Genomic DNA, 71,442 nt, shown 5'->3' with positions numbered 1-71,442 from the left:
ACTGCCCATTGCTTTACATACTCTGCATGATTGATACAGTTGTACTTTGGGCCTTGCCTACTCCCTAATCCGAAGCATTCAGTGCATTTTTAATGTATTTTCCAGTCTCTGAGGGCTGTGGGGACACACTTGGGGAATCGTCTTTTCTCCCCCATGCTGCAGGCAGCCCTGGGTGGATGGACAGAGGTACCAGAGGGATGGGGTCTGTGCACCACCAGCACACGAGACATACGCACAGCAATGCACGTGTGTGTGGGCACTACACCCACGGTCACACACTGGGCAGTACAGGTAGGGTTAGGACGTGTACGGGTGTGTACATCTGACAACACGCAGCCTTTACGTGCTTTACACGCGTGGGGGTGAGCAACGCGCCCGCACAACAACCAGCGGGTGCGCGGGGACACGCGTGGGCGCACTCACGCAGCCCTTGCACACCCACGCTGGCCGTGCACCGGGCACACACGCAGCCACCGCGGCAGCACCACGCGTGGACCGGGGGCTGCGGCACCGCCAAGCGGGGGGTGCCCGGAGTGGGGGGGGGGGGACACGGAACAAAGGGGCGGGGGGCGCGGAGCCCCCGCCCTCCCCGGCCCGGGGGGAGGCGCCGGGAGGGGGCGCGGCGGGGACCGGCCCCCGGGAGGGGGAAAGGGGGGAGCCGGGGGTGGGGGCGAGCCGGGAGGTGCCGGGGGAGCCATCTGCGGCAGCGGGAGAGCCCGCCCTGCGCCGGCGGGCTGTGCGTGGCGCTTCTCTGCTTCATACATCTCTGTATTTATTTAATCTTTTTTTTTTTAATTATTTTTTTCCGCCCGTTTTGCCGTGGTGATGCCCCCGGCGTAGCGAGGGGAGGGCGGCGTTGGAGCGGCGGCCGCACGCCCCCCCCCCCCCCCCCCCCCCCGCCCCGAAGCGGCAGCGCCGGCGCCTCGCTGCCCGCCGCCCCTGCAGCACCGGGGGCTCGCCGTGCTCCCCCCCTTTCCCTCCTCCTCCTCTTCTTCATCTTCCTCCTCCTCCCCGCGGCCACCGGCAGCCCGGCGGGGGCTCCTCGAGGATAAAGAGCCTCCTCCCTCGGCGAAGGGGGGAAAAAAAAAAAAAAAAAAAAAAAGAGAGAGAGAAAAATTAAAATATTAAGAGGGAGGAGGGAGAAGGGAGCCGCGCACAACATGGCCACTCTGCTGCGGAAAATCGGTCTGATTCGGCTGCACAGCCGCGACACGGAGGACCCCAAGCACCACCACCACCACCACCACCGCGGCAGCAGCGGGCAGCAGGGCTCCTCGCTGCGGGGCCGGGGCGGCCAGAAGAACAGCAGCAACAAGCCGCAGCCGCAGGGCCCCCCCCCCGCCGGCGGCAGCAGCAGCAGCAGCAGCGAGAGCAGCCCCGGGGGCCGCAAGGACAAGAAGGCGGGCGGCAGGGAGAAGCCCCGCGAGGCGGCCAAGGAGCCCCCGGCCGGCAAGGAGGCAGCCCAGCAGCAGCAGCAGCAGCAGCATGGGGGCGGCCGGCACGGCTCCGGCTCCGGCTCCGGCTCGGGCTCCGGCTCCTCCGGCTCCGGGGCCGGCTCCGGGCCGGTGGCGCCGCCGTCGGTGCCCGGCCCTTTGGCACCCGCGGGCCGGCAGCAGCACTGCACGCAGGTGCGGAGCCGGCGGCTGATGAAGGAGCTGCAGGACATCGCCCGGCTGAGCGACCGCTTCATCTCGGTGGAGCTGGTGGACGAGAGCCTCTTCGACTGGAACGTGAAGCTGCACCAGGTGGACAAGGACTCGGTGCTGTGGCAGGACATGAAGGAGACCAACACGGAGTACATCCTGCTCAACCTCACCTTCCCCGACAACTTCCCCTTCTCGCCGCCCTTCATGAGGGTGCTGAGCCCGCGCCTGGAGAACGGCTACGTCCTCGACGGCGGAGCCATCTGCATGGAGCTGCTCACCCCCCGCGGCTGGTCCAGCGCCTACACGGTGGAGGCCGTCATGAGGCAGTTCGCGGCCAGCCTGGTCAAGGGGCAGGTAGGGGGGACGTGGGTCCCACTGCACGTGTGGGGCGCGGGCGTCTGCACAACCCTAAGGGTGGCGACCCCAAAGGGTGGCGGGACCAACCTTGTCTGGGACCAGGCGAGAGGTTCCCCTCGAGGCACTGGTGTTGCTGGTGGGCAGGAAGGGGAGCATCTTTCGCTCCCGGGGCCCTTCTCAGCATAGCAGAGGTGCGGGGCAGCACGGAGGGGCGAGGAGCAGAGGCAGGCATCATGCCCTCCTGTGTGTCTCCTGCCCCTCTGCTTGGCCCGCTGGCATGTGGCACCGAGACAAGGCACGGGGTCCCAAAGCAATAGGGGCTCAGGACTGGAGTCCTCCACCTCCTGCCCTTCTCCGGCTGGTTGGCCATGCTTGCTGGCCTCCATACTTGCTGGCCTTCATGCTTCATGGCCTCCACGCTTGCTGGCCTCCTCGGTGAAGTCCGGCCGCTGGTGCAGGGCGTGATGCCAGAGCTGCTGCCCCCAGCTCTTTGTCCACTGCTGTCCTCTGCAGTGGCCCCGGAGGTCACACCTGGTGCTGCTGTGGTGGAGTTGTGCCAGCCTAAAATGCCCCTGCCCAGAAGGACCACCTAGTTCGGGGTGTCTCTGCAGCGACAGCAGCTGGACAGATCTGGCCAGCTCTCCTCTCCCCTCTGGAGGAGGTTCCTGGTTCCCCCAGCAGAGGATCTCGCCTCCTTCCCAGCTGAATCAACATGTTTTATTTGTATTTTCTTTCTCTCCTGCAGAATATCCTTAGAAGTATTTCATAAAGACATTTTTAATAAGTAGGTAAATATTACTGGTGAAACTCATAACCCGTCCTTCTTCGTGGTCATTGTAGTGGGCAGTGTACACATGGCTGTGGCGGGGTGGGTTTTTTGCTGCTCACTTCATGAATGCCCTTGAGCCCAGTGGGCATGCACAGCTCCTCGTCTGTCACTGACTGATGCTGAGTAACTTCTTAAATTCCTATCTCGGCGAGGATGGGGGAAAGGAGTAAATAATAACATGTTATTCATTTGTTTGAAAAGGTTACTCCTGTTTGCTTCTGTGGAACTGCTTGCGTGAGCAGGAGTAAAGACTCAGTTTACCTTAACACAGAAAATTTGGTTATGTAATGGACTCATTTGTAAGTGTGTTTTCCTTCTCCCTTGTTTCATTCGGGCCTACCACTTTTTTTTGTTTTGTTTTGTTTTGTTTTTATCAGGAAGTATTTTTCTCTGCGTTTCATTTGAAGAGGAATAGGTCAAGTTCCCTAGGTCACCTTGGGATATAAAAATCACCTACCAAAAAAAAAATATATCTTAATTTACATTAAGGCAGAGGTATACTGAAGTTCTGTAGCTACTCTTAACACGTCATGCAATGTGGTAACCCATCTTATTATAGTGATTATATTTGTCATTATTTTAAACAAGGATTTAGAAGGACAATACTAAATTCTGTCTGTTTCTTTTAACAGTTCAGCACATTTCTGCAGTATTCAGCGTTGAAGGCTTAGGTTAAGGTTTACTGAGATCATAAAATGACTCAGTAAAGAAAACCACTAAATTATTAGATAAGTAACTAATATTTAGCTTTTTAACCTGTATTTTTTGCCTAATCCCCTTAAGAGTTTTTCCACAAAGTAATAGTAGTTTCTGATAACACAGGATGTTTATGGGTGCACCATTAGTAGGCACACGTAATATACAAGAGTTTCAATAACATTCTTCCTGAAGTTTAAGATGTTAATTATAAAAAAAGAGAATGCTTGTGGGATAAAATAAAAGTCTAAAACAAATTGCTGCTAGTAACTTAGTAGCTAAGTAGCTATAATGTGCGCTTCAAAGCCTGCGTGCTTGCATTCTAAACTGAAACGTTAATAGGTAATATTAACAATAAATTTAATTTCTCGTTACAGATGTGTAATCTGTAATGGGCTGCCACTCTGTAATCGTAGCCAGGCTCTGTGTAATGGGAGCCACATTTCTGTAATCACACTCTGGTTATGTAATCTTGATTCAATTGCATAATATGGCTCAAAATACAGCAGGCACTCCCGGATCCCCATTTCATTTTGTGTTTTAAAGGTGATATGCTTTGGACTGTAATATTTTTTTAAAATGAAAATACAGCTGCAAAAATGTCAGAAGTAGGGGTACTGCATTTCCCTTGAGCTGCAGAGCTGGTTTTGGCTAACTTCTGTCATGCTGTGGGTAGCCTCGCTGGCTGCAGTGACTTTTCCTGAACAAATGGCAGTGGCTTAAATCAGGGTTATTGTTTAATTTCTGAATTAAAATTAATGGTAACTGATGGAGGGTGCAGCCCAGCTCACGCTGCAGTCCAGGGGAACTGTCCTCAGAGGCGGCTCTGCAGCGTGGGTCCCACCAGGAGCATGGAGGAATGGGGACCTTCAAGAGAAATGTCACCCAGTCATAGGGCGGTGATTTAGCATGAAATCATCGTAAATACTTGAGCCTGTGACACATCCAAGAGTGCGTGTCTGTAATACAAACGCAGATGTGAGTAGGCAGGACTGAACTTTCCAGCAGCTTACATTTATCCTTCTGACAGTTTGAATGATAAAACTAAGGTGGTTGATTTCATTCACTGTTTCTTATCAGTGCTGTTTTCCATTGCTAACTACTGAGTTGCTGATCTGTGCTGGGTTTTAGTTCCTTGGAGGAAACTGCAGCACTTCTTGGGATATTATTTTGTTGACCTGTGAATATATATAGCCTTTTTTCTATTTTTTTGACAAAGTGATCAAAAAGCTAATGAGGCTAACACTGAAAGTACACTTTGGGGCAATCAAGACTTGGCAAATTCACGTTTTTCAATGGCTTTCATGGACCTTTTAGCAGAGCGACAGAAAAATGGAGATAATTCATTTCGATACTTCTCAAGTGAAACATCTGATTCAGGATTGTAGGAAGACTTAAGTGCGCAACAAAGAAGTTAATAGGTGGCACTTCCCCGCTGCTTTGCAGCATTTTACTTGAAGCATTAGGTCCCAATTCCTAGACCCGGGCAGGAATTTTGACTCTGGCATGTCTCCCAGGATTTTAAAGTAGGATAGGTGTTTCTCCAAATTCCCCAAGCAGGAACCAATACACCTCAGGTGGCCTTGGTTGAGAATTGTCTTACATCATGGGATACAGAGGTACTCCCATTGGCTCAGTAAATATTCTGTGTTTCTATCCATGCCCTTATTTCCTATCAGAAACTTTGTATTGCATTTTTAGATGGCTTTTGTCTGGAAAAAAAATAGTTTAGATGAAAGAGAGACAATTTCTGTTTGAATGAAACAATTCAGCAACCCCAAACTATGCTTTTCCTTCTTTTTTTTTTTTTTTTCAGTTTTCAAGGGAGAAAAAAATGTTAATTAACAAACAAGTTGGGGTTTGTTTGGTTGGTTGCTTCAGCTATTCAGCTGAAAAAGTCAATTATTCACACAGCCCTAGTCAGTATCTTGAGGGGAATTCTCAGTACATCAAAGGCCTAAGACTCTTTATCTGTCTGGAATCCAGAATCATATTTTACAAACTCGGTGTTGCCCTTATCTCAACTTCAGCCTTGGTTTCGAGGGGGTGACGTGCTGCTCACTGGTTTCCACCATCATGGCCAGAAACTCGGCCCATTTCCACCCGTGGCGAGGTGGCCATCGGCCACTGCTGAGCTGGGATTTCACCCGAGGAAATGCTCACCTGGGGCGATGCTGAGGAAATAATTTGAATGTCAGCTGCTTGTTGTTCTGGAGGCAGCTGTTCAGCACCACCGTGTCTACCTGCTCACATGGGCTACGGGATCTGCCTGCTCTGCGCAATGCCCCCGCAGCAGCGTGCTTTAAAGCTGCGTATTACCAGTTTGGTATTTAAGAGGGGGGCTTAAAAAAGCATCGGTTTCCTGATAACAATACCATTGCCATGATCACACTGACTACATCAGTGGCTGGGTGAAGGCAGTGGGAGCAGCGCCCGTCATATGAGAGTGGTGAAGAAGTGGGAGGTTGGTTGTGATGCATGTGGCTGAGGCCCGCATCAGGCTCTGAGGGAACAGCCCCACATTCGGAGACACGGCAGATGATATGGTCCCAAATGAAAAACAGACTTTGCTCTGAAGTGGAAGAGGATTTTCAGTCCCATAATACACTAAACCAAACACTCGCACTTTATATTTGGAAGAAAAAGATACCGCAGCATGGGTGGTGTTAGCAGGCAGTTGGAAAAACAAGATAAGTCCATGTTGCTTCTCTCTAGAGAGGGACTATTGGACATTGGCTTAGTAGAAGCTTAAAAGAGCATACATCTAAGTGTGCTGTTGAAATAGTATATCATGAATTGCTCACTTTTTTTTGAGAACAACTAACACAGATATATATGATGCCTTGAGGACTTTGGGCCTAGGCTAGCAACTGATCAGTAGCTGCCTTGTCCTCCTTTTTATGAGTTCCTCATTCTCTCAGTGGAGGCTGAGAACAGGACTACCAGCCAGCGGTAGCTGTCAGGTGACTGACGACTCTGCGGATTATCTTATGGAAAAAGTTCTTTGTGTTGAGGAAAATATGCCCTCATCCTTCCTGTGAATAGAAAAAACATACATGTATTTGTCAGGAAGTACTAAAGTAGGAATGGGGAACCCCTAGTCATGAGTACCCTCGCTGGTGTGGGATTCTATATATATTATGATTTAAATCAAAGTCAAAACATATTTTGTGATTCAGATTTAATGCCTATAGCAAAATTTCGTGAAATCAAATAAATGGTTTTTATTTGTGCATAGTGCTTTTGTCACTTGCATTGTAACGTTGGAAATACCTCAGTGTAAGCCTCTGTTTGCTTCAAGAGAGATGTGCTTTGTACAAACACTAGGCTGATCTGCATTTCCATTTTAAAAATACTAGTATCACATCTGGCTTCTAGCAGATTGAAACAGGAGAAATGGGCTTATTTTATGAAAAAGAAATACAGATCATAGCTTTTAAGCATAGACTAAATTAGTCCCTCTTCATCCTTTCAAACAAAAGTACGAGTGAGGAGATAGCAGATGGGACCTTGCATGGTGTCCCGGAGGTCAGCAGGCTGCAGGTCTTTCATTTATATATAGCAGAAATTAACTGCAAATCCATGAGCTTTCCTACTCCAGATACTCAGTTTGAGGACTGTAGCCAGGAATAAATCAGCTAATCTCAAATGCTGCAGAAAGGTATAGAGAACTCAATGGCCTCTAAATTGTTTAGGTCCATAAGGCCCCCATGTTAGGGCCTTAAAAAATAAATCTGGCTTGCTTTTAGCTTTCGATTTATGGCCTGAGCAAACGATGCCAGTTATTATCAGGGGAAGAAATGTTGCTTTAGGTCCATGACTAAAAACACATTGACTCATGTACAAAGATTACAGAGGAGACAAAGAAGGTTTTGTGGGGCTTGTTCCCCATGAAAAGGTATAAATGTTGGGCTTAAGAGTAACAAAGAATATTGTTTAGTACAGAGAAAAATCAGATATATTGGCCTTCTAAGATTTCTCTTTAATTGCAATTGAGAAATCTAGATCTTCAAGCTGAAGTCTAAGCGGGAACATACATATTTGCCATGTTGAGGTGCTGGGAATGATGAATGGGCTGGAAAAAACATTGTTCATGTGTTCTCTGATATATTGCAGTTCTGACTATAGACTCTATTATTATGCAAATATATTCTACTGAGAGGAATGAAGACACAGGGATTCCGACTCGTTGAAGTAGGAGGTTGCTTTAATTCTTTTAAAAAGCAGAAGGAACATAATCTCCGTTTTACCCCTTGAAAGCGTAGAAAGGAAAAATTTTAGAGCTTTTAAAATACATGCAGCTATCATCCTTAATGTTAACATAGTCAACAAATAAGTAAAACTGCTGAATTGAAACAAACTACTTATCTTAAAATGTGCTTTTATGGCAAGTGGGACTAATTCTTCCTTGCAATACTTGGCTGATCTCCTAAATCAGAACTTAAAAGAATTGCCTCTTTGGATCATAACAAAATTGAATTTGCTCAAAAGAGTAAAATTCTTCCTTGAGCTGTAGAAGGCCTCATTTTCTTCAGTGAAAGTGTTCAAATAGAGTGAACTGTAACATTTGTGCATTTTGTCAAATCTTTGTGTAAGAATCATGTTTTTTCAAATGCAGAAAGCCTAGTCCCCGAGGGGTGACATGGTGTTCTCATAGAGGATTAACCAAAGCAACCTACTTTCTGTTGTGAGGAAGATTTACTCTTCATTATACAGGCTAGGCTTGAAAATACGCAGATTTCCCAGCATCTACAGAGTGCCCAGCGATTTCCATGCATGACCGGAGACTTCCAGATCAAAGATCTGTAACTCCACAACAGTTCTGGTCCTCATACAGTGGGAGTCTTATTGTCAGGCGAGATCCAAGGCATGTCCCCTGGGTGGGCATCTGTTGCCACAAAGTGGGACGTTGGTTAAATGACTTAATAGTAGCAGCATTTCTTTTTTCCTGTCTCAGCTGCTTTGGGCTGATGAGAGACTGAATATCTCTTTCCTTGACATATTCAGTCCTTCACATTCAGTTTCCAGTTTACAAATTATCTTCTGCAATTGTCAAGAAAGGTAACGCTGACATTAGGCACCGGGGGGGATGTGAGGATGGAAGGATTGCCAGGTGCAATTACTCCGCAGTTAAACAGGGAGAACTTCAGAGGCTGTAGTGATTATGCTGTCTGAATGGCTCAAAATACATGTTAAATTTAACGCGTGCGGGCTCCAGTCGTCTGACTTGTAAATTGAATGCCAGGTTTCTGTTGAGTACCGTCGTACTATTGAGAAGTGTGAGGCTCAGGGCTACCCTGACACCTGGTTCAGCCATATGCTGCAGACTTGTTTCTAGAGGGTGCTGAATGCTCCTCATGGCAGTCTTTAACTCTGGCTGAAAATGGTGGTAATTGAATAGGTTTGGGGAGTTACAGGACAAGCTGCATGGGACAGTGCATAAAAGCGTAAGTTAGGGAGAAAGGTGCATGTTCTGATGAACATAAATTTGTGTTGTTTATTGGTGTGCACAAAGCAGGTAAGCAGGCACCATACTTAAGATACCCCAGTGGTTCCTGTCCTGAAATAGGATCAAGGTGCCAGTCTAGTTTGCCCCATTCCAGTTCAAAACCAAGCTGAGGAGCGGTGCATCAGGCATGCTTGTATTCAGCTGTGTCTGATGGATGCGTGCCACATGCCTTCCTCCTGCACATGCAGAGTCAGCCCTTGGAAAATGCTTTTTTTATCTACTATATGATTTTGCGAGTGTTGTTAAAATTGAGGATCCTCGTTGATTTCACTCTCTTCTGCACGGGCTCTTCAGAAGCCTCAGGGCTTCTGCAGTGACTCCTTGGTAGAGTTACAAATCAGTAACAATCCCAAATCTGTATGCAAAGACAAGTGAAAATAAACGTGAGGAAGGAAGAGTAAGCCTGCATTGTGAAATAGCCTGGAGCTCAGATGTTTCTCATAGTTAGGTTTTATGAGCTGTAGAACGACTAGATGTTTCTCCTGTTTCTAGGTTTGTGTTATAAATGGTAACAAGATGACAGTTGCAGTAAGAAATTTAGAGCTTATTTCTTGAATGTGTGCCCATAAAAAAAAAAAAAGCATCACAAAGAAGAGGAAATTGATGTTAATTAATTTTGTCAAATTTTCTATACATTTCTATAAATGTCAAAGTTTCTATTATTTTGACAAAATTAAGTATTTCTATAAAACATACTCAGGATTGAAGTGTTTTATAGTTATGTGGGGAAAAAAAAAAAAGCTAGTAATTTCAATTCCTAATTATAGCACTTAAGCGGAGGAGTGGTGATCCAAACCTAGCATCCAGGGTTTGCTGCTGACTTTGGGTGCAGCCATGGGCAAGTCATATATCTTCTCTGTAGTCTTCTTTTCCACTTGTGAAGTACAGATAATCTTTTTTTTTTTCAAAGGTGATATGAGGATACATGCTTAAAGCAAGTGCTTTAAGAAAGGGAGCTCTATGACTAAGATGTCCATGTGCATCAGTATGAAACATATCACAGTCAAGAGATGGACACGTTTGCATAAATAGCAGAAGAAAAAGCACACCAGCTTGTGGCACTGAGCCTGCCGAACTTTGTCTTATATCAGTTAAATTTTCCCACGGGTAGCCAGATTTTTACTTTTTAAATTTTAAATTTATTTTAATTTTATTTTAATTTTATTTTTTGGTGTGGTGAAACTTTGGGAAATGTGGAGATAGACATTGCTGCCTGGGTTGTGTTTCCCTTGTCTGTAGCACCTGTCATAAAGGATGCTTTGCTTTGCTTTGCCTTGCTCTGTTTCAAGTTGCTTTGCTTTGCAGCCGTGGCAGCGTTCAACTTGGGTAACTTATGTTTCATGTTGTGGGCTAATCCAAAGAGGGGCTGTCACGGTTCCAGCTTTGTCGCTTGGACCAGACACTCAGTAACTGTGCTTGTACCTGACAGCACAGGGAGCTCAGCAGAAAACTGACATAGAAAATGACCCTTCTCCATCTAGTCTAGCAGGTACCGTGTGATGGCAGGGCTTTCTCTTAATGGAAGCCCACCATTAGCCTGATTCTGCTTACATTGTGACTTTGTGGCTGGAGGCATGTTCCACAAATGTGGTAGGATGTCAAGGTTTTCTTGTTCTTTTGCAGAAGGAGTTTGTCGCATCCCTAAGATGCACAAACAAAGTTTTTTAACCCTCAGCTGTACTGAAACCATGCTGCTGACTGTGCTGGCTTCAGGGAAAGACAGGGAGGAGCGGCACAGTGCTCTGTAGCAGTCCAACAGGGATTAGGGCTGTAGGTGTTCTCACATTGATTAAAAACTACTTGCACCAGACAAGTGAGTGTTAATAATTACTCAGCTGGAACACACAATTCTTTTTCCTTGTCAAAGAACAGTCACATTCCCAAAAGGAGCAGTTTACAGAATGCTTTAAAGCTGGAACTTGCTGAGTTTCCACTTCTTCGTATGGATTATTCATAAAAAGGAGATTAAAAAAGACAAGGAGATACTGCTTCGGAAATTACACGTTTGAGGGAAAACGGTACATTTTTAATTCACTTATACTGCGACATTAACAATATTTATCTGCATCATTTTCAGTACTGCTTTTTTTTAGCTATAGGTAGTACTTATCCACCGTGCGGTATAAATGCTATGCAGTTTCTGAGACAATTAACTGTGCCTCATCAGTATATAAAGAAAAAAAAATAAACCCCATATACACATATATATAAACCCATATAAGTGTGTATATTGCATTCTTAACAATGATGTTACGGCACACTGCAGTCATGGCTCTGAGAATGTGACAGTAACTCACTTTAGCATTTTTTTGCTTTTGAATGCTTCTCTAAAGCCAGCAGAAATGTTTTTCTCTGAGAACTTGCTTAATTATTCTAGAATAGGTCTGATTCAGACCTGAGCGTTGTATTCTTCTGTTACTTATCTGAAAAGACTTGACTGTGTTTGCACAATATGTGGCTTTGCACAGTAGAGGCCCAAGGCCATTAGTCACAGGCACATCAGTGGAACACGTTACCTGCCAGAGCCTCACGCTGTGCTTCAGCTCTCTGAAAAACTTGTGTTTTTGCATTGTCTGTGAACAACAGTGAGACAACAGACCTGGGATGTGGGCACATCGTTCCTGTCCTTGGAGGGATCACCACAGATGCACTGTGAGGCACAGTAACTTCCTACAGCCTTTTGAGTACTTGTCTAAACCTCTGCTCATTTTCTGTCTCTCAACATTTACCTAGAAGTAGGTCACTACAGCCTGCTTCTTTCTGGGCATGGAAAAGCTGTGGCATGGCACAGCCCTTCAGGAGGTGAAGGGAGAAAATTAAATTTTGCCCATGCACCCTTGTGCTGACTTGAACACACAGACCATGTTTAGCCCCATGTGCAGAAGGCAGGTATGGTTTCACCCTGGAAGACTAGTCATGAGTTATTTGCCGTATCCAGGATTAATGAAGGGCTGAGCAGGGCTGAGGTGTTTGTGATAAGACTGGTGCTAACAATATGAAGGCCTGTCTGCTTCTGAGTCTATTAGGCGTGTACTGTTTGTGATGAATAAACTTCTTGTTAACCAGGCCAGAAAAAAAAAAAGTCTGGATGTGCCTGAAGTGTTTGCTGTGGCACCTCAGGGACGTGTAGCACAGGGGTTTAGGGCGTTTTCAGAATAACCTCATTTATATAAGGGCTGAGGGCTGCATATGAAGAATCTCTGAAAATCTGGGGCCCAGTAACACCGGGACCTGCATCAGGGCAGGATGGAGTGAAACCTCCATCCTTGAAGGATTCAGGAGCTGGCTGCGCAGTGCCACAGCTGCACTGACCTGTGTTGGCCATCCAGCTCCAAGTAACTGGAGAGGGACCTGGAGACCTCCAGAGGTCCCTTGCAGCCACCAGCTCTGTCATAGTATGATCCTGTGAGGGGCCGGTCACCAGCCTGTAGTTCTGTCCTTTCAGATAGCACCGAAAGTGATATGAGGTGGAAGAACACCTGGCTCTGTGCACTGTGCCAGAGCTGTTGGGTTTTGATCTAGGAGCTACCATAACTGGTTTGATGAGAGAGATAAATCCCTTCATCGCTGCCAAGGGAATCCCCTTGAGCGCATCCTGAGAAGTAAGAAACACAAGGACTGTTTGTCGTGGCACAAAGGCAAGATGTGGGCAGATAGATGCTTGAGGTAGGTTCCAGGGCTAAAGAGCTTCAGGGTTCATTTTCGGCATCTCTGTACAGGACTTAAATATGTCTGCAGACCACTTTGTGACATGATGTTGTCGGATAAGGAAAGATGCAACACGTTCCTGATAACGGTGCTGAGCTATTTGATGTTGAGTTCAATATTGCTGAGGATGGATGCGTGTCAGTATCACACTGTGTTCTCGAGGAGAGGACGTGCTGAGGAGTTGATGGCTGTCGAAAACACGGAGGCTACCGCAGCATCACTGAGAAGTAGAAAAGCTCCAAGATTTGCCCATGTTGGTCTCTAAATCTGGTTGCCAAGCCATATGTGAGGCCTACCTCAGGTCTTTTGCTGAATATGGATGGAGGGAGCAGTCCCTCAGTATGGCCAGGGTCCCGAGAAGGTGGCCTGCAGCACCTGGCAGTTACCAGCTTATAGACTGGAACCTTACCAGCTGTTTAGTCACAAAATTCATGAGTTTGGGCAAAGTGTAGACGGGTGACATTCAAAACTAGGCACTGTAGGAGCAGAAGTTATAAAGAGGCTCAGTGCAGCACATGGCCTCCCGCATTTCAGCATGGCTGTGTAAACCAGTTGGATGCTGTGTCATTACTTCCACCTTTCATATGTTTCTAGCTTGTTAAAATTATATCTTGGTAAGCACATGAAGTTACAGCAGATGGCAAAATCTGAAATGTTCTCTTCAATTCTTTATTTTAATTAGGTTTTCAGTTATCCCTTTATGAAAAGCTCCCTATGCATGTCTGAAAGTATTGCAAGCATTTAAATAAGCTCCTGGTGCGACTACTCAGAGCTAAAGTCAAAATTAATATCTTTATGAAAGGATTTCTTGGGTTTTCTCTGTTGTTTTAAATCTTTTGTGGAATGCGCTCGTCTTGTTCAGATACCGGTTTGATGCCTTTTCTTGATTTGGTGCTGGACACATCAAAACATTGGTGTGCAAATGTTCTGTGTGTCTTGCCATGACAGTAGTGACATGAATGGTTTGGAAATTAGTCAATATGTAGTTGTGTGCAATTAACCTATGGCCAGTGTTGTATTGGCATACTGTATTTACCATATTTTTCATATTTACAATACACAGCAGCTCGTGGTCTCCTGACCAGAGTTAAAATGACTATATGTATTAGTAGCAGTCTGAAAACAAACTCTAGTCATGGCTGGTAACAGCACCCATTAAAATGGTTGTTTGACACTCTTTTATAACTGCACAGAATGCCATTTTAGGTTAAACTCGGGAATAGTTTTGTGAGAATGGCAAAAAGCTATAATTTGTTAGCACAGTTGATGTCACTATAGTGTTGACTTGAAATCACCTGAATTGTTTTGACTGAAATTTCATCCTTCCTTCTTTTTATCTCAATTAATTTGAGGCACCAGAAATGGAGACTTTCAATCCACAAGGTTAAATTTTATCCAAATTATAAACACCTGGCAGGGTATTGGTTAATAAGAGACAGTGCTAGCAATACCACTTACAGTTCCTGTATAAATATATAGAAATAAGTAGACTGCATCTAGTAGAATTAGGTGGTCTTTGATGGCACAGTTTATATACAATCTGCATATGGTACCTGTTACATTGCTAATAAGTATGAGAACAAATTCTTGGAGCAATGCTCCATCTGTTGTAACTCCAGTAACATTTTGGGTGGTATGATATTCACTGTGTTATTCTAACACCAAAGAATTCTTTCTTTCCTTATTTCAAAGCAGCAAGACACTGAATGTGAGTGGTAGCTGTTCTGAATGCAAGGATCCTATATCTAGGTACAGAGAAGTATTAATATTTTGATAAAACTGAGGAAGACATAGATCATCCTGTGCTAGGTGTTATGCAGACAATTCAGAAAGGTATAAAAGCCAAAAAATCTTGTATATAAGACAAGAGATGGCAAATGGACCTAGTCCATAAACTAAGTAGTAGAGCAGGTTTATATTTATATTTACATTCAAGAGTATTCCATTGGTGAAATTTGAGGATGTAATTTCCTGTGCTGATTTCATCTTCTGTTGCACTTTGCTTTATCTTTTCCTATATTTCTCTAAGTATGCTTCCAACAGAAGCATGGACTAGGAAGAAAATAGAAAACATGCTTTGTAATAACAGGAATACTATTGCAGGATATAGAATTTAATTATTCAATGGGGATGCAGTTTGTGTGCAGCACCCAACAGGAACAGCAATTTTCCAGGAACAAGCAACATTAGAAGTAGCACTCATTGGAGATTTTGAATATGTTACCAAGTTTTATTTAATTATTCATTTCATCAAAATTTAAAAGGATCACTTTCTAAGAAAACTTGTTTTCAGGGTCAAATGAGTACCCTTCAGACCATCCTTATTTGTGAAATACTAATTGCCAGATTAGTATGGGGATAGCGAAGTTGTCTTACTGTTCAAGACAACAAGTCTAGTACAAGAATATTTAAAGAGAAATTATGCTGAAAATATGCTCACAGTTTATAAGTGGGGAATAGGAAGAAAAGGGAGAAAAGGCGTCACAAGATAAAATAGCTATTTTTGAGAAAACCAAGGGCGGCTCGAATAAATGGAGCGTGGAATTAAAGGCCACTCTTAATCTTAAATTCTCTGAAAGAGAAGTCAAACCACACAGAAAGGGGACTTTTTAAAATAGGAATAAAACCCAGCTTTTTTATGTCCCATGTCTAGTTTTGTTACAATAATAGTGGTGCTGAACACAAAAGCATATCTGTGCAATATTGTGACAGCTTTCTACAATGAGATGATTTGTCCACACTGCAGGGGAATCTTACTCATTTTACTGTGTAAAAATAACTTTGTTACTCTGAGGACAGAGTTTGTTGTTTTTCCCTTTTTTATTTTTTTCTCCACATAGCAAATTATTTTCTCAGGATTAAATGTTGCATGTAATTAAGAATGACAATTTTCATTTTGAATTCCAAATTGGCATCAAAATACAGGAAGCAAAAAGTGTGACCTGATGCATCCTTTTGAGCAAAAGAGTGCAAAAAATCAGAAGGTGCTAACTTGGTTCTTAATAATTGTAACATGGTACTGTGGTGTCTGCTCATGAAATACCATTTACTACAACAAAGTGCAGTCTATCAAAAAGTTACAAAAGTTATTGCACTCGTAATTTTATTGAACGTCTGTTTTATGGCAAACCTAATAGGCAGAAATACTGTAAGGAGTATTAGTGCTGCAGAATGGAATAAGTCTGCATCTGTATTTCTTCCTTGTGTCTTCTGTTACGTGGTAATTGACATGGACCAATGTGCAAACTAAGGTGGGCTATTAATAACTCACTAAATGTCTATGTTGCCAAGTGAGGATTTGAAATTATATACTGATGTTCGTTTGGAGGTAATATTTAATGGCAAAGTAATAGAGGTGCAATATATTTAGGTGCGTATATTTTCATGTATTGTCAAGCCAGCTTGTCACAAGGGGGTAGTAAACAAGCTAGATTTTTCTTATGCAGGTTGGAAGCAAGCATGTTTTGAGGTGCTTTTAGGATGTGCCAGGGCTATTCATTTCTGACAGTTCAGAGGAGAGGAAGAAAAATGAGGCGTGCTTGGTGGGAAGGATGTATTTTGTAGTGCCGTTCTCCTTTAGCACCAGGCGAGCCCCTTCCTCTCCTGTGGCTGGGAAGGGCCACGGGGCCCCACATTGCAAAGGGTCCCTGCCTGCTTAGGGCTGCCCCTCTGACCTCATGAGGTAGTCTGTGTGAGGGTTTGCACGCAAAGCACTGCAAGGCAGACATCCCTGCATTGGTTTGAGCAGGTGTGAGAAGAACAGCGAGCCCAGGGGCAGCAGTGGAGTGCTGCTGCATGCGGGGCAGCCTGCCAGCACAGGGGTTCACAGCGGAGAAGCAGCCCATCTCTGTCTGTCCAGATGTCTGTCTGTCTGTGTTTTTATTTTTTTTTCCCCTTACTCCGTTACCATTTTTAATCATCTCTGATAGCATCTTTGTCCGCCTCAGTTTGGGAACGGTGCTTTCTGGTATCTGCAAGGGAATACCTGGTGGCTGGAGGTGTTGAAAACTTAAGCTGCGGTTTCCAGCTACATATATTCACATGCTTAATGAAGGTTTTCTTTTTTTTGTTTGGTGCAGGGCCGTATCTGCAGAAAAGCTGGCAAATCAAAAAAGTCGTTCAGTCGAAAGGAAGCTGAAGCAACATTTAAGAGTTTGGTGAAGACCCATGAAAAGTATGGGTGGGTCACTCCGCCCGTCTCTGATGGCTGATGTCAGCAACCTGCACTTGACAAAAATGCTGAACAAAAGTACTGTGACATCTCCTCAGTGCTGTACACCGCCCATCCTTTTCTACTTCAGCTTCAGTTACATACCATGAATGTCAAGGAGACATCTAAGTTATTTATGAACAGATGTGTTTACAGAGGGAGAGGAAAAAAGAGATGCTGTTTAGGATTATATTTCAAGACTGGAGAATGGTCGTCATTGAAGTCACTTGAGCGGATGTTGAGATTGCATCATTTGCCCCCATACAGCCCACATTGTCTTCAGCTTCTTTCCATGACAGCAGCACCAAACAGCAGTACTGGAAAGTCTATCCATTACTGCTCAGTTCATTTAAATGTAAATGAAACAGTTAATATTTAATAGGGAAGCAGTGCATTGCAGGTACATGTTTGCTGTGCTGTTTATCTTTGTCTCCTAGCAGGTCAACATAACTTGAAGATTTGTCTTTATGTGGAACTGTGGTCTGCTGTGACTAAATTTAGACCTCATTTGTGCTCTATATATGACCTTTAATTCATAAATGAAACCGGAATTAAAATGATGAAAGGTCCTAGTGTTGACAAATTATTAAGTGGAATCACCCAACCGGTTACAATGTGCTATCTATGCTGATATTGTGATGTGCTGTTCAGAAATAAACCAGTGCAGTTAGCTGAAGGTTAGGTGGTTTTTTTAAACACATCCATGCCAGGGCTTGAAGTGGTTGGTGGTAGCAGAAGCATTATTACCCTGCCAGTACCTTCTGCAGTCGCATGTGGCCCCTCAGTTCTTCAAAACGGCAAAACAAACAAGTGGAAACGGACAAAGCAACCTTAAAAAATTATCTGCTTAATTTTGAAATGATATGCCAGTAACAGAGTAAAAAAATTTTCAAAGCAAATGAAACATGGTTTGTAAGATGATTTGCATGACTGGATTTTTCTTTTCTCTTTTTACTCAATAGACATTGTATGTACTTAGAGCCCAGTATCTGAGAAAACCCACTGATGTATATAAATGTCCTATTATTTAATCATTAAGATTTAAGTTTTCTGGTAAACAAATGGAAAAACTTTCTAAGAGACTCCATAAAAGCTGAAGGTAATGTTTAAATGGTATAAGGAAAGCATTAAAAAAATGTGGATTCCAAATGGAAAATCGTATTGGACACATGCTGAATAAAATCACCAGTATCGTTTTCGTTGCCTCAAGGATTCCATCATTTTGGCCAACTTTTGTGTTCAAAGACATAGATTTCCTACTGTGAAATCCTATACATGTATCTGTTGTAGCAGTATGTTAATTGCAAGCAGGACAGTGCCATTTGTAAGAATCTAATTTGGTGGGGGAAAAAGCGTGTGCTTGAAAACACTTTCCATTATCTCTCTAAGTCAAGACTACATCAAAGTGGCTGACCAGTTTCTAGATGTTTGGAGACCATGCAGACAGGTCAGGGGTTTAGAGTTTGATTTACAACAACACACAACAGAGAAGACCAAAGAGTAATGAAGAACGAAGGAACCAGAGCACAAATGAAGAAGTAGCGGAGCAGATTTTCACACAGCAGTGGTACGAACACTGCTCGGTTTATCTGCTTTGCCCATCTAGTTGTTTGTCAGCTAGATGAAGAGAAAAATGTTCAGCTTGCAGCGAAACAGCTATTCAGGTCAGAGCCACTCAGTCTTGTGAACATAGCTAGTTTCTCACGCTTTTCCCTCATCTCCTTCCTCCGTCTCTTCTTTCGCCTGAGACCATTTCTGATACCTTCCTGGTGTGCCTTATCTCGGTTATGACGAAATGCTTTTTACCATAAATGCACAGATCTTGCTGTGATTTATCCTACCCTGTTGTATGCTCTGAGACAATGCTGCAATTCAGTGTGTATATACTTTCCCTCTCAGGCTGTCACTTTAGTGCATCCAGCAGCAGAATGTATCCTTTGAGAGAGGGACAGCATTTCAAATCACGTAGTTACTCCTTTTTATGAACACTTTTTGCTATCTGTTAGGAAAGAGAAAACTGGTATGTTTAGTTTGGCATCGAATAATTTGCAATCCCTAGTGGGAGTTCCTGAAAACATGTAGAGGGACATATAGTGCTGGAAAGCATGGGGTTTGTTATTTCCCTTCTGAAAAGCTCTGCCCTCGTCTGCACAGTAAAATGCTGTTAAAAGCAACGTGAAGGTGTGGTAAATCCTGGGGTGAGGGGAGAGGGAATATTTCTTTCTCTGCTGTTTTTCAACCTGTCTCTTTTTTTTTCTGTCAGTGGGTTATTTTAAATCTTCCTGAGAACCATATCTTTAATATTTAATTAAAGGGTTAGCTAAAAGGAAGGTAGTGGGTGGATTGCTACCACTTTCCTCAAACCTACTTATTATGTGTCTTCTTAAGTGTGCTTTAAATAGTTATAGCAAACATCATTGCTAAAAATCACAGTTGCTTTCTGGCTGTAGGAGGTTCTCTGTATCACTCAGAGTCTTGGAGCCGTAGGAGAGGCAAATCAAAAAAATCTGGAGTGCTTTGAAGCTGGAGCAGAAGGGGAGCAGAGCACATGTGATAAGCTACAGCAACAAATAGTCCAAGGAAAAAAGAAGCAAAAGTACACTGCATGAACTAGGTCGGGATGAAGTTCCTGCCACACCAAAAATAAAAATGCTCTTATTGAAGAGACAGCTTATAGCGGGAGCAGCCTGCGCTAGGGGGAAGTGCAGGAAAAAAAGGGGACAGCGGGAAGCCTTAGAAGCATTATGCTTCTGACCAGGGAGGAAGGGAGATTGGTGAGAACGTAGTTAATGAAGAGATTTAGAAAGAGGGTTGATCTATTTTAAGAGAAATTAGTACATTGTTATTGTCTAGCTCTATCAGTAGCTTATGCCTCAGTGCTATTGCTGAAGAATAAGTTTTACTTCTCCACCAGACAAGCCTAAAAAAAGTCGGTGAGAACATCAGGAGGGGAAAGGTACATGTGAGAAAGAAAGAGAGCAAGACCTAAGAGGCCAAAATAGTTTGGCCAGTCTTTCTCAAAGGTCCAAAACATCAGAGCCAAGGGTGTGAGGGGAAGAAGGGAAAGGGGGGAATTTCTTCTGCTTGCAGTAAATGTCAATGTTCCATCTTTATTCAGTCCAAAAACTTCACAGGGCTTCTTGTAGACTCAGCAGTCAACACGGGTCCTCCAGTTCTCATTAGAGCCATGTACTGAGGAATATTATTTTCCATCTGCTGCCCCCAGAACAGATGATTAATTTGGAAGTAGGATCTGTGGAGGTGTTAAGTTGTATTAGGAAGTTGCTTCCTGGCTTTTAGAATATGCCCTTTTGGAGAAGCTTCTATAAGTCTGGAAAAACTACTCAACATTGACACTGAATAAAGAAAGCTTATGGTAAGGGAAGGAAGCTGTCTCTGAACAGAACACTGAACACTGAAGGTTCTCCACAGAGAACAGAGCTGATGATTTATGAGGGAACACGTTGCTGTCACATTACAAATTGGTCCTAAAAACTCTTAAAAGCAAAAAAAATCAGCACTCAAAGACCTCTTGAACTTGCCTTATTTTCTCTCCCAAAGGCAAAGCATCTCCTTCATTCCAACCTGCACTTCAGTCCCAAGTCCAAAGAAAGCTAATAAGCGTGGCCTGTTTATTTTGAGCTGTAACACCATGTCATATAAAAAAGGGTTTGATTCATTCTCCTTCTCCAAAGCAGTAAGTAAGATCCTAAAACAGAGCTTCTTGTATAAAAGGCAAGGTTGGGACAAAGCCTTTCTAGCATAACATATCCACGTGATATGACTGTGTAATATATCTGGTTTTAGAAAACTCATTTAGAAGGACATTTGAAGTCACAGTTGCCAAGCAGTGATCGCTCTCATGGCCAGTACCGCGATGCATGTGGACTTTGCATTCTACCAGAACTTGTAATACAGAAGAAATGAGTCTTGATGTGCTGGCTATGCAGAGAAAATAGTGTACAACTAACTGGCATTTGGGATTTAAAGCTCTGTTTTTTCTCTGTCCCATTTTACTCATCTTTCAAGATCACTGACCACAGCCACAGTGTCTTGGTTTGACACTCGCATTAAAGGCAGCGTGATTATTTACATGACTCCAATGAGACAGTTGGTTATGAGCACACTTTTCTTGTCCAGCAGGGTTTTGGAGGGTAGCTGCCTTTCAGCTGAATGCCAGGGTATGGAGCTTTGCTGGAGTACTGAGGATTTACTTTTTAGTGATACATGGGCAGACACGATGCACGCTTAAGGGGCTGAAAGCTTATCTGTCTTACATGGGGAAACACTTGCATAGTCAGGGTGAAAGGCTTGTCTCCTTCATGCAGCGAGTGAATGCTGGTGAAGAAGATTATCCTGAAGTGCATAATGAATTATACCAACAGAATTAAGTAGACCGACCTGCAACTACAATGTAATTTTCCAGTTATCTATCCCCCCATCCCTGACAAGCACAAACCTATATTAAATGGTTTCTACTGCCCACACCACAGTTCAGAAGATGACAGCCAGTAGAGGCCCTGAAGAAAAGTTTCTGGAAATGTACCTTCTCCAGCCTTTTCAGCTAGGGGAACAAGCCTCTGAGCTTGTCTAGTCAATGTGCATCCTGCCTTGTATCCATATACCAATCTTGCAAACACTTTGCAGTCATACGTATAGTAGTTGGACTGAGTCAAAGTGCTCAGTGCATCTCTGACCTGGGTTCAGATTTGCAGAGCAGATGGGTTACTAAATATGCACCAAAGGGTTTTGTGCAAGTTAGTGACACATTTAAAGTTTTGCTTGGCTCTCTATGAAGAGTAAAGCGGCTGTCAAACTAGGTCTGAGGACAAATAGGTTGAAAGTGAGTCAGCTGCTATTATCAGCACAACTGCACCGGAGAGGTGCTTTCATTTGGCACATGAAAGGCTAGAGGTGAGGTACTGCCACAAGAGCAGCCAGGAGGACATTGCAAGAAGGTATAAAGACTTTTTCCCTCACCGTGTTATTGACTCTTTAATTGCAGCCACTTAAACTTATGTTACTCTACTTTGTTTTACCCTCCTCTTTAAATCACTTCCAAGTTTCACTAATATGCTAAGGGAACCTTAAAACAAGTCATGTAAATTGACATTTAAAACCTGCCTTTCATTCTAGAAGCATGCAAATGCCATGCTGACACCTGTCAAATTTCACCGACAGCTTCCTCACACTAGCAAGTCTTGGACAAATCAGTGATGACGGTAGTTAACACAAAAATAGAAACTGTAATTTGGATGTTTGAATTGGTCTTTTCCCTGATTGCTTTGTCTTTCAGTTTGATTGACTTCAGAACAGAATGTCAAGATAACAGCAGTGAAACTGCCATAGTGTTATTTGTTTATTTATAACAGTTCCTTTTGTTCATACTGCTAAATAAGGTGGCGATAAATATTCATTGCAGTTGTGTTTCACCAAATGGGAATTCAGAGATAACTCCTCACACTCTGAAAACTTTGCATTTTATACATAGTGTTTGCCACCACACTTAGCATGCATTATCTTGTGTTGTCAAATATTCTTGTGTTTTCTTACTTGCTGACCTCGTGTGTTTTAAATTACCTTGGTTTACTAACAGAAATACTTGAAGTGTGTCTCAGGTTCTCTCCACAAAATCAATGAAATGTAACTGAACCAAATCTAATTGTCTGTGTGATTTAGAGGAGTTCTTCGCTTGCCATTTACATTAAAAAGATTTGTAGACTTTTGCCAAAGGTTCCCCTTCTGAAGTTTCTCAACACTACCAAGACTTTTAATTCAGCACAAAAATCCATACTTTCAGGAATTAACATGCATCTTGGGAATGAAAGCAGACCAGCCTCAAAAAAAAAAACTTAAACAATTTATTCATTTATATCAGCATCGTTTAGTTCTGAGAATGTGTAATAACAGTACAAACTCAGGTAATTCCTCATATTGGGCACAATTTTTGTTATTTAATTTTCATAATTTTATAATATACTAACAGAATTTATGAGAATCCCATGAGATTGGGAGGAATGATCAATACTGCAGAAGGCAAGGCTCAGTTCAGAGGGACCTGAACAAGCTGAAGGAGTAGGCCAACAGGAACTTTGTGAAATTTGTCAGCAGGAGCTAAGTCTTGTACTCTGAATGGAGCCATCCAATTGATTGGTGCCGGTTGAAGACTCTGGCTAGATTACAGTTCTGTAGAAAAAGATGTGGACAGTAGATTTACAAGGGATCACAAGGGATAACACAAAGGATAGTGTGCCCTTGTGTTAATGAAGGTGAGTCACACACTGGGCTGCAATGGCAAGAGCATAACCAAATGGTAAAGGGAAGGGATTCTCTTCCTCTAATCATCACTTGTGAGGTGAAATCTGGAGTATTGTGTCCAGTTTTGCCCTCTACTCCCAAAACAAGACAATATTTGACAAATGGGAAGGAATCCTGTAGAGGGGCACCAGGTCTGAAGCATATCATGTGTGGGAAGAGGCTGAGAGCAAGTTCTGCTCAGCCTGGAAAGAGAAGGCCAAGGGGAGCCTGACTGCAGCCCTCCACTGCCTAAAAGGGGTTTGCAGAGAAGATGGAGCCGTCTTCTCTGAGATGAAGAACAGAAGAGCAAGCAGGGGCAGATGCAAGTTGCATTAAGCAAGGTTATAGCTGGATGGAGGGAAGAGCCTCTTCACCACATGAGCAGTTAAGCACCAGAGTAAGTTGCCCAGAAGTAATGGGATCTCCACTGTGGAAGATTTCTAGGAGTCAACTCAATAATACCGAGTAACCTGACGCAGCTTTAAATATAGCCCTGCTTAAAGCAGGAGCTTGGATAAGGGATCTACAAAGGTTCCTTCCAAACTAAATATTTCTGTGATTCTGTAATACTACTAATATTATTAAGTTTGCTATTCAGAGGTACTGAATAGCAAATAAATGGCAATAGCAATATTAAATAAATTGTATAATTATATAAATTAAATAATATTAAATTAAATAATATTAAATTAAATAGTATTCAATAAATAGCAACATTAAATAGCAAATAAACAAATTTCATGGCCAAAAATATGCCTGTCCCAATATGTGAAGCTCCACCTGATCCATAAAGCTGCTAACTATGCAACTTCAGTCACTTCCAGGAGGCTGCCTTCATTATTTACAACTCACTGAATTAAATGATTATAATAATGAGAAGTAGCATTTTCCATCCTGTTATGTTTGAGAAATAATTTGTGTCAACCATAATCAAAACCACAGCTGAGTATAAATGAAAGGAACCTGAAAACTTGCATACAAGCAAATTCAGAAATTAATTACACTGGCACGAATGAAAGGAAAACACCTGGTGATTCGTGAATTACCACATTAGCACATGCTTTCTCCTCAAGCTGCAGAAGTACTTCATGCTACGTGGCCCTTTTGATGGGTAGAAGTTTGGAAGGACCGTAAACGGGCAGAAGGTGGCATATGCATAAAACAAGATGGGCCAGCTACTTCTGCTCCCCACGCTCTCTCAGTTATCCAGAAGAAAATCAAAGCAGCAGAACTCTTCTACCTTCTTCACAGGGGATACAAACCTCCAGCAAGGGCCAGCTGTTCATGGCTCAGTACCAACCAATTTTTAGTGCAAAACACCCCCTCCCAAGTAACCCATGCTCTAACATAATTGTGTAGGTGCAGTTATATAAGCTCATGCAAACACCTCTTGAAGGTGTCCCTGGATTAAGCCTAATTAACAGAGCCACACTGAATTTTCTCCATACATACAACAGCTACCAGTCCACTGTTACAAATATTTTCCATATAAATATGTATTTTGAGAGAACTCTCAGTTCTTTTTTTCCCCGGAGCACTTTAAGCCTAACAGGTTTTTCATGCTGTCTCTTTGCCTACAATGCAAGATTGAAAAATATCTCCCTCAGCAGAGATAATACAAACGAAAGCATGTAAAGCAAACCTGGAGCTTACAGATGGCATCTCCTGTGGGAAAATTCTCTAAATTCTGAAAAGCAATTTACCATACTTGAGGTTGCCTCACATGGCAAGGATTTCATGATTGCTAAGGTGAGCCATTCTTGAATTACTAGGGCCAAAACCCTTGTTATCAATCTTGTCCTGGCTTTACCTGCATCCTGTTAATTTTTTGCAGATTGATGCCTGTAGCAAAAAATAAAAAAAGGTTTTGCTGGCATTTTTGATAGGGACCTCAACCTGGCATGTGTTATAATACAAGATATCTGCTTGTTCTTTACATCCTAATTCTGCTGCACAACAGATCCCAATCTGCTCAATACACATGGCTCCCTTGTCCAAAGAAGGCCAGTGTGAGGACCTGCATTTGTTTTTCCTTTCCTGCTCCCTGGTGTTCTTTGCATCACTGTTCCTAGACAGGAAAGCCTTCTGTGAAGGCACTTATTTTAACACCAATTCTGAGATAAAGTTGTGTTGTCAAGTACCCCTCCCTCACAAGCACAGTCAGAGCACTTGGAAAAAAACAAAGGGATTGAACAAAGAACTAATGTATTCAAAGTGACTGGCCCTAGAGCACAGCTGTTGACATTGCAACAGTGAGTAGTGTTGTGATTCATCTCGTTTATTCTCTACAGGGTGCAAAATGGAATAACACTGGAGTGCAGTTGGTTTTGATGCTAAGCATTGCAGGAGCTGTTCTGCTGCTGTCCGTGAGCACAACTGGTGCCCAGCCTTTATAAGGTCTCTTGAAATGAGGTGTGTTGAGTGGCCGGCCACCTCTCCAGCACCAAAAAGACAAAATCTGACTCTTGGTCTGACCTTTTGGCCAGCTTCTCTACAGGTACTCAGTTTTGATTCCCAATGTATTATATATCACAGAACCACCAAATGGTTTGTGTTGGAAGGGACCTTAAAAACCACCCAGTTCCAACCCCCTGCCATGGGTAGGGGCACCTCCCACTAGGCCAGGTAGTCTAGAGCCTTGTCCAGCCTGGCCTTATATGTCTTATATATAAACAAGGGGAAAGCTGGACCCAAAACTGGACCCAAGACCAAAATTGAAGCGGACTATTCTGTTATTCTTTCCACTGTAACACTCATAAGGCTTCCAAACCTGAAGCATAACTACATAAAAAACCTCTGCAGCACTTGAGCTACGGATGACAGCTTTGTCTCAAAGCCATTTCTGCTCTTCTTTCTGTGCTGGCAATACGAATTTCAAAGATTCCTGCCCATTGGAAGTGATCTGAAGAGAGAACATATTTCTTGACGTGAATTTCACTGACGGGTGACGTGATCATGTTCCTGTCTAGTCAATAATTCATTCACTAGCTCTCAGAAAGAGACAGTTGGACACTTCCCATAATCATAGAACCATAAAACGGTTTGGGTTGGAAGGGACCTTAAAGATCACCCAGTTCCAGCCCCCTGCCATGGGCAGGGACACCTCCCACCAGACCAAAGCCCCATCCAGCCTGGCCTAGAACACCTCCAGGGATGGGGCATCCACAGCTTCTCTGGGCAGCCTGTGCCAGTGCCTCACCACCCTCTGAGTAAAGAATTTCCTCCTAACATCTAATGTAAATCTCCCCTCTTAGTTTAAAGCCATTCCCCCTTGTCCTATCACTATCTGCCCATGTAAAAAGTTGCATAATACCCACGATAAATCCTAATGTAGTCAGTGGAATGTGGTATGTACGGTGAGGGTCCACCACGGTGAAGGTGGCAAAGGAGCTGAAAACCGTGTCCAGAGCAGTACACATGGTAATCATAAATTATTGTAGGTAATCGTGTTCCTAGTAGAACTTATGATTTCTTTGGAATGAAAAGAAAACAAAAGTTATTGCAGCCTCCTGAAGGAGAAGCTTCAGTTTATGCTGTTGATTTCTTTTAAAAGCTACTGACAGGGAAGAACATAAAATTCCTGGTAGTAAAGCAAGCCAGACAGGGAAGGATGAGAAGTCAGAGGGGACCTAGAAATTTAGAAGGCTACCAGGAAATTCTTCTTCTCCTAAATCTCTTTCTCCTAACTCACTTCACATTTCTGAAGCAGCCATTCAGTTAATATACTTTTCCACCTTCCCAGTTTTTTCCCAAGAGATTTTGGGGTACATTTGGATAACACCCAAGGGACTGTGTCACTGACACCATCATGGGCCAGTGTGGACTGCTTTTAAATGCAAAATGTCAAGTTTGGGTAGGACAGAAAGCACTCACAAATAAATGTATATTCCCCTCCTTCCTCAGCTACGAGGCATCTGTAAACTTGTATGACTCATTTCTGCTTTGCGTAGCTGTACCTGATTTCATATGTTTTGAGGTAAGTTTGTGTAACATATCAGCTGGAAAGAAAGTGGAAAGCTGCTAATATAACAAGTAATTGAAGTGTGTGCTTATCTAATGAGCACAAATAAACATTGCTGTTGCCTTTGCGTGGTTTAAAGCGACAGCTATCTCTTCGTGAGAGCTGACGCATGAAGCAAAGAGTAGACAGCCCTGACTTATAACATGGTTGTGCCCTCTTTGTCATTGAAATTAATTTCAGGAAATAAATTACCTTTTCAGGACAATTTTTCAAGTCATCTGAGATTTTGTCATGTGGCAAGTAACAATAGCACTCATGTAATAGAGTAATTGAAACAGCATTTTATTTACCAACACTTGCTTCCCTTCATCCTCTAATAATGGTGCTGTAGAACAAAGGATGAAGCTGTAAGTACACTCATTAACTTGTGAAGTTAAACAGCTAGCATGTTCAGTCAGCTTCAACTGAACAGCACAAGGCACCAAAATAGTTTTTCATTTTTAATGATTGGCCAGATTTTTCTCTATGCAATAAAAAACTAGTAGCAAGGTAGGATCTCCCTGCTTCCAATTGAAGAAAGGCTCCTGAAGAGTGTCCTTAACTTCTTAGAGGCTAGGTTTCTGCTGAAGGAGAACAGCCATTTTTAAGCAGCCTGCTGCCACATTGGTTCCAGCTCCCTGGTTCCCTGACAGACTCAGCCAAACCAAGAAATCCATTGCTCAATGGATGACAACACTGGCAAAGCTGAGTCAGCACCAGTAACATAAGAGGTTGACTCGAGCAGCTAGTCAAAATGTAATCCCTTGTAGGCATTATTTCAATTAAATTAAATTCTTTCAATCTGGAAGAAAAATACTGAAGTATCTCAATATCTCTTTCTTACAAGAAAGCAATGCAGTCACTTGTGAGAAAATACAAGGTCTTACCTTCTTGACCTCAGCAATTGGAAACTGTTTTTTTATTTCACTGCTCTCTGACCAGAGAACCTCTTTGCCTAAGGGCTACATGTTGAAAAGATTGATTTATTCTTCCCAAATCAATCCTCTGCTGCTGCCTAATGGATTAACCTACCCAATTCCTTGTGGTGAGGTGGTGTAGTGAGTGGAAGTGGAGGGAGGAGGAGAGGACAGGGCAAGGGAAAAAGGAAAGCAAAGTTAACACTGGGCAGCCAGTAAAGGTGTTGTGTTCTAGACTGATCTAGCCAAAGGGAGTAAAATCAGGAGAGTAGGCGGCAAGGAAATGCACTTAGCTGAGACAGACAAGCACTTTCACGTCCCTCCTTTTGTACTCTCATTGTTTTCCACTTTCTATCAGTAAGGCAAAAATCCAACAAAGTGACTCATCTCAGCTTGTAGGAGAAACCCCACCCTCCCTTCATACCTCTGTCTCGTCCTTCCTAAGCAACATAACGCTTTGAATAGGAACAGAGAAATTACTCCAGAGAAGGCTTCACCTTGTCTCCCATTTTTGAGGTCAAAAGTAATTAAAAAATAAACAAATCCATTTTATCAGCACCAAGCAAAAACATGTTTTTTACTTAAATAAAAATAACCTTTTACTTAGTGTTGAGGGATCCAGATACTTCAGAAAGTGGAAAACAGCAGGAGTTAACTACGGACTGCCACAGGACCCATGTATTGTTGGCAGCATACAGCAGCTTCCCTGAATTGCTCCGAGCACAGCTGGTGCTTCATGAGGGCTGGCAGAAAGCTCTTGCAGTGCCTCGGAGCTGTGCACACCCTCAGAAGGCAGGGACGACTGGAAAGGGTGAGATAACACTCACATTTTGCAGTGAGCTCTGATTTTGTTGTGCTTACTGCACCTGATCCCAATGGAAATTTTATCCTGCTTAAAGCTGATCCCACAGGAATCTTAGCGTTTATGCCATGCTACGTGTGAGGCATCTTTAGCTAGTCAGTAACTTTATTGCGAGGATATTTAGACTCTGAACATGCTGTACAGACTGGAAGATACAATGCTTTTCCGAAAAAATGCCTGACAGCATTCACATACCATATCTCATAATCTTTCAATATTACTTGCAAATTCCACCCTGCGTTCATGATGTGCAATAAAAACAACTGCTTTATTTTATGCTAGGCAAGATGTGAAACAGGCATCTGTTTCGTATTTTGATATAACAGAAATGTTGAGATCAGTACAAATGGATTGTGCGGCTGGATGAGGCAGTCATCTGAGTCTGTAGCCTGATGGCTTAGAGGAGGGCGTAAGACTCGTCCTGGGGGTCAGAAAGATTCAGGCTGGAGCGAGTTTATCTCCTTCAACCCCTTAGTCCAAGAAAGGCTTTGAGATTAGATCAGGTTGCTCAGGCATTGTCCAGGTGAGTCACAAATATCTCACAAGGTGGACATCCCCCCACCTCTCTGGATAGCCTCTTCCAGCTTGGTCACCCTGCAGGAGATCAGCCTTTTCCTCCTGTCTGATCAGTGCAGACCGTGGCTGCTGGCTCTCGTCGTCCATCACCGAGCGCTTGAAGAGGAGCCTGCACTTGGGAGAAGTGAGTAAAAATTGTTGTAAAAGAGAAAATAATTGTTACAGTTTGCAAAGTTGTGTCTCGATGTCTTGGTATTTCATTCGACTTGAATTATCCACCAAAAAGAGGTCTACCATGATCTGTGTATGGAAGTACAGCAGTGACCATACTCCATTACCAAGACACTGTTATCCACTTAACATTCTGAGGTGTTTGAAGAGTTTTCTAATTTCCCTCCAGTGCTCTTTCCTTTGTATTGAATACGAAGGGCCATTTGAGGCAGTATCATCCATTTCCTTGCCTTTCATTACATCCTTCTTCATTAGACTTCCTTGTAATATTCTCAAGTTTTAACTAAAACAAATACCTCTGCAGATTTTGCTAATTCACTGTTCACAAACTTTTTTTTCCCCAGATTTCCAAGTATTTAATGTTATACAGGTCAACTGTTGAAGCTTAATGTTTTTAAATATTTTGACATTTCTCGTATTTTACTATCCTGCAAATTGATTTCTCAGTCCTTGTCTATTTCCTGTCTCATGGTCAGATATGTAGCTATAACAAGATTCTGCATTTTTATAGCTGCTAAGAAAGGATTTCCTCAAAGGTTTTTGAGTGATTAACTACATTATATTGTCTTTTATCCTTTTTTTTTCCATGTCAAATGACCAATTAAAACTCTGTCAGTTACATGCACAAACCTTGCTGGCTCCTGAATCTCTGGATCACTCAGAAAGATTTTTTTTTTTTTTAATCTGAAAACCAAAACAGAACAAAACAGATGCTTAGCATCTTGATTACCCTTAACCCCTGGCACATAACTACATTTCAGTAAGAAATAAAAATGTATATTTTTATAGGTAATATGTATTACTTTATACATTGTGTAATACATGCAGAATGCAACATATATAAATGTGTATAGATAAATGGTTTAAGTTATACAATATATGTAATATAAATACAGTAAATGAGTGTAGTATATTATATAACCTATGAATATTTAACATATGTATATGTAATATGTTATGAGCTATATCACAATATGAATATAAAATAGATACAATTTATTAAAAAAAACTAATATATCAAAGTAAAATTCTAAAATATTAAAGCACAAATGAATCAGTCATTTAACATATGTTTAATCAATAGCATGAAATGCTTGTATACTCATATAAAATACATTACATAGAGAGTATGCATTTATGCTATTTTTTGGATATATCTATGACATGTTATATACTACATCATGGTTTAATTTGCAGCTTACAGGCTTTTGAACACTCACCAATGGGACCTTTATGGAAGAGGCTACTCTTTTGTGTGTCGTTTTAGTTTTTGTACCTGCCGTTTTGTTCATCACATTGCTCTGCTGCTTCCTGTCCTTGTAAGACACCCTCATTACTCACAAGCCCAGAACAGGCTTGTCTTCAACATTGTCTGCAGACAAAGTTGCCATTAAGAAATCATGTAGCTTGCTAGCAATACCCTTAATTGCTCCTTTAAGCACTCAAGGGATCAGCTCTTCTGTGGACACATTTCCCTCAGGAGCTGGAATATAACCAGTAAGTGCATCAGTGCTTAAATGTATTGTGCACTCCTTGAAAGCCATTGTTTTAGCATTATGCAGGCACATGGTGCCTCAGGTGCCTCTTTTCCTTTCAGCATTGCGTATTTGATCTTCAAAACCCTCTAACACTCTGCTCATCCAAAGCCAGCTGCCATTTCTGCATTTGCTTATTATTCCTTCATGTTGCGGGATTTCTGTTCCCCTCCGAAAGCTTCGCCAGCTTTCCAGGTTCCTCCCACCCCGCGTGTATGCTCACAGCTATTTCATGCTCACAGCTACTTCATTTCCTCTCTAGGAAGCAGCAAGCAGTTTTTGAATGGACGCATCCACATGAGAATGAGCGGCTGGCATTTACGAGGGTATTCATGGTCAGACCTCTAGGCTAAGAAAGCCCTGCAGGGGTACCTGCTGAAGGCAGCAGTTTTCATTTGATGTACGCAATGGTTCTGAGAAAGCATTTCTTGTGCTCCAGTCAGTCCTGAACCCTGCTTCTTCAAGCTCCTGGGCCCATCCTACGTCCTTAAGTGGTGCTGGGAGCCAGTGTGTTTGAAGTTTGTTGAACAAGGTCACCTCCTCTGAAGAACGTTTATGTAACAAGAACTTGCAGCACTGTCGTCACGGGCTGCGTATGCTTTGGTTTCTTTTGACAGGTTGTTTCTGGGCCATCTCTTACATGTTCTGTATGTAAGGGCAATTTGTCGCTGCTGGCATTCGTCTTCCACACATAAGGAATTGAGCAGCTCTAGAGCTAGAGCCAATCTTTCTATCTTTTGACTTTCAAGCTCTGGAGGCAAATATAATGGCTTTCCAGTAATCATGATGCATTTATTAAAATCCTGTCTGCAGCCCTTGCATAGAAACAATAGTCGACAGCTTTGCTTGGTGCTACCAGTCAAATTTAAGTGTCCTTACCAGCTCTTTGAGACTTTTGACTTCTTTTTATGATCAGCATCTGCTATTCATTTTTGCACAGTAAGGCTCTTCCACTGGATATTTTAGCAATTAGCCTAACAGAAAGGTATCATTCACATACGTCTCTGCACATTCTCTCTGTAAATCAATGGTAATTTGTTGGCAATCACTCATTTCAAACTGAGATCTCCCTGTTCTGTCATGTACCATTTTTTTTTTTTCCTTATCTTAAACAAGCATAGTGTAGTTCAGGAAAATGCAGTATTTCAGTGCAGCTGTGTAAATGGTGAGCTGACTTTTGTTTAGCTGAACATCTTCCCTACAGGAGTGGGCAAGCAGTTGCCCAGAGAGGTGGTGGAGTCTACATCCAGAGGCATTCCCAATACCTACCTGCGCCTTCAGCAACCTGCTTGAGCCTCAAAGCTGGCCCTCCTTGGTGCAGGGGCTGCACTACATGACCTCCAGCAGCGCCTGCCAAGCCAACTTGTTCTGTTATTTCCATGTTTCTCTGTGTCCTCTGTTTGGTGGACAGAGTCAATTTGAAATATAGCTTAGTTTACCTCAGAATATAGCCTGTAAATCAGCCTAGAGAGGCAGAAAATTATGTCAGTTTTTCATAGACAGTTGACAAAAAGAATATTGGCAGATACCCCGGTTCATGGTATTTACCTTCTCAGACCAAATCTGACTTGCCACGCTTTTCTATGAACTTCGGGAAAGGATTATACTGAGTTGTGCTCTCCTTTCAGTATGGTACACAGAGGTCAGTGGAGTTACTCTGTTATCACCATGCTGTACCAAGACACACCGTAATACAAAATCTTAATGTTCTATCCTGTGCTCAAATTTCTCAGAAAGCCCCCCAAATTATTTCCCACCATTAATCTTACATTATCCCTATTATTTCTTCTCAGAAAGAACAGCACAGTCTCTGTAATTGCATGATCGGAGATTTCAGATTATTTTAATGGTGCAAAGCTTTTATGTAACATCAATTCTTAATAAAGCATGTCATTTCTATGACCTGTTGCAATTTGTCATGGGAAGTATTAAAGAGCTAGTTAATAACTGAGGGTTTTGAGTGGGTTATTTTCTGAGTTTTCCTGAACATCGGATGTGGATTCAAATTCATAAGAAACAGATAAATTCTGTGTCAATGGTGATAACACTTTTTGTTATTTGACAGCTTTTCTAGACTTTTCTGTAGCTTTTTTTTTTTTTTTTTTTTTTTTTTTTTTTTAGTGCAAGGCATAGCTGTAATGCTTGAAAAGGTTTTGCTCAAAACAAAACAACACAACATTTTTTAGAAAGAAAACCCAGATTAGCTAATTTGCTTCTGATATTATCCAGCTGCTGAAGTCCCACCCACAGGGAAGTAAAGTTCAGTTGCCTTAATATTGCGTCTGACTGCCTGCAAGATGCTCCAGGGCATCAGAAACATCTCCGCAGTGCTGGGTGACATCACGTGGGACCTACCGGAGACTCAGCAGCACACGTGTTATTTTTCTCCACAATTTGTTTTTGAGATGGTCTCACAAGCCACCTAGAACAAAGAATGCATGCTTGCTATCAACACCTTCCAACAGTACTCTGTTCCTAGAGGGGAATTTCCCAGCCTCCTTGAATCATACTGTAGTCCAGCCAGGATTAGTGCCTCATGGCCTGGCATTCCCTTAGTGCCTAGACTTCCCTTCCAAAATGAAATAACTGAGAAACTGCATATTCTGATTTTACCACACATCAGTCCCCAATGTCTTAAATCCCGTCTGGTCAAAGCCCAGGCCCAGCACTGGTGTGGTGTGTGTATGGGTGGATGACCATCTCTTGGCCAAAGTCAAAGAGAGATGGGCTTTCCTGTATGGTCTAGTAACCAGATAATTCTGCCCCGATTTCAGGTTTTTGCAGGAAATGAAAATGTCCTACAATTGCTCAGATCTACTCTTACTATCTGAGACTCATAGTCATTACATGCAGCTCATATTCTGCCTCTAGAGACAACATAACATTTACGGCTGAGCATATGACTTAATAAAACCAGGAACAATTCAGATCTGTAGATACCTCATATTGTTTATGTACTGCAGCCCCTTCAGCTAGGAATGCAGCATTGCGAAACGCAGGACACAATTCCTCAGCCCTGTGCCTTTTGTAGTGCTACTGTAATAACAGTATGGCAAGGCAATACAGAAAGACAGGGAACAGGCTCACTCTTGCGAAGAGGTACAGCAATCTAACACTAACAATTTCATCTAGCTTCAACTCAGTCATCTTTTATATCTGATTTATAAAATAAACAATAAAACTATTCCTTCTGCAGTTTTGTGGATTCCGCTGAATTAACTTGGATGGCAGTAAATGAAAAGGATTAGCAATACCAAACTATTGTACATAGTCAGTAGGGGACCCAATGACTGTTGTTAAATTGCTGCCCTCAGGATTGTCTCAAGTTCACATTTCCCTAATCTCAAAATGCAAAATTTATAATTCTGAATTGCCAGAGGGTGTTTAAAGACAGTACTGGGCAGAAGAGACCTGGGCCTGGACCAAGGTTTGAATCACCTCTTGCAGGTTAGCTGGTGCAATCCCCTACTCAAAGTAGAGCTAGCTGCCAAGCTACAGCAGCTCGCCCAGGACTTCATCCAGACAAATTTTGAATATCCCTAGGACAAAGATCCACCACCTCCCTGGGCAGCCTGCCTCTGTGCTCAAATCCTCCCATGGGGAAGATTAATTTCCCTCAGTCCAGCTGGAGTCTCCCTTGCTGCATCTTGTGTCCTTTGCAGTGGGTCCTGCCACTTTGCACTGAGAAGTGGCTTTTTCTTTCCTGTAACAGTTATTTACTGGAAGACAACAACTAGATCTTACCTACCATTTCTTCTTCAGGTTGAACAAACACATTTCTCCTAGCCTCTCCTCACAGGGCATAGGCTCCAGCTTCCTAACCATTTTGGTAGGTCTCTCCACCAGTGGACTTTTAAGCAGAAAAAGGAATCAAAGACTGTGGAAACTTTTTCTGTTTACTGACGTGAATGTAAAAGAATGCATGCACATAAGAACAAATATGTGCAAAATGAGATTCAAATTAGCAAGAGAATTACAGGATAACAGAAAATAATTTCATGCACAGTTTGTTCTTACCTTGTTGAATGCCTAAAGAAAACACTGATAAATATATTCAAGGGAAAGGTTTCAGCAGATGATTTCAAGCTGGACTATGGCTTCTTTTGAATCAGTCCTCTCTAAAGAGTATCAGTAATTAATGTATCTAAAATGGTGAACTAGCCCTGTAGAAAGATTGCTCATGCACGTAACATTGATGAAAAGGTGTCAAGGGCCAGGGAAAGAGCAGGATAAAGAATAATATAAGAAGTTAGACCTAATGACATAAATTCAGTCTTCAGATTAGACAAGCCTGATAAGTATCATCTAAGGATACCTAGAGAAGTAGCTCCCACTGCCTCAGAGCTCTTAACGGTCTGAGAAACCGAGCTCACAGGAGATTAGAAAAGAGCAGATGTTTTTGAGAGAGGAGCCTGGAAATAATGGAACAATCAGCTTAACTTCAAGGCTGTCATTCTGGCACCTTCCACAATCTCTAAGTTACTTTTACTATAACAACAAAAAATATAAATCCAAATAACCTACACTGATTCTGCAGCAATTTCACACACACACCAAGAAAATTTATTACTAAGGTGTAAAAGAACATGTTTTTAATGTGTTTATAATGGCCTCTTCAACTCACAGCTGAGTGCATTTATACCTCTACACTTAAAAAAAAAACAACACAAAAACAACAACAAACCAAAGCAACCTCAGAGTGAAAGCTAGGAAATTGTAGGATGTAGAAATACATAATAAAATAAGTTTACTATAAACTCAATAAGGTCTGTGCCTACGCAAATGACAGATGTAAAATCAGGAAACAGATCAACTGCGACTGGGAAACATGAGGTGATGTGAAGATGTCTGTGGCACAAGAGAAGTAGCAATGTTCAACCCATTTGGAAAGTGAGGGGTGTCTTTCACTTATTTGTAAATTGTCATTAAAGACGGTGTCAGCTCATTGTTCCTGTGGATTTGTGCTTAATACCCTATAACCACTAAGAAGGGATGATACAGAAAATGGAGGGAGCTTTCCTCAGAAAAGATACGTATCTGACTACAGGCCTGTAACACCCAGCTCCACCTGTTATCTGGGGGAGAAGGTAAAAGCTCTGAAGAAGTATGATCCCCTCTTTCTCTGCAGTTTGGAGGGCATTTTCACCAGTATGGCAGGTAACATTGAAAACAGCGAGACCTGATCGTGTGGTAAAGGCCTTGCACCACGTAGTGCACGTCCTCTGCTACCCTGGCTATCTAGAGGCCTCTCAGCAACAGACCAAGCCTAAGGAAACACATTATCTTCCACCCATCCTGCTATCATAATTATCCTTTTTGTTAATTGTTTTCTAGGCGGATGAAGAAGTTGATTGGGTTTTACTCCTCTGATGAAACACCAGCATTTAATACCCTGACTTGGATGTCAAGCTAAGGCAGACACAAACACACACACACAAAGCCAGGGCGGACCTCAGGCAAGGGGATGAGAAGCACTCTGCATTGCTGTTTCGTTAGTACTTGAGACTGTCCCCAAGAGCAGATCCATTATACATTGACCCAGACAGTAAGACTCAAGGCTCTCAAACACCCCTTGCTCGTAGGACATATGTGTGTGGGAAGTGGACGAAGCTGGGAGCTTCTGCCTGTTCCTTTTTTAAAAATGGTGCAGTCATGACCTTTAGCTCCATTCTGCACTGCAGGCAGAAGCTGAGGAACATGTTTTCTGCCTCCACAGCCCATATTTCTAGGAAATTTTACTGATCCACTGAGAGATCATGAGGCATTCCCACAAGTTTTTCTGCATTAAGAGGTACATATTTTAAATTGGGAAAAAAAGCTATGTAACTTTGCATTAAAAATGATCCCTGCAATTAATATGATAATTTTAAAAATTGTCCTTCTAAATAACTGACATTATTTATCATCATGAATATGCCACCATATAAAAAGCTCTTAACCTATGATTACTGAAAAAATCTTTTTTTTTTTTTTTTTTTTTTTTCCATATTTCAGAGAACTTTGCACAAAGCTAGTTATATTTTCTTCTTGTTTACTAAATTGGAACATTTCACACATCTACAAGGATTTTTTTCTGTCATCAAGAGAAAAGCAATTTAAAAAATCAGAATATGAAAATGAAGCTACAAGGCATGGAAAACCAACAAGAAAATTCTGGAATAAATGCAGCAGCGTAAATGTCATGAAAATTCGGAGTCATGAAGTAGCCGAGGGGTTGAGGGTAGTGATTGTTTCCCTCTGCTGATAGCTTGTGAGGCTGTACCTGCAGTACAGCCCATTACAATGCAGCCCAATAGGTCCCCATTAGAAGAATTGTCAACATACTGGAGAAGCCAACCAGTCAAGACCCACCAAGAGTTAGGAGGCTAGTCTGTGATGAACGAGATGAGGAGAGAGCTGGGTTCATGTAAGCCTAGAGACAAGGCTCCCCTCTTAACCAAGGGGGTTTTGAGTACTTTTGAGTACTTTGTATTTCTTCAGGAAATGCCAGTGCCTCAATTCTACACCCCAAAAACTAGATGTAAGTGTTACCAACCCCATGTTGGAATTGGGATAATCAATTTCTCTGTAGTAAACGGAACACTTAAAAATCACTAAGAACGCTTACCCAGTTCATCTCTCTGCTTGTTTTTAAGTGCCTGACTTCAGCCTTCCACAAGGTCTTTAACAGTTCCATCTGCTGACTTTATTTTAACATTTTCTTGCAGTTACAGAGGATGCTGGTTGGAAGGGACCTCTGGAGGTTTCTAGCCCAACCCCGTGTTCTGAACAGGACTGTAATAAACACTCAATCACGTCAGCTGTGACTTTGGCTGACTCTTGAAAACCTCTGAGGATGGAGATTCCATTTAAATGTCATTATATCAAGAAACAATACATTGTAGAGTTGTCTAAACTATTTTTTTTTTGTCAAATATGTTGACTTCTGTATGTTTATTGTAGCCCTGGAAGCCAAAAAGAAATCTGATGTTTGAGTAATGACTGCAGATGAGGCATTATGAATGCTAGATACATGCTGAGTTTTGCGCTGCTGCTCTGTTTGGAAGGAAGCCAAACAGCAGATGATAGAATAAATATAAAATGAAAGTGCATCTTTTTCCATAAGCGACAACAAATTGCTCTGGGTTACTCATTTAAAGAAAAAAAAAGCAACATTAAAGGCAAACCCGTATGTAGCCAACAGCCCGCTTAAATGTAACTGTATAGAAATACCAGGTGCAGAAGTAAGAAAACTTAATTTGCATTCAAAACAAGGAGCCATCCTGTGAGTAGTAGACAAGACTACAGTTGAAGAACAATCCTCAGGTTTGCTGCCGTGGCTGTCCCATCTATCTTCCAGAACAGGGGTTGTGTTTTCACTCTCTCATGATGCCTGAATGCTTTCCCAGCCACTCTCACTACCTGTCAGCGTTCAGGTTACAATGCTTGCTTCAGAGGAGGGGGCAAAAAAAAAATGCATGCAGTGCTAAGAGTGCATCAAGCCGACTTTATCAGGATGCTGAGTGGCAGTAACAAAACAGCCGTGCTGCCCGCGCTGTTCTGCTGGAGCTTGTTTACAAGGCTCGTCCTGCAGAGACACCACGGCACAACCACGTGCTGACCCTGGCTCTGCCAGCAATGCGGCGTGAGCACACAACTGCTTGTTTTCTCCAGGCCAGTTTTCCCACTGGGAGAAAGCAGCACGCTGATTGCCCTTTGCTGCGGCCCAGGATAAGGGTTGTCACGGGAGCTGAATCAGTTTCTTTTACTGCTAACACTTTACTTTGCAAAATCCCACTGACTTCTAAATAGGCTTCAGATATTTAAGGAAAAAAAAAAAAATCATCTTGGTGCCAATTATGGTACATTAATTCAGAGGGAAACCAAACTGTCAGAATTCTAGCAAACTTCCAGAAAAACTAACATTCGGTAAACGCTGAAGACAAGGCTACAAAACAGTATCCACTTGGTGTTTCCCCTCCTTTTCTTTCTATTTTTCTCATACAATGGATGATTTCCTGGCAGCACCATCAACTTCTCCTGAGGGCATCTCTGAGCAGAACCTAATCAGAGTATTCTTTCAGATGCAAGAAACTTTTTATTTCCCCTCTATCACATTTAAAACGCCCTGCCACCAGTGCAAGCATCTACGGTCCCTGTGTTTCTAAAAAATGCCAAACTGGAGAAAACTCTCAAGACATCTAATAGGGACTGCTTACAAGGATGGACTCAATTAGTGAACTACAAACCTAGTAATTTTGAATTTACGTTCTCGGACCTGACAAGATGACTACATCACCTCTCTTCCTTCTAGACTGTTCAATTATCTGCAGCAACCAATGCTCAAAACCACCCAAGCAGATGTTCATCCATCTGACCATTAGAATCACAGAAGCACATACCTCGCAGAGAAGGACAAACACACAGCTTTTCATTGGATTTCCAGCCTAGGAAGCCAGGACAGTGTTTTCGGCCACTGCCTAAAGTCTTGGGCTTCTCTCTGGCAGTCAAGGTAAAAATAACTAACTAGGACAGAGCAACCACAACAAGCAAACTAGCAGTATTTCAACAAACAAAAAACCAACGTCTGTGTAGTGTTGTTGTTTTTTGGAGAGGGTGGTGGTGTTTCTGAAATACAGAGTAAAACTGCCGATCAGTGCAAGAAAAGTAGACTCCCCGTTTCTTGGCTCAAATCTCCCATTAGCACTTGACAGGAAGAAAACAAACAAACAAACAAAAAAACAAACAAAAAAACTAAAAATAGCAAAATTTGTAGATATTGCAGGAAAAGGGGACAACTCAAAGAATTTAAAATGGTCCAGATGTGGGCTCTTCATCTATTAAGTTACACCTGATTTAAATAAGTTAATAATCTAAGACTGCATTTTCCTTTAGCTCCCAGACATAAGCTTTCTATTCGCATTTTAGTCTGACAGTGGCAAGCTGTCAAAAAAAAAAAAAAAAAGCCATCAAGACTGTTCTTTTATACAGATAGCTTTTTGCCAATTGCTGCAATCAGCTGTATCAACAAGTATTTTCATCAGCTGAACCTGAATCGAAACCTCTGCAGAGTCACAGACTGAAACGAAGCTTAAATTACTGCTCAAAGGCACCAACAGATGCAGTACATGAAGCCATCAGTTCTGATTTCTTTACATAATTTTTGACCTTCTGATAATTTGTGGACATCATTAGACCATAAAAATAATGGCTGTGTTATAATTAGTCTTTAGGGCTGAGTACTGCAGACTGTATGACGTTGATCATGCAACTCTTCCTCCATTTCAAATACCCAACATGTAAAAATAAATGCAAACATATGAAAACGAATGCTAATTTCATGCTTTAAGTTGGATGCTGCTACATCAGCAGGATTTCTTTTCTTATGTATCTTGTTAGAATTAAAAACTATACTTTATATATACTTTCTTTCGAAAGAAAATTCTGCTATGCAGGACCTGTCAAAAAGCTACCCATCCAACTGCAGCTGTCAGTTCAAGGAGTGAATTCAAACCTTGGTTGTGGATATGTACCATAGAGCATTTAGCTCTAACAAGCAAAATACAAGGGTAAGAACATTTTTATTAACCTATTTTATGAACTCTCAGGAGGAAAATGAGTCCTGTCAATGCTTTTTCACTGCATACGACTTAGCATCTTACCAGAGGACATGTCACTATTTCAGTTTTACACCTCTCCCTCGAGAATACACCCTGTGATGAAGTAGTTCAAGGGCAGGCATCAGAAAGTCCGGTGTAGCAAGGTACAGCAAACGGATCCAAGCCATGTTAGGACTTCATCAGGAAAAACAAACATTGTAAATTTAGTTTGACAAGCAGCACAAATATTTGCATCACATGGTTCTACTGCAGGACAATTACTTGTACCACCAGTCACCTTCCTTTCAGGTCAACTTGATAAAAGTAGAAAGAAACTAAGCCACAAAGGGTGGAATGTAAATTATAAGCTTTGAGGACAGCTGAGTAAATTTTTTTAGTCAGCTTATGTAAATCACCCTTTTGGCCCCAAATAACCTCTTTTAAACATCTACTCTATGACAATATACATACTGCTTTTTTTAAAAAAAAGTATTATTTCAACTATAAACAAGTATCTTGCAGAAATTAGAGACAACTCCCATTTGATGGAATGACTGAGAAACAGAGGACTACTGTAGCCATGAGGGACAGTCACAGACTCTTTCAGGCACATTCCAAGACATGAGTCTGAAGCATGTTCAGCGCACCTGAAGATCTAGTTAAGGACATTCCACCTCCCTTACAAAGAATTTGCCACTCTGCTACGCAATATTTTATTCTGAATAAATTAAACGGGCTTTTAGTTAAGTATCCTATATGTTTATGTATTTGTATGCATACTTGCAATGATTCCCTGACCCAGTAAAAAAAAGAAACAAAACACATGTAAATAGTACTCAGGTTGGGTGGTTGGTTTTCTTAAAGGAAAAAATATTATTTCTAGAACTTTTATGCTTTGAATGAAACACCGTGGTTTTTTTTTTTGTTGTTTGTTGGTTTGGTTTTTGGTTGTTTCCTTGTTTTATTCTGAAGGAAATCTTCATAAAATGCAGAACAGTTCCACAGGCAGTTTATTTGTACATACCATTATTCCATTTCAAAGACAGGCTTTAGATTTTACTGGTGCATGGTCCATTGCCAGCAACAGACACTCAAACCCACCAGTGAAACTGAGCTTAAAAATGGTACAAATAAGACATGTTTGAGGAGAAATCTCTTTATAGTTTTTGATTTAAAAAATAAAATAGGTGAAACTTTAAAAAAGGAACATCACATTCCAACTGAAACTTTAAAATATTCTTCTATGCTAGAAGCAAGACTGGATGAGTTCTCAGGGAAGCAGCCAAGTAATAGAGAAAGAAATTTAATCTTTCACATCATTTGTATCACTGTCTTTACTTTCCTGGCTTACATGATTGTTGCTATTTTTACTAAATTGACCCAAATCCTCAATTTTATTTTCTACTTCCATAGCACTGCTTTCCACAGGACTGTGGGAAGATTCTTCACCTATTTCTGCTTCCATTTTTGTGACTAAATCATGTTCTTTATCTTCCACATCCATTCCTTCCTCCGTTTGTGCTGCTCCGTATTGACCTTCTTCCTCTGTTTTACCTTCTGATTCCTCCTCTTTCCTCTTTGCTTTAAACACTTCAACTCCCATCATCCTTAGGTAATGAAGTCTCTCATTCTTGGGCACAAAGGCACGGAGTGATGTCTTTCCTTGCCAACCACACAGCACTATAGGACACTGAAGCTCATCAGGTTTTCTACAAACAAGCAGTATATTTGGTCAACTAGGAAAAGGTGAATCTTGAAAACTTAATTTTGTAGGCATATCCTCATAAATAAACACACAATCTTTAACAGTAAGTGCAATTTATAACTATCTGTAGAAGATGCAAGTACTTTGTTCGTAACTTCAATATCTAAACATCTACCTGCTTGCCTACCAGCAAGGAATGAAAAAGGAAAAAAAAAAAAAAGCTCTAATGTCTGCAACATGTAAAATGATTTTCTGGCTTTGATGGCTTCTAAAACTAATTTAAGCAACAGTGCAATAGAAGCTTACATTTAAAAAGATATCTCAAAAGCTTCTGAAACTGCTTAGGCAACAAAAATGAACAATGGAAATGTTTAATTTTTTCCTACTCCTTAGCAGGGAACAAAAACATCACATGCAATCATACTGTGCATCTCTGGCAGAACTAGGGGCTCTCCTTTATAGAGCAACTGTTTTGAAAGCACAAAGGCAAGATAGCTTCTTTCCCTTCTAATTCTTTGCATTCTGTCTAGCTTCATTGTTGATATCAATGCATCTCCACTTTTGTTTTTCTCAGAGTGAAAATAAATTCTTGTCCAAATTTTAAAAGCAAGTAAACTGAAAGCAACACATCTACTTACTCTGGGTCTGGGTCATACTTCAGAACTATACTTCCCATCGCTAGGGCACGGTGAGGGGGGAGAAAAACAACAGATGTGTCACTTGGTGCAATGTTAACGGTGAATGATAGTAATTAGAAAAATATTGAAAAAAAAAAAAACCAATTTTTTAGACAGCCTCACAGCATGACTTTGACAGCTGATCAGCAGTTACCTACATCAATACCATAAATTATAGACAATAACAGTGCTTATTTATTTATTTAGCCAGACCAAAAATATTTAGTTGCGTCAGCAATTGCCTAAAAAAGTCCCCAAAGCAAACAAATTAAGCTATAAAACCACATAGTGGATTAATTCACTCAGAAGATCCAGTAAGGACCTTTTACTTAAGTAAAATGGACATGGTTTAGTGGCTGATATTGGTGGTAGGGGGATGGTTGGACTGGCTATCTTTGAAGTCTTTTATAACTTTAATGATTCTATGATAAGAGTATGCCAGCCCAAATTTTATTTCTGATGTTTTTCCCATTTTGTCTCATCACATACCAAAGTGACCCGTGATGACTTGGAAATAAAGTGATATAAATAAACAGAAAAAAAGTCTTAATTTCTTCAAGCATCCAGCACTTAGGAAAAAATAAATCAGCATGAGTCCATATTGCTCCCCATATTTAAGACAATAAAATCTGAGTACCTAAATTTGATACACAGAATCATGAGAAACAATTTCAGATGACAAAGAGTTTCGACTGGCACACTACGAGAAGCAAAGATCAACAGTCAACCTAAAATTTTTCTTCTTCAGGTATTTTAAACGCCTCATACTACTGCTGCGTGAATTCACATGTTTTGCAACTTCTCTCTTCTCTGGAATTCATAAACCTCAAGGGCTGTGACCAGAAAGGACTACAAATCCTAGTAACACACCGGGCTTCAGTAATGCTTCACTACCTAATTAACAGGTTTAACATAACTTCAGTCATTTTTTTAAGCAAATACAGTTTATGTGAGTGGATTTTTCTCTAGTTTTCTGTTTTAAACATCATAATGATTGTTTTGTCATATCACGAACTAGAAGACTTACCCATGTCTTTGACTTTCTTCTGTGTTTCACTGCTAAATTTACTTAAGAATGGATTTTCCTGGGTTAGCAGAATTTTAACATCTTCTATGCAGACATTTATAATCCTTGCATGAATGAATGGGTATAGAGTGTATATCCCCTGTATAATAGATAAATATAATTATTTTGAAATGTGCCCTCTACTTTCTGAAGGAGAAATGTTAAAAACAGTACGTGCTTTAGCCGATACCAGAAGACAATTTTCAAATGTTAAAACATTCTAAAAATGCAAATTGCCCTTAATCTGACAAATTTAGTGCCAACTGTGCTCTAAGCTCAAGAGGACACCAAAGTTATCTTCTCTGAAAATAAAATACTATATAATTACCTCTTGTGCTAATCTGAAGGCACATCCGAACTGCTCACCATCACTATTGCGAGACCAGACTTTTATCCCTGTGTTAATAACCTGCAAATGGCAAAGCAAATAAGCATCATTAAAGAGTACAAATTCTAAATTACCACTTTGCTTTTCCACAATTGCTTTACTTAAACTAGGAAAAAAGGCTAACTCTGACACATCTGCTCATTTGTACTGGGCACTTATTTAAGTTCATGTAAACATTAATTCAAGGAAAAAAGGAATATCCAATATCAAAATATAGTTCTCTCTGAAGTCTTTTACTCCCTTCCATGTTGCAAACTGAACAATGCAAAAAAGAGGTAGTCTTAAAATGAGGGCACCCAACTATCAAGGTCTAATTTTAATCTTTGTCAGAAATTTCTGTGTGATTTTGGGAAATTCAATCAAGGACAGGATTTTAAAAACAGAGATGCTTAATATTAGGACACACATCCACCAAGGTATATGTGGTACCCAAAGTCTTACTGTCTAGTGAAACACACCAGTTTCTTGAAATTGTCAGTTTTGTAGCCATTTTCTGCATGTGGGATAAAATAATAAGTATTTATCTGTCTTTAAGACCTGTAATGTGTACTGGACAAACTCAGAAATATTCAGTTTTCAACTAAACAAGACCCTAAACCACACCTGATCTAGCTTTGAAGTCAGCCCAGTTTATTCAATGACTTTTAAGGCAAATCTTTAGCATGTGGACTATTTATTTATTTATTTAATATGACTTCTGTTTAGCATGGGAGTCATAAACACTAAGATGCATTTGAAAATTTCCAATGCAAACCATCCTCCATGGCCTGCCGAATCCATTTAACATGGGAGTCTTATTAAATAAAATAAATAAATGTTTTTCCTCCTCGATCTGTAATTCACAAAAAATATTTTGTATGTCAACATCATTCGGCTTAAGCATTTTTCAAAACATTCACTTGTTGAAATTACTTTAAACAATGTCCCCATATAGCACACACAGCTAATAATTCAACTGAAGTTATCTGTTGTTTTTGGTAGGCTTTCAGGATCTTAATGTGTCCTATAATTATAAGGGGCTCATATCTACAACAGCATCAGCGTAAACTTGTGATTACTTGTGAAAGTAATTGAAGATCACAGAAGAATTCATGTACACACACAAAGAGCAGCAGTTATAGTCCCTTCCTCTATTCTTACGTTCCCTTCCGCCTGCCAAAAATAACAGTGCTTTTAATCTTGGAGACTGATATTTACCCCTCTGAGATAGTACTTCAACTCTTTAACAGAGGATGGAAACAGAGGAAAACATTCAGAGTAAGAAGAGGCCTATTAGAGGGCTACTTCTTCATATGAATGGTCAATTCTGCAAAAAAGTTAAAGGAGGCATCCACTGATGCTTATAATCTCTGTTGTGAAGATGAACCATACCTTCATCTTCTCACTGTTGTTCAAAAGCACGTTCCTTAGCTCCTTAGAAACCATGTACAGCTGTCTCTTCTTTCCTTCTTGAGTTCGAGTTAGTAAATTCATCTTGGGAAACGAAGGGTCCAATGCATAAAACTTCCTGAGGCCATATAATAATTGTTTTGGTTACATGAACAATGAAATCACATACTCAAAATGTACAAATTAGCATATTTGCTTGAGCTATCTCTAGAAACACCTTCAGCCACTTGACACTGGCTTCAGTATACAACAACTAACATTTCCGAGATTTCTAAGTACAAAAAACCTAACATTTCTAAGCATAAGAAAAGATTCTTGGTCATAAATACTGAGATTCATTTGAAATTTTCCAATGCAAACTGTCCTCTGTGGCCTGCCAAATCCAGACATTTTAGATTTTCATTTTAAGAGCTCAAATGTGGAGGAAAATCTTGTAAAATGGTAGGGAAAAAGCTTATGTATGACCAAGTAGATCCATCTTGAGTGATTAACTAAATTATTAATATTCCTAGACTATTCGTAATCCTACCGTAAAAACAGAAACATTTTTTCTTACTGGATAGGTTCAAACAATGGATCATCTTCAGGGAGAAACACAAAAGGATCTTCTTTAAAACCAAACATCTTCATTTTTTTAGATGGCGGTGGTCTAAAAAGCAAATACCATTGTCAATTTTAGCAAAAAGTAATCAGTTTAGAATCAGTATATTCAGTTCATTTAGTCAACACTTGCCTTATGATAACAGTAGCATGCCAAACTTGATACTGACATTCTCCTGTACTTCAGTAAGACAATACTACCTATAATTTAGCTTCTTAAAATAATGAAGTGAAAGCATGAAGTGAAAGCAGTGCTTGAGAGCAGAAAGCACACAAAGAAGTATGCAGAGATTTGTGAGGGAGAAATTCTAGAGGCAGTTAAAGATCTTCCAAAGGTTAACTTCTTTTCCTTGACAGAGAAGAAAGAGCTAACAGACTTTGCAAATGCTAATAGGCAAGGCAGTCATTTTCCTAATTTGCTTAAACACAAGACAGACACAGTAATGTAGACAACTGAGCAAATTCAGTAATTCTTATTGACCCATTTCTAAAAGAGTCCAATAACAGAAGAACTACACAATACTCAGCAATAATGAGGCGGTCACAAGACAAATACTTAGTCTCTTACCCACATACTCCTCCTTTTTTGCTTTGCTCAGTGTCTGAATTCTGAGATTCCTGCATTTTCTTAGACTCTTCATTTTCAGCAAGTGTTGGTTCTTCAGCAGTATCTTCAGAACCATCATCTGCATTCGTTGTTACTTCAGCATCTTCTGTTCTCTGTGGCAATTTCTGATGAACCTATTTCAAACAAAGTATTTTCAACAAAGACAAAGCAGTACCTAATTGGTAACAAAAGGTACCCATACCCTCTCTTTGCACATGCTTAGTTCTTATCAATTTGTATGGAAGTGCTTGGACAGATCGATTTAGTTAGCTAATCTAACTATTGAAGTCCACAGGTTGCATTACTGTTAAGCATAGCTCTAGACAATGTCTTACCAAGTTTACAAGAAAGGTATTCTCGTACCATTTATAAAATCATGTTCAAGCATTCAGAGATCACTTTAAGCCAGGACCTGCTTCTTTCCTCCTAGCAGTCAAAATGACACACACAGCCTGCTACACAAGCATTAAACTGCACTGAGTGCTACAGCATTAAACTTTGAACAGTATAAACTATTTGGATGAGGCCTGCCTCCAAACAAATGCTTTCTCCTTACTGCCGCAGAAGTTTTACTCATAAGGGCTTCTAATGAAGCATATCAAATAAACTGAAACAGCTAAAAGGGATTCACACAGGAGTTTCTCTCCAAGATACAGTCTGAGATCAAACAAGTCATATCAACTTAAAATACTAATAATTAAAAACCACACAACTGACAACAATGGATCAAAGTCAGATGGCTGAAGCTGCTGCTGCTCCTTACTGTTTTACATCTATTCCCCTGTTGATAATCTGATGGTCTCAATCTGCTAGTGAATCACTTCTGAGCAACCCATCACGTAGTAAGATAAACTGAAATCAGAATTGGCTTACAACACAGTAGAAAAAAACTTTTAGCAAACAGATCACACAGCCGAAGGCAGTGACAGCTTCAGCTACCCTGTCCAATGTGGTTCTGTAGTTCTTTCAGAGTCTTAATTTTCTGTTCAACTTTTACCTTGCTATTTCACAATGATTTCAGAATCCCCTTTTTCTCCTATATTAAAAGGAGATGGTAAATTCCAGAAATGTTATTGAAAGGTAGCATTTTGCTCTTTTAAAAGACGTTACCTTAGGCTGGCGTTTGTTCCATGGCATTGGAGATTTTTTTATTAAAACAGCCACAAAAAAGCCTCCTGTGTTCTGGTGATGTGGCAATATCCTAAGACTACAGGGAAAAAAAAAAATTGCAGCAGATTCATCATCAGCATTCAGACTCTTGCAAAGTACTAGAAGCATCACATTTACTTTCAGCATAAAGTACCCCTATCAGGATTGCGCAGATTTAATTCAAGGTAGGAACAGGATCTAAAATAGAGCGTTCTGACAAAATTACTTGCATCAGTGCAACGCATTCATTTCACCATTCACATCTGAGCTTTAATGACTCATATCTAAATGCTATTTTTAGAATAACTATGCAAAGTCCTTCATAGAAAATAAGTCACGGTGTTGAATTGATAATGCTTAGCATACTTTTCCAGTAATATTGCTCATGTATCTTTATTGGTTGCAAAGAAGCTGACCTGTTGTATTAATACCTATTCCTTGTAAGCAATGTTCACTGAAATCTAAGTATTGTGTATTGACATTACCTATGAAGCAACCAAACTGAATTCAGACCTGTACAAGCATAGCGTAGACATAATGCAAGTACAGGCATACTGCAACACATTCCTATCTGAACTCCTAATTACAATTTGTCCGTCACCATAGGAGGTAACCATCAAAACCTCATAAAATCTACTTGGGAAAAACTCTTACCAACGCTCCAGATTCATTGCCTTTAGCTTCTCTTCATCCTTTACTGGAAACATAGTGGGACGTATTTGTGTTTGTCTATTTAAAGGCACATCTTTCCACTCTTCAAACCACTGTCCATCTTTCAGCATGACCTTCAAAGAGGAAATATAAATAACAAAGAATACAGGTCACCATTTTTAATTAAAATACTTTCAAACCAAGGTTCAGATGCCTAGAAGTTATTTTCTGTTATAGTAAATTAAATTCTTTATAGCTCATTGTTCCTATAACGTGCATTGTACGTGTGCACCTAAGAGCAGGAGATTCTTGCCAGCCGTGCCTCTTTCCTCCACTTTGTGGAGGAAAGCACTTTGTGGAGGAATGCTTCAAAAAGCAAGCAGTCCAGTAGACACTGCTGCGGAATCAACTGCATTATCTCTGTTAACCTTCCAGAACATACAGAACACCAAAATTCAAAGAATGAAGGACAAAAGATTAGTCCTTCAAAAAGTCCTTCAAAAGATTAGTATAAGATTAGTAAGCCACCATACAGAGAATGTCACTTATTTTTCTCCGTGAGACTGGCTGTGAAACATCCTGCTACAGGCACCTTCCAAGCAGTATACAAAGAAGAATGCTGATCATTCTTCTTTGCATTCCAGGAAAGACAAGAAATGAGGAATCCCAATTTTATTTTTTAGGAAAGATATAAGCACAGAGCCCCATGACAAATACAAAGGTCATAGATAGCGATTTTTTCTTTTAAGGAAAGCTACTTAACAACCGTGTGTTGTCATCTTATTCCACTGAAGGCTCAAAGCTTTTAAGGACTCTTAGGATATAAGCAGAAGTTCAGGCACTGAACCAATTACACCTAAAATACTACCCTTTTGCAGGTATTTCAAGTCCAAACATGCTGCATGCCATATTGCTAGATGGAGACAAGATAGACTGCGATTCTGAACTGTTTTCCTTTGCAAGTCATGAGTTCAGCTGGGGAGAAAAACCACGAGACCGATAAACAACTGGATGTGTAAACAAGTCTGGAATTATAGTGGATACTAGAATAATTGCCCAACAGCCCTGCTCTGTTCAGTTTCGGTTTGCCTGTCAAACCTCCCAGTGTAACTGCTGGAATGACAAACCATCAAAAAGAATGCACTGAACTCCTTTCTATCACACGTTTTGTTAGCTTCTTGTTAAGGTAGAACAAAGACTAAAAGCAATGCAGAAGCAGATTACCATTACCCAAAGTTAAAATATTCTTTCCTTCAAGATTATGAAATAAGTCACTGGAGTTCACTCATGATCTGACTTAAGGACAGAGTCCTGAATGCTGTTTCCAAGCATCTAAACATCACGTGAACAAAACCTTGTTTTCCTTTTGCTGTTTCCAGAGATTTGATGTGAACTCATGCTCAGGAATATTTAATATAATCGCAAAGTCACAGAACTCCCATTGAACAGATGTTTCACCAGGAAACAAAAGACTATACCGAGCAAAAACAGTGCCAAAGCAAGCTAATACATTCAGTGACAAGCTAGCTAGCAAGGCTTGAAAAGAAGGTAGTAGCAGCAAATAAAAGCTGAAATATGTCTTGCAAACTTCCAACAAATTTTATTAGCTTTTTTTTTTTTTTTTTTTTTTTTTTTTTTAAGATACCCATAAGGGGGATTTGTATTTCAATTGCAATCACAGAAATAAATGTTCCAGGGAACACAATATAATCTTTGCAATCTTTATGTATATATTTGTAGCCTTACACAGCACAGACAAAATAAAACAATGATTATAGAGCCACAGTTATGAATTTTACATTTACCTTTCAGTTACAAGAACACAATTGAAACTTATGGAACTATAACAGCAAAGAAATCAGCCAGCTTTTAGGCTGGATTTCTAACAGCAGAACATAAGCAAACCTTTACTCTGTGCATCTTGTTCATTAGCCTACACACAGGCACAAACCTGCAGACTGTACCACTGCAAGAGACTATGAAATGGGGGTGAAAGACATAATAAGCAATGGTGTTGCAAAGGCACATGCTTATAAGTATAGTTTAATCAGAGCTCTTTTCCCTACTGCCAGGATGGCTGCCTACTTCTCTTGATTATACTCTTAACAGGAAGTTGAAGAAGCTCTGGTTTGGGGTTTTTGGTATCCTTTTTTTTTTTTTTTTTTTGCCCCTCCCTACTAGTCTGTTTCCAGAACTGGAATCAGATAAAGTCTGGAACAAAATACTGAATTTCTACTAATATTCTAGGATTACTCACATCACTGCAGCTTTTACAGTTTATTTCCACAATGGATTTAACAGCATTTACTTCCAAATGATTCAAATGGACCAGCTAAACAACTGTAATATCTAACAGCTATAAACTGTAAAGAGGGAGGAAGAGGGCTAAATTAAAATGTGCCTGAAATTATGTTGCCATCTACAGGCCATCAGCTGTGCACGGTAGGAAAGGAAATCATTAAGAAAGCAGAGGTGATAGAGCCAAGAAAACCCAAAGTAGAAGAGGAGAGCAGATGAGGAGACAAGAACTTACCATTAGAAAGATTTTACCTCTCTTCTCTACAATAGTCTAAAACTCTCAACAGCAAGTTGCTAACCTTATTTCAGCTCAATCTAATGTTTTGAAATGTCCATAATTTAACACACAGCTATAGACCAAGAACATCACAGAAATACCACATTAAAGTACCTTCCATTTTGTAATTCCTGGCATCCTCTTCAGACCTGGCAACTCAGAAGAGACATCAGCAAGTTCTAAGGCACCTGGAATGTCAGAGATACAAAACATTTTTGAAAACACAATTTGAGAGTTGTTCTCCTAATTAACTTTTATAATAGTAGTTTTCCTTAAAGTTTTAAGACCACTTTAATGCCTTTGCTTTTTCAGACTTCCAAGGAACAAAATACAATTACTACAGTGCAAATCAACAAGAAAGATGCTAAGAGCTGCTCATACCAACTACAGATGTTTGCAACCTATAAATCAACCAAAGAACAACGTATGGTTGGTTAGACACTTTTCCCAACTGCTACATAGTGTAATTCACCACAACCTATATAATTAAACATCAGTGTTCCAGGCAGCGCAGTCATAGAACAACTTCTGTTTTCACTTACTTAGCATTTGGATTCACAAAACTGCTTAAGTATTTTTCACAGAAGTACTCTTCTGGGATGAAGAGTAACCTCATAATTTCTTTTTTTTTGTGATTCTGAATAGTTATTTAAAAATACGGCAGACTTCTCCTCATGTTTTTCACAATTTATCAACCTCTTCTACATGACTAAACATTTACTTTTACAGCGGCTAGCTGTATGTGACAGCTGGAAGTACGTCTTTTAAATAAACGAAAAAGTGATACAGGTGTACATATTCTAAAACGTCAAGCTGAATGAGATTCAATATGTCATTTGTGTCTTTCCTTTGAATATTCTTGACTACTTCCAGCATGACTTCAGCTGATGCCTCAAGACTACATCAGACCAATCGGGCATTAGACCAGTAGCAGAAGCACTACAATTCCCAGCAGAGAAACGTGGTACAAAATTGCTGTTTCCTTACTCCTTCTGCCCTGAGGGGAAAGGAAACACTGATGTGCTCCACAAGAAGCAGTACTACAGAGTGCTACGTACTAAGGACTGACCTAAGCAATTCCTCAAGGTGCAATGCCCCTCACAGACCACTGCACTACAACTTCGCCCTTCTTTAACCACATCTATACTCAAAGCCCTGTGAGGATAAGGTTTGCTCACTGGGATACCCAAATGGGCCATCCATATGCCATGGCCCAATACTGCAGTAAAGGTGCTTACTTCCAAGTATTACATTTGCCCCAAATGCTGCAGTTGCTGACCTCTATCTATTTCCATTCTCGGTTTGTGATCCTAATAATAAACTCTGTGGAAAAATTCATGCAAAATCCAGTTAGTTGACTCCCAACTTCAAGATCCTGACTCAGAAAAAAATGTCCCTCAGCTAAAGTTCAGAAATTTTGGTTACTGAACCCTACTGAACCCAAATTAATGCACTGCACCTTCCCAGATCAATTTTTTCACTTCTTACTTCATCTCTTACTTTCACCTCTTACTTCAGGTGATTGAGAGTTAACAGCAGCATATGCAAGCCAAAAATGTACAAAAACGCAAGCCCAAACAAATTTACAAGCATGTTAAAATGTGACTCAAAGGACGCTGATGGTATCAGTGACTCACACTTACTGGCACGCAACAACATTCCTCAAACCGCTTAAGGACACTCTGATTTTTACTCCTATGGCACACATCAGTAAGGTCCCACGCTGTGTTTTCCAAAGGGAATGTGAGTATCAGTCATGGAGCCCAACCAGTGGAATCAGAAGACAGGTAACACAGACTGACTTCTATTGATTCTACTGTACTTTTTGCATATCATTAATAGAGCTTGGAACCGTTTTAAAAGGACCAATAAACTCCCAACCAACCCCTAACTTGTGTGGGATGTGCTGCTCCAGCTAGATGCATAGAAGGATTCATCCCAGGGTACTCAGAGAGCTGGCTGATATCAATGCCAGACCTCTCTGTTATTTTTCAATGTTTCTGGGAATCTGGAGAGGTCCCGGTCAAATGGAAGCTGGCAATTGCTGACCCAGTTTTCAAGAAGGGCAAGAAAGAAGACCCTGGTAATTACAGGCCTGTCAGTCTCACTTCAGTGCCTGGTAAAATTATCGAGAAAATTGTTCTGTGTGTTATTGAAAAACACCTGAAGGACAACACAGTCATTGGCTGGAGCCACTGTATGTTCAAGATGGGAAGGTCCTGCTTAATGAACTTAATTTCTTTTATGACAATGTCACCCATCTTGTTGACCAAGGGAAATCAGCTGATGCAATCTTTTTTAGTTTCAGTAAAGCTTTTGATACTGTTTTTCAAAGTATCCTTATGGACAAAATGTCCAGCACGCAACTAGATAACTACATAATATGATAAGTAAACAATTGACTGATGGGTTGGACTCAGTGTTATAGGCTGGCAGCCAGTGGGGTTCCCTGGGGCTCCATTTTAGTTTTCATAAATGACTTGGATGCAGGACTTGAAGGAATATTGAGTTTGTGGAGCTGCTGACTCCCTTGAGGGCAGAAATCTCTTTGCTTTCCAGAGAGATCTTGACAAATTAGAGAGCTGGGCAGTCACCAACTACATGAAGTTTAACAAGAGAAAGCACCAGATTCTGCACCAGGGAAGCAGCAACCCTGGCTGGGCAATGAGAAGCTGCAGTGCAGTCCCACATAATATGATCTGGGGGTTTTAGTCAGTAACAAGTTGAATATGAGTCAACAGTGTGCCCTGGCAGCCAAAAGCACTAACTGTACCCTGGGGACCATCCGGAACGGCATTCGCTAGCCAGCTGAGGGAAATGGTTGTCCCACTCAGCTCTGCACTGCTGCAGCCTCACCTCAAGTGCTGTGTGCAGTTCGGGGTGCCACGATATGAAAAAGACATAAAACTATTAGAAAGTGTTTAAGGGAGGGCTACAAAGATGGTGAAGGGTCTGGAGGGCAAGATGCATGAAAAGCGTTTGAGGTCCCTTGGTTTGTTCAGCCCCGAGCAGAGCAGGCCGAGGGGAGGCCTCATGGCGGCCTGCAGCTCCCTCACGAGGGGAGCAGAGGGGCAGGAGCTGAGCTCTGCTCTCGGGGGACAGTGACAGGACCCAAGGGAACGGCATGGAGCTGGGACAGGGGAGGGTCAGGCTGGGAGTTAGGGAAAGGGTCTGCACACAGAGGGTGGTCGGGCACTGGGACAGGGGGAGAGGAGGACTGAAAAAATAACATTTCCCCTACTGTCCAAGATTGCATTCTCACCTTGACTCTTTTCCAGCAGAGCTGCGATTACAGCTTCATTTTCGATAGGATTCAATGAACATGTAGAGTATACCATTCTCCCACCTTCTGCCAGCTGTTCAACACCACGGGTCGCAATTCTTAACTGCAATCTAAAAGAACATTTTTGGTCTAACCAGGCATCATTCAGGAAACAGAAACATTTCCCCCTTTTTTTTTCAGGGGAAGCTATGCTACCTATACCTCAGACAAATAGCTCTCCATGGGCAAACTCAGCACATTCTGAGTTCAACAGTTGTCACCACACACAAATTAAATTCAGTTGTAAAGTGTCAGCTATCCCTGTGCTGCACACACACTCCCAATTACACCTGTTAAAACAGCAATTAGGTCAAACATTAATGGGACTGCATGGCAAGTTTTAACACAGCGTTCTGTATTTTCTTCTATCTAGCGCCCTGTCAAGTTTATAATGAAGCATGCAAAACTAGGACAATAACCCCCTAAGCCCTACTTTTCTCAGAAATCTAGAATTAAAATGAAGTGTAATATGACCGTTATCACAGACGAAAACGCTTAGCTAATGCTGGACTTCAGTGAAGAGTATCTCTGAGCTGGATGACCAGCTTATACTATAGCTGCATACTTGCAACTGAAATAAACCCTACAATTACAAATGAGTTGCCAAGCAGTAACAACATGCCATCACAGGCCAGCTGAGTCACACTAACTGAGCGCATTCCCCACTTGCGACAAATGCAAATAAAATGTTCTAAGTTTTTCATCTATGCTTAAATTATGGCTTTTTTACCTAGTACCTTGTATGAGGCTAAATACTCATTTACCATAAATTAACTTCAGTGTCAGGTAGCTGAAACCATTTATGCATGGGCTCCAATACTCTAGAATACACTAAAACACCACTATTAAGTTTTACAAGTTTCTGTGATTGTATCAGTTATTTTCCATCAGTATTTCACCTGTATAAACATTAGGAATCCTATCCAAATGATCTAAAATATTAACCCTTTCTGGGAATAACATATAAGCTCTTGATTTGAGAGAAAAGGAACACTGCTTTGTCATATATTAATATACAAATCCACGCGAGTGCTAAAAAGGTAGGAAAAGGAGGAGGTGAAACAAAAGGATGGATGTATAACAAGCATTTGTTACCCATGGAGCTGCAAACTGTTTTGTGTTGTCCACTTCTTCCATACATCAATGTTTTTCCTCATGGTTCCATCTCCACTGTAACAGAAGTCAAACACATTTGTATTATTTGTGGGTAAAATTAATTCCATATCCAAGTCATTTACAACTGCAAAAAATTAACAGTCCTTCTCCCATGTTATGCCGAACTGTTTATGTCTATGCTATATTTGTATTTTAATATTCTGAGCATAAAATGAAAATTTGTAACCCTTCAGCTAATCAAATTTAAGTACCACTTGGAATAATAAAAGGCCACCTTGATTTGGTATCCCCTTACCTACAACAGTTTAAGAGATTCACCTTTTTTGTATGTAACCAAAAGTTACACAGTAAGCAACACAGAAAACACCACTTGGTAACACAAAAATACAAGTACTGGTATACGTGCAAGATACCTGCACGGGACGTCACATAAAATCCTGTCGTAGAAGAGGACCTCTTTTTTTCCATCAACGTCTATTTGCAGATTAGGAATACTGGAGGCATCGTGATTTACCACCATGATGCATGGACTGTTTAATCTTTTAGCCTGATGAACCAGCAAATAGCACCGCTTGTTGTCAACATCGTTAGCAATTACAAAACCCTCTGTGAACATAAAACAGTGGGAAGAAGCATTACTATTTAACAGCTAAATAATTTACACAGTGGCTTGCTTTATCTTCAAATTTGCACAGATCTTTTACTAGAGATTCTTATTTAGAGGACCATTTATAAACAGAGGACCCCTAACTGAACGTAAATTAAGAATGCTAAGGTCTAACTAATGTGACAAATAACAGTCTCAAGATTTCTAGCTTCCATGCAGCTGAGTTTCCAAGGTACAACCAAGGGCCCTTCCCTTCTTGTTCTCAAAGTAAAACCTTTGGAGATAAAACCTCCTCTACCACCGCAGATTTCTGTATTACACTGAAAATCTGCTGGTGTACAGAAAGAACACACCCCTCCAAATTCACAATTTATGGAGACGCTATTTTCTGTGAGCACCTAAGTAAAGGCAGAGATTTGAGAGTGGTGAGGCACCAGAACAGGCTGCCCAGAGAAGCTGTGGATGCCTCATCCCTGCAGGTGCTCAAGGCCAGGCTGGATGGGGCTTTCAGCAACCTGGTGTAGTGGGAGGTGTCCCTGCCAATGGCAGGGGGGTTGGAAATGAGTGATCTTTAAGGTCCTTTCCAGCCCAAACTACTCTAGGAGCTTAAAGAAAGACACTTCTGATAACCTTCATTTAAGGCTGAAGCACCTTAATCCAAGTGCAGAATACAAGCAGAACATAAAGGCGTGCAGACCACCACATAGAAATTGATCTGTGATTGCATCTATTGCACGCTCAGCTGTGAAGATAAATAATCCATTTCTCTTTTTCAAGCCAAGGAAGCCCACAACATTTCAAGGAAAAGCCAGAGGTATTTTCCATCTCATATAATTCAACCAATGATGGAATTCAGTACACAGTTAAATGCAGTTGCCATCTGTGATATTAATCTATTAGATAAAAAGGGGGAAATTTAAAGTCACAAATTTATTTTTGCTCATTTTTCCAAACTTACTGGGAAAAGGATCATTCATGTCTGCATGCAACATTTCAATGAGCTGTGCAGTCTTAGATCCAGGTGCAGCACACATATCTAAAATCTAAAAAGACAAAAAGGTTAAAAAGAACAAGCCCTGCCTTCTACATACTTGAAAAACGTCCTATGTATTCTTGGTTAAATATATGTTTTTGCATATAAACACAAAATGATTATGATTACTCAGAACACTGATCTGCAAGAAACTACAAAGTACAGTTCCGTTCATAAAAACATCAATGGAAACAGTTTTATGTCTAAGGGTCTACAACATGAGAAGAACTTTGGCTTGTAGGGAACAACTAAACCAGCTGAAAAAATACAAAATACAAATACAAAATACAAATACAAAAGCATGTGCAAAAATATTCAATTTGTGTTTTACATGAAGTCAAACACATTTACTACCTGTTCAACCCCACGCGAAACTCAAAACGTACCTGTGACTCATTAGGACAATCCCTATCACTAAATCCTTTCAATGAAGGAAGAGGGAGATTTAAAAATTTTAAATAAAGAAGTGCACAACATGGCTGCTTAAGATCACAGGGCACTTTTAACTAGCTCCCTGACACAGATTAGAAGAGTAAGGCCACCTGACCGTCATTCATTCTGACCTGAAGTACAGTGCGTGCAAACACGGCCAAGTTTAGAACAGGAAGTCTGCTACCAGATACCTCCATCCCTACAATCTGCCACTAGAAAGTGTCTTGTGCGTTCCTTAGCCACCTCAAATTTAAGTTAGCAACCTGTAATTTTCAGCTACCATCAACAGCAGGTTTCAGTTCACCGAAATTACTTTGCCTAACAGATACACAGATCAGAAGTTTGCAACTTCTTCAAAAGGTATAAAGGCTTCTTCAAAATGTATAAAGGACTGAAAATCAGCTGGTAGAGAACATGACAATTGGGATCTGGAAAAGCATGTCTGTTCACAGCATGACAGATAACAGGAAGTTTAAACATTTAGTTACCTTACTTTAAAAGGGGGTTGTAACACAAATAGGATACCTAACCTGGATACAGCTAGTTACATTTACACACCAAAATTAAGATCACGCAACTACATTAAAGCGAAGTCTTTTTTCCTTAGTATTGCTTATAGCTGAAAAAGCAGCTGTCTCTCTGTCTATCTATTTATGAACTGAACACTAGTTGACTGGTGTGTTCTACATGCAGAAAGCATAAAACGTGCCAACATAGAACATCAGCACTGATACCGTCATTGCAGGCTTAGTTTAAGCAATCTGTCTTACATGAAAAAACCCTAGCGTGCATTGTATTTTAGAGTTACCTTATGATGAGGATTAACATTAAGCAGCAGAGGTGGGATCATACTAACAGCCTCTTGACGACTGATATTTCCCTTAAAGAAAAAAAAACATTTGACAAGACAAATCATTTATTTTACAATAAACTATAAACTAAAAAGAACAAAACACTATCCTTACATTAAAATAACAAAGCAGTCAAAAACACAGCTTCAAACTTAGGATTAAATTATGTAACCACATAAGAATCAGTATTTTCTAAGCCGAATTTTGGATATAGTCCATTTCTATTAATTCTACAGTTGTAATTTCTGCTCAAAAGAAAATAGAAGCTGGTTTCAAACAAGTGAAAGTGTGAAACATCCACTATTACAGGTACGTCTTGGTGCGTTTACACATGTTTTTTACCCCGCCCAAGCATCTGTTTTTTAACAGCAACTAATTACTCCAGAAGCACTTGTTTTCACATCTCAAACAAAAAATCGTGATGATGTTAGTAAAAATATTTAAAAGTGTAGTTATGTGCCGGAGTTATGGGATGAATCAACGTAATATGGAGCGATATAATTAATTGCTGGAGTTAGTGGATGAATCAACGGAATATAAAATCCAGATTTCTTCCGATTCAGGCGATTTCTGGGAGGAAAGGCACTGCCTCAACCTGTCCCGCCACACTGAAACACAACTCCACATGGGGCTGGGGAGCAGCAGCGCCAGGACCTGAGCGGCCGGGCACTTACACACTCGGTCTCGCTGACCAGGAACTGGTGGAACTTCTCCAGCTGCGGCGACTTGCGCAGGATCTTTCTGCTCAGGTTGGTGTGCCAGGCTAGCTCCTCCGGGTACCTGGGGCGCGGAGGGGAGACGTAAGAGAGGGGAAGGCGAGGAGATGGGGGCGGGATGAGAGGATAAGGGATGAGAGGAGGGGGCGGCGGGCTCACCAGCTCAGCGGCTGCGGCATCTCCACCTCCTGCCCGTCGACGCGGAGGCCGCGCAGCTCGGCGAAGAAGCGCTCCTTGAGGCAGTGCCGGATCTCCCTGGCGTGGCTGCGGGGCGAGAGGCGAGGCTGAGGGCCGGGCCGGGTGCGAGGCCCGGTGTCCCCGTGTAGGCCCGGTGTCCCATGCCCGGTGTCCCGGTGCCCTCACCTCTTGTACCCGGTGATGCGCAGCGTGGCGGGCAGCGGCTCGCGCAGCGCCGCCATGAAGGCGTCCCACTCGGCGGCGGGCACCACGGCCTGCTCGCGGTAGTACCGCTCGAACAGCGCGTTCTCCTTCACGATCTCGGGGTAGCCGCCGGACCAGCCCTGAAACACACCCCCACCGTCACGCACAGCCCGGTTCAGCCCGGCACAGCCCGGCCCGGCCCGGCCCGTCCCGGTTCTCTCTCACCGCCTGCTCCCCGCCGCCGCCGCCGCCCCGCTCCTGCCGCTGCGGCCGCCGCCGCTCGCGGGCCCTGCGGCCCATGGCTGCCAGCAGCCTGCCCAGCACCGTGATGGCGGAGCGGGCGCCGGCACCGCCGCCACGCGGCGCTCCGCGCATGCGCACCGCTGTCACCACCGCCCCGCTGCCACCAGCGGCGCCGGCCCCGCCCCTCGGCGCTGATTGGTGCGTGGGGATGAATGGGGCCGCGCGGCTCCTTCCCTCCCTCCCCGCTTCGGCTCCTTTCGTCTCCCTTCGGCTGCGCTCGGCTCCCCCCCCCACCCCCCCGGCATGGCAGCGGCAGCGGGCGAGGGCTCGGGCTCGGTCTCGGGCCCGTGCGCGTTCTGGCGGCGGGTGTCGGGCGCCGAGGAGCGGCGGCTGCTGGAGCTGCTGGCCTACGGGCTGGTGGCGCTGGGCGCCGGCGCCGCGCTGCTGCTGCGCTTCGTGCCCATGCCCTACGGCCGCTACTCGTCGCCGCGCTTCGGCTGCCCGCTGCCCGCCCGGCCCGCCTGGGCGCTGCAGGAGCTGCCCTCGCTGCTCGTCCCCCTCGCCCTGGCCGCCTGCGGGGCCGCCGCCGGCCGCTGGCCCAACCGCGTGCTGCTGGGCGGCTTCGCGCTGCACTACCTGCACAGGTACGGCGCGCACGGCCGAGCTGTGCTGAGCCCCGCTTGTCCTTACCGCTCCGGTCACGGTAATTGCCTTGCGTGCAACAATGCTGCTTTCCCGGCTCGTTACAGGGCGCTCGTATTTCCCTTCCTGATCCGGCAAGGAAAGCCAACGCCGTTTTTCACCTTCCTGCTAGCACTTCTCTTCTGCGTTTACAATGGATACTTGCAAGGCCGAAGCTTAAGCAACTATGCAGAATATCCTTCAGGCTGGCTAAAAGGTCCTTGTTTCATTGCAGGTGAGTTAAGCCATTGCATGAGAGCATTAGGAGCAGAAAGTTTTCTGTCCTCACAGCTTTATTTACTATAATGTTACAGTATTCTTCAATCACGTTTTAGTTTTTCTCAGTATTGTAAATAAGCTTAACTATCTTGTTTGTGGTAGTGTAGCTGGAGGCCTTTTAATGATTTTTATTTTACAATTATAAACATACTTTTTTTTTTTCCTGTGGTGTCAGTGCTAGACAAACTTATTGTATTTCTTTATCCTTTAACGCCAATGTGAATAAGAACCAAGCGTAGTAGCCTTCAGTATAGGAACTGCAGGCCTTAAATGGAACTAGCAGCATGTGAGTTTAGAACAAATCAGACAGATTTTTCCACGTAACATGTAGATTAAGCTAAAATTCCTTTGTTTCTTGATGCCATACATCTTAAAGGCTTGTGTGTGGTCAAACAGAACTGAACAAATTCATGAGGTAAAGTCAGTTGCTAAATACTAGGATGCCACTTTTAACATCAAAAGTCCTTGATGTTAGGCTGTTTTTTTTTTTTTTTATAAACATACCTATCTCCCACCACTGCAACGAGTGGGCTTTGGCAAAGAACAAAACTGTCCCACAAGGGTGGGGTTGGAAGGTTGATCATTCAGTCCTATCAGGAGGTGAGATTACACTTACGTTTGAAGCCAGGCATATAATTAAAAAGATAAGGTGTTTGCTGATTGCATTCTTTGCCTTACTTCTTGTTTGCTGGGCACCTGCTTTTGCCTACTGTCAAATGTAATATCATTTTTTTTTTCTAAGGAAGTATTTACTGAAGGTTCTCTATGATCTGAAGATAAGGCAGAATATTTTGTCTTGTCAGGGAAAGATGGAACACTAGGTTGTGTGGATTCTTAATCTGACCCAGTACAATTCTTACTGGTTTTCTGGAGTCAAAGCAAGATGATGTTTCTCACAGATTTCTCAGACCTTGTACAGCAAGAATAAGAGCTTTATTTTCATTGCAGTATTATGGCAGATGACAGTAGAGGGCCACTGTGCTGTAACAATTGAGATTGAATAAATTTAGGTCTCAATAGATTATCTTTCAATGATTAAGAGGAAGTAGTATTTGTGCTCCAAAAATAGAGAAGATGAGGTACAAGGGAATATCTTCACTGGAGAGGTAGGTAGTTGTATGGGCACACGTGAAACTCTTGTGGTACTTCTGAAGTTCTAGTCTATTGGTTAAACATGGTTCCAAAAAAAAAAAAAAAAAGCATTCAGAAGAACAGTTGATCAAAACTGTTAAAGAGTGATGCAACACAAAATAAATCTTCAGTTTCCGGTGTCCTAGTTTAGTACCTTAATCAAAAGATTATCTCAAAACTGTGCTGTAAACAAAACATGAATCATGAGGCATAAATTAATGCCTCCTTACTGAAAGGTTAGGGGAAAAAAAGGTAATGGGTCATGTTCAGGTTTCCTAGTTTGTTTGTTTGTTGTTTTTGAATACTCTATTTTAAGGATTTCTGAAAAGTGCAAGTGTATTACTGATAATGCTTAGGTTCATCTGCCTTTAGTTATGATTACTTCTGAGTACAAATTTTAACTTTTTGTTTTGCAAGTAATACTAATGTGGAATTAATTTTTATATTTCCTGTACTGCTAGTTGTAAGAGGTGTTGGTTTCATGACTGCAAGGACAACTTATTATTTTAGTCTAAAGTTACCCTGAAAAGTAAGGAAGTGGAGATTCTTGGTATGCATAGCATCTACTGTAGTACCGTCACTCCCTGTTTTTTTTTTTTTATTTTTTGTTTTGTAATAAGTCTTGAGATGGGTCAGTATGGGTCTGAGAGAGCCAAACCTAAGACTTTTTTCTTTGATTCCTGCTGAAAGGGTATACGTACGTACATATGTATGTCTGTAACTTGGCATCTAGTGGCTATTTATAATAGTTACTTGGGGTGAACACAAGATTGTTTGAATATCTGCAGTTCATGCTTGTAGTTTTTGGTCACTCAAATGCAGAAGTGCTTTATTGTATGCCAGATGCTCCCTGAACAATTGGGCTATGCTCTAATTTTTCAGAAACGTGTGGCAGTGTCTTGAAGGCTGTGGCTAAAATGACAAAAAATTATAAGATTGGAGAACAGCAGGAAAGCACATCTGACATATTATTATGTTAATAAGTTGTTTTAATCTACATGAAGTTACACAAGGAACAAAAATGGGAGTGTCAACAAATGGCAGACAAACAAGGTTCAGCTGAAAGTTAAAGAGAAATTTGCTGCGAAGATAGAGAACGCATTGTTTCTTTGAGACCTCCCACCACTGTGGCTAATTAGCTTCACTTCTCCAGATTCCTATCTGTGGATCCTTAGGATACTGATGGGATGTCTGTTTTCAGATGCTTAGGAGTTAATTCTGGGAAATCAATGCCTTACATCTACACCAGCAATTGATCTGGAGCGCTGATACAGCTTTAATGCAGTTCCCTCATGGCTTCTACAGACGGTGCATTGGTTTAGTTCAGGGCAGTGAACTAGTCTCCTTTGAAAGGAAAGCAAAAAGTGCTGCTTCAAATGCAGCACAACATGTGATAAAACTAAAGTTGCAAAGCAAGCAGACTAATGAGGAACACCCCACAGGCTGCCTATGAGAGCTCTAGTCATGCTTTCTCCAGTTCTCCCTTTCATTGTGCTAGCTTGCAGTGCTTTTAGGGTTTGAGACCTCATGACAGCCTACTCACCTCTAAGTCTTCACAGCTAAGTTAGCTAAGTTCTATTCAGATGGATAAACTCCCAAATGACTTGGGGCTGTTTAAGATAACCTTGTATAGAATAATAGTGTTTGCTGTGTACCACTATCTTCTCCCTTTACTAATATCACCAAACATATTCAAAGGAAGTCAAAGATGAACAGAAAACCAGTGTTCTAGTGAAGTGTCGAGTGTCAACCTTAAGCATGCTTTGTCCACAGTAGATGCTTGATTACAACTAAAGCAACAACTGACTGTGAAATTAGTTAACTTTGTTCTGTGGATCACTGAATATGAATTGCACTCAAGTTCATCTCCTATCTGCCAGGTTGATAGTTCTACAGATCTATCAAACCTGTAGAGAGTATTAAGTCCTTTTGTTTATTTCTCTCAGCTTTTTATTTCAACTTCACTAGAATTCATTCTCTGTTACAGGTGTCCTTAAAATACATTTCTTGTTTAGGTCACAGAAAGGAATCTTTCATGACTGTGGACTGAGCTTGAGACAATACGGCAGGAGTTTTTCCCTAAAGAAAGTTCAAGCTCTTTCTCTCTTTGCATCATATTTGTTGAATAATTGCAAGCTCAGTATTTATGGTGCTCAGCAAGACTAGGTTTAGGAATACTCTAAACCAAACTTCTAGGAAGGTGATTATGCTGTCTTTGGTAGTCTAGTGGTTTTTTATTCCTTTTATTACATAGTGTGCTGTGGAAACTCTGGCATACTGTCACTTTAAAAAAAATAAAAAAAAAAAAAAAGACTAAGGTGCTAGGAATGAGAATGGCTGGTTCCTTCAGTGTTGTTTAAAATGGTGTGTTTGATTTTTCTTTATGGAAGTTAGGGGTTATACACATTACATGGTGTATATTTGTGTGCACATACATTTAAATATATGTGCATACCTTTGGCAACATGAGAATTAAACTTAAAAATACTATTCCTGTCAAGAGACCTGTTGATTACTGTGAGCTTTACTGGCTGAAGAGCTCATTGTGGGATTGGGATTGTGCATAATGTCACTAGAATTGTTTATCTTGCTTACATTATTACTGCTTTGAGACAATATGGCTAATGTTTGAAATATGACTTTTTTTTTTTTCCTGATAGAGTGCTTTGACTCAATGTATTAAAGATAAGTATTTTAAATATTTCTCTTCAGGTTTTATAGGGTGGCTGGTCGGCATGGCAATCAATATTCATTCTGATCATATTCTTAGAAATCTGAGAAAACCAGGGGAAACTGGTTACAAGATACCAAGAGGTGAGTAAAGTGTTACAAAAATCTATTTAGCAAAAGAAGCATGTTTTGTGAGGAGAAGCTGAGAGAGCTGGAATTGATCAGCCTAGAGAAGAGAAGGCTCATAGGGATCCCATCAATGTAAATAAGTACCAGATGGGAGGCAATGAAGATGAGGGAGCCAGGTTCCTAGTGGTCCACAGTGACAGGCCAAAGGTGATGAACACAAATTAAAACACGTGAAATTCCATGTGAACATAACTTCTTTACCATGAGGTTGGCCAAAGACTAGAATAGGTTGCCCAGAGAAGCTGTGGAGTCTCCACCTTTGGAGATGCTGAAAATGTGACTGGATGCTATTTTGGACATCCTTCTCTAGCTGAACCTGCTTTGAACAGAGTGAGGTTGGACTAGATGATCTCAAGACCCTTCCAACCTAAATTATTTTGCAAGTTGGTGTTACAGAGACCTTCCAAAGCTTGATATATTTTACTGGAGATAGACAAATTGATATTACAAGTTTCCTGTCATATCATAAATAACTATCTAAGGAAGTGATTTTGTAGCATTCATATTTTTCACCAAGAACATAACTTTGTATCTTTACATGGGCAGTTGAATTAACATCTGTTAAGATGAATACAGATGTAGTGTGAGATGTTCAGATGTTTAGAAGGAAATAAGATTTGTTTTGCTGCATAATCAGGAGGAGTCAGTCTTCTTGATATTACTTATCCAATTCAAGTGCTAGAATTCTGCCATTTTGTCACAAAAACAGAGTAATTAAAAACAAGGTCAAAACGTGTCCTTTATTAAGCTTGGCAAATATTTGCTTGTTTGGTCCCACTAGGACATGCACTTATGTTATCAATTTGTACTCTAACTTTGGAATTAGGGTGAAAGTTCTTATTTTTAAAAATAACTCCCAGCAGGTGAGTACTGACTGTTTATGCATAATTAGCTGTAAAATATGTTTAATACAAACTGCCAGTTATTTCTATTGATAAGGGTCAGGACTGAAGTAGCTAAGGTTATCTTTCTCCAGACCTGGCAGGGCACAGGAACAAAAGGGCAACGCATCTTAAGCTAGAGCATAAATTTGCAACTTAAATTTAGAAAAATATTCTTTATGATTAATATAATTTGGGATACTTAAACTGGAGAAATGAGACATTGTATGCTAACTAACCCTAGGTGTATTTTATGGGACTATTTTACATGTAAATGGTATTGTGTTTTCTATTTTTTGCATATTTAAAAAAAAGGTTTTGTACATGGTCATACACAGCTTGAAGTAGTTATTTACATAGGTATGGAATCACTTCTGGTACTAAATCTTTTTTCATGATTCAAAGAAGAAGAGTGGAACTGGAGAAGGTCTGTTTTAGAAGGATGTCTAAAGTAATCCTTCATGGTACAGCTTGAACTGGAAAACAGTTTCTACTGCCTTTAAAAATATAGAGAGACATTAATGATATAGGGTGTCTTAGACTTACATTGAATATGTCCTTCATTAAGGTGCTTTTCAAATAAACCTGTCCTGCTTTTAGGAGGAATGTTTGAGTATGTCAGTGGAGCCAACTTTTTTGGAGAGATCCTGGAATGGTTTGGGTTTGCCCTTGCCTGCTGCACCATCGAAAGCCTTGCATTTGCATTGTGTACACTTTTTATCTTGGGCTCTAGGGCAAAGCAACACCACCAGTAAGTGTTTGTCTTATTTCTATTGTCTGTGCCACACTTCATTTCCAATGTATAAATTATACCTCATCCCATAGGGATGTTGCAGAACAAGTCTAATGAAAAGCTGTTAACTGCAATGAAGAATGAGATAATGCTTCAAGCAGTACTAAACATAAGATCGCAGCAAAATAGTGTTAAGCATAAGGAATATAAGTGCACACAATGTACAATGAGGTAGTCAAAATAATGGCTATTCATTACATGACCAGAATTCATCCTGGACCTGTAAAGATTGGATACATTTGGGAAAATTACCTTTGCTTGATCATACATTATTGTCCATTTTCCAGCTCAAACTTCTTACTATAATATTACATTACTGAAAATAACCAAAGGTTTCTGCTACAGGCAGGACCATCAAAATCAAGTCTATTAAATATCCATGGAGTTGATTGCTTATTTTTGTATATAAAGGCTCTGCTCTGTAAAACTATCAGACTGATAATGTACTGCATTCACATTTTGGCTTTCCTGTTAATAGAAGAATCAGTTTGAGAAAACTTCTTGAAAGAATTCTTTTTCAGGAATAGCACACTTAAAAGAACCTGAACACCCTAATCTTAGTTATTTTTGGCTTCCTGCTTTGACTGTTTTTGTGGAACTTGGTGGCATAAGAGGAAATAAATAGGAGGAGGTAGACTGGAAGAATGCCATTGCTAAGTGTCACATCAGCTATGGCTTTGCCTAGCAGAGTCTTGAAAAGTTCCAGAAATAAATATCTTTCTGTACCTTGTTGGGTGTTCCAGTTCTGTATTGCCATCCCAGTGAACAAGATTTTCTTACTGTCCAACCTGGACCTTCCAGGTCATCTGTGACTATTTCTCCCTGTTCTACCACCTGCCACTGCTGAGTGACCCATAATGTACTTTGGGTTGGGAGGGGCAGCTGAAGGTTGTCTAGTCCAGTTACCTAGACCGACCTGCTTCTGCCAGGGCTAACACCAAAGCTAGACAACTTTTGTCAAGTCCTTCATCCAGTTGAGTTCAGAGTGCCTCCAAGGATGGAGATTGTAGCATCACTGAGGGAAAAAAAGTTCTGTTCCAGGATTCCTGTTGGATATTATTTTTTCCTCTACTTCTAAAATATAAATAGGATGCATTACAATACACATTTTACAAGAGAAGTCTGTTCCTTCCCTGGCTGCTCTGATTGTGCCTACTAGCTTGATTTCCCGTTGCTAGCAACGATAGCTTTGTTTTGTTGTAGTTGGCAATTAGATTTTCTTAGAATGAGTGTGGTAAATAGCAATTTTCTATCCAGAGTAGGTTCTAAAGACACTTTTCTAGTTTGTATCAAAAAAAAAAAAAAAGGATTAAATTGAAAGCTTTATATAGTTAATGAACTTCCTTGATAATATTTTAAAGATGCAGTACTCATCACATTTGTACCTTTGTTTTTCAGGTGGTACCTTGAGAAATTTGAAGACTACCCAAAGGATAGGAAAATTCTGATTCCATTTGTGTACTAACAGATGCTTTGAATACCATCAGGTTCTGGTGGTAACGCTGTTTTTGAAATGGTTACTTTTTGGAACACCTAACGCTTCACAAGTGTTAGCCTGTTAACATACTCTGTTCGCTAGCGACAAAGCCTTGTGCTGCTAGTAGTTACTGCTTTTCTTCGTAATGAAACCCCCAAATCTGACGGACATGGTGAACAGGAACAAAGGTGCTTTTGCAACAACACAGCACCGTTGTGAATACGTAAGGCAAGGTGACTGATTCCACATTGTGGAAACTACTGTACAAGGTTTCTGATGTTTTATTGTCAGCCTATAGAGTGTTTGGGTATTACCCATCTGATCTAGCCGTGTCCTGAGGATTGTGCTATGAGCCCAGTCACCCTTAGTGTATAATTGGGCTGGTGTGTTTGGCCTTTTAGTTGCCTGCATACGCAAATGGGGTTGATTTGTCTTGCCTTCCTCATTTTCTTCCTCTTGCCCCCATTTCCAGGAGAACTGATGCAGAGCAAAGATATTGAATGAATATAGCTGCTGTTAGGCAAGAAACGTTCCTTCTCTCTGCACTCTTGCACAGATATGAATGCTATATAGGTAAAATGTAATACTGTTTACACCAATAGCTGTAGTGGTAATTCTCCCAAATAACTGATTTAGTCATCTACCTCTAAAACTTCATAACTATCTCAAATAATACTCAACATGTGTTTTTGCATTCAGCACTATTTTTAGAGGATATTTTTTTTATTAAGGGTACTCACTACAGTCTAGCACTGTTAACAATTTTTTGTAATATTTTCTAAAGGTTTTTACAGAATTTTCTTACTATGCAGTTTTAAAAAAGTCTGTCTTTTCCTGCTGATGGTCTAGTTGATTCTTATATTCAAATTTTGGAATCTTTTAGTGCTTCTTTCTTGTTTCATAAATATTAGTTCTCACACTGCTATATTTTTTTTCCTGAAGGAACCCAGAGGGATTTCAAAGACATGATAGGATTTAAAGTATACAGACTTCTGAGTCTTGGACACATCTACATCCTTTGAATATTTGTGATATTAAAGAGTGTTTTTTAGAATTGCAGAGAAGTCAGGTTTTCTGCAGAAACCCTCAAGGGAAAAAAATGAACTGCTGCAAATGTATTTTGGAAATCTATGGAAATCAAAAACAAATTGATAATGTAACTTTATTAGATGTTGAGTGTTCCAGTATGGTATTGTGTTAAGCTTTGTCCATCCAGTGTTCAAAATTATTTCTCTGCTATGACCTACATGGCTGTAGTAATCCATGTAATATGAGGGTGGAACTTTTATTTTTCTAATTTTAAATATTTTCTTTTAAAAAGTACATTCAGGAAATGGGCAGTGAAAAAGGACTCTGCCACCCAAGATTTTTCTTAACAGTGGTGTCTTCCTGCTTTCCTTCTTGTAACAGTTATACAGTACTTAGTGCACTGAAGTCTTGCCTAACATTAAGGATTTACTCAGTGATGAGAAATGTAACACACTTTATCATTACTGACTGAAATAGTCAAAGGATGGAGGGGAGAGAAGCTGTCACTCATACCATGATGATAACTTATCCTACAGCTAAGCCATCGGACTGCCAGTTGCTCCTCACAGTGATGACCAGTTACTGCCTCAGCTGATATCCAGGAAGTCTAGCTCATGGAGAGTCCAGGAATACCCACTCCTTTGAAGTTAGTGTCAGTTGGCACATTGCTTGGTTCTCAAATTGTTTCATCTTTTATTTGATGTTTATGTCTTTTACGTCTTTTCTTGGTGTTTTACAGGAAACTTGAGGCTTTCCTTTTTATTTATTTTTTTTGTTATCATGCTTTAATGCAACATTTGATCCTAGGTGTTGTGATGAAAGTTGGTCATGAAGCCTCTCAGGGAAAGGATGACTTACCCTCAGTGGAGCTAGTGAATAACAGAAGTTCAATAGGATCACTTAAAGCTGAAGAGAATCACTAAGTCTGAAGAGAATTTTAGGAACTGTTTTAATTTCCAGGTGTTTCTAAGCCCTTCTTGCAGCATGGTAGTTCTTAAATACTGATATCTAAGCCATCCAGTTATCAATATCTGTTTTAGAAGAGTGAAATGTATCAGCATCTCATCTAGGGGTTTAAAGACTTGCATGGTTTACAGTGAACTGATATTTATGTTTTAGGGTTAGTTTAAAAAAAAAAAAACACAACTAAAGGTACAACCATTTATTATATATTATAGTCTTTATTATTGTTTACAGAAAACTTTTATCGATGTCTCACTTTTGTTCTGGTTCTATGCTGTTAAGTGTTTATCTCGACAAAAATTTAAGTGGCTTAAATTAACTGTTAATTTATGGTTTATGTATAGGGGAATGAAGGTCTGAAACATGGTGCTCTGGGGGTTTATTGGTGTTTTTTTATTTAGTTCTTACAGAGAAGGAAACACTAAGTTGTATGGGATGTAAATGTCAATGTATTTGGAAATTCTAGTTAACTGCAATATTAAAAAAATATATAGAAGGTTTTGTTTTTTGTTTATATTTTATATTCTAATTATACTGCTGGAACCTGTCACAATTACAGAATTTTATTTCATCACATTACAGAATTTTATTTAAGGCAGTTCATTCTAATATATCATACAGTATACCAAGGTGAACAGCATTGGTGGTGAAAACCATATAATCAATTTGCTCAATTCTAGAAATGTCTCTTACTTAAACAGTATTACCTTTCATTTTTAATACTTCACTTGTACTCTCCTCCCCTTTTAGGAGCATTGACAGAATTTATCTGAGAAGTCCTTCTTGAAAGAACGTAGTGTTCTTCCCTTTCCAGAAGGAGAAGATGTGTACACTCTCTATTGGGTGGTAATAGCTATAGCAATTTCTAACAGATACATCTATTCAGATCACCTGCATCTTTCACAAGGATTCTCTACTAATAAAATGCAGTTTGTGGTGTTTTGCTTGAA

At 40.9% G+C, this 71,442-nt stretch overlaps 3 protein-coding genes and 1 long non-coding RNA gene across 4 annotated transcripts; 2 read left to right on the top strand and 2 right to left on the bottom strand.

Annotated features, from left to right (window-relative positions):
- The first annotated feature begins 674 nt into the window (after positions 1-674).
- Positions 675-18,159, top strand: UBE2QL1 (ubiquitin conjugating enzyme E2 Q family like 1). The gene is made up of 2 exons (XM_032181912.1): positions 675-2,000; positions 16,825-18,159. Exons 1-2 carry the CDS (start codon positions 1,161-1,163, stop codon positions 16,954-16,956), a joined length of 972 nt encoding a protein of 323 aa, XP_032037803.1. The 5' UTR covers positions 675-1,160; the 3' UTR covers positions 16,957-18,159.
- An 11,106-nt stretch (positions 18,160-29,265) lies between these two features.
- LOC116486590 lies at positions 29,266-31,062 on the bottom strand. The gene is made up of 3 exons (XR_004252979.1): positions 30,999-31,062; positions 30,409-30,462; positions 29,266-29,716 (listed from the first exon to the last, which is right to left on the bottom strand). It is a non-coding gene; the product is annotated as an uncharacterized LOC116486590 (long non-coding RNA).
- Positions 31,063-41,878: 10,816 nt separating this feature from the next.
- On the bottom strand, positions 41,879-60,531 carry NSUN2 (NOP2/Sun RNA methyltransferase 2). The gene is made up of 19 exons (XM_032181103.1): positions 60,481-60,531; positions 60,139-60,296; positions 59,935-60,039; positions 59,734-59,839; positions 59,017-59,088; positions 57,702-57,786; positions 56,550-56,742; positions 56,116-56,190; positions 54,961-55,091; positions 51,813-51,886; positions 49,127-49,257; positions 48,434-48,530; positions 47,285-47,457; positions 46,673-46,765; positions 46,099-46,234; positions 44,668-44,748; positions 44,301-44,439; positions 43,235-43,274; positions 41,879-42,600 (listed from the first exon to the last, which is right to left on the bottom strand). Exons 1-19 carry the CDS (start codon positions 60,529-60,531, stop codon positions 42,195-42,197), a joined length of 2,346 nt encoding a protein of 781 aa, XP_032036994.1. The 3' UTR covers positions 41,879-42,194.
- A 171-nt stretch (positions 60,532-60,702) lies between these two features.
- SRD5A1 (steroid 5 alpha-reductase 1) lies at positions 60,703-70,988 on the top strand. The gene is made up of 5 exons (XM_032181102.1): positions 60,703-61,043; positions 61,149-61,315; positions 65,203-65,304; positions 66,831-66,981; positions 68,422-70,988. Exons 1-5 carry the CDS (start codon positions 60,703-60,705, stop codon positions 68,486-68,488), a joined length of 828 nt encoding a protein of 275 aa, XP_032036993.1. The 3' UTR covers positions 68,489-70,988.
- The last annotated feature ends 454 nt before the right edge of the window (positions 70,989-71,442 follow it).

The sequence above is a fragment of the Aythya fuligula genome, chromosome 2 (assembly GCF_009819795.1).
Source record: "Aythya fuligula isolate bAytFul2 chromosome 2, bAytFul2.pri, whole genome shotgun sequence".
Lineage (NCBI taxonomy): Eukaryota > Metazoa > Chordata > Aves > Anseriformes > Anatidae > Aythya > Aythya fuligula.
The sequence above is the reverse complement of the archived record's forward strand: the minus strand, read 5'-3'. Positions and strand labels throughout refer to the sequence as shown.

Excerpts from the sequence above, each read along its gene's own strand:
- UBE2QL1 (XM_032181912.1), top strand. The coding sequence starts at position 1,161 with ATGGCCACTCTGCTGCGGAAAATCGGTCTGATTCGGCTGCACAGCCGC. Across the intron at positions 2,001-16,824 it reads CCAGCCTGGTCAAGGGGCAG|GGCCGTATCTGCAGAAAAGC; the intron begins GTAGGGGGGACG and ends TGTTTGGTGCAG.
- NSUN2 (XM_032181103.1), bottom strand. The coding sequence starts at position 60,531 with ATGCGCGGAGCGCCGCGTGGCGGCGGTGCCGGCGCCCGCTCCGCCATC. Across the intron at positions 60,297-60,480 it reads GCGCCCGCTCCGCCATCACG|GGCTGGTCCGGCGGCTACCC; the intron begins GTGCTGGGCAGG and ends GGTGTGTTTCAG. Across the intron at positions 56,743-57,701 it reads CATGAATGATCCTTTTCCCA|AGGGTTTTGTAATTGCTAAC; the intron begins GTAAGTTTGGAA and ends TTATGTTCACAG.
- SRD5A1 (XM_032181102.1), top strand. The coding sequence starts at position 60,703 with ATGGCAGCGGCAGCGGGCGAGGGCTCGGGCTCGGTCTCGGGCCCGTGC. Across the intron at positions 61,044-61,148 it reads GCGCTGCACTACCTGCACAG|GGCGCTCGTATTTCCCTTCC; the intron begins GTACGGCGCGCA and ends GGCTCGTTACAG. Across the intron at positions 66,982-68,421 it reads AGGGCAAAGCAACACCACCA|GTGGTACCTTGAGAAATTTG; the intron begins GTAAGTGTTTGT and ends TTTGTTTTTCAG.